Source organism: Heterocephalus glaber, unplaced genomic scaffold (assembly GCF_053883595.1).
Source record: "Heterocephalus glaber isolate CG9 unplaced genomic scaffold, H.glaber_assembly_v1.0 deba00001428, whole genome shotgun sequence".
NCBI lineage: Eukaryota > Metazoa > Chordata > Mammalia > Rodentia > Bathyergidae > Heterocephalus > Heterocephalus glaber.
Genome location: NW_028258293.1, coordinates 25,076,291 through 25,148,379, shown reverse-complemented (window position 1 = coordinate 25,148,379; position 72,089 = coordinate 25,076,291). Strand labels below are relative to the sequence as shown.

Genomic DNA, 72,089 nt, shown 5'->3' with positions numbered 1-72,089 from the left:
ATGAAGGAAATTGAGGTACAAGAAACTAAGATACATTCTAACATCTAAGGTTGTCCTGTATAGGAAAAGGTAATTAAAGGAAACATAAAATAGGAAGGAGATTATTTGGACACACAAACACACATACACACATAAATACACTTCCACATAACATGTACAAAGTTTTATTAAAAAGATAATTCCAAAAAAATATTTACTTAATATTAAAATAGCTCCTACACAGTGAATAAAGTGTTTCTTTCACTGATTTCTGCCTGATGCCTTGATTAAACGAACTAGTACTTCTGGATATGGACTCAAAAAAACATATACTCAATATACCTATTAATTATCACAAAAATTAATGCTCCCACCCAGACACCAGTGGGTCAGGAGTGCAGATGCCAGCCAGAAGCCTACCTGGACAATAGCAACACAGGTGCGCAGGCCCCAGCCAGGGCCTGCCCAGACACCTGCTGCTCAGGACATGTAGGCCCGAGCCAAAGGCCTGCCTGGAAAGAAGCTGCACAGCCACACAAGTCTCAGACAGAAGCCTGAGCAGATACCACTGATAAGTGCAAGCAGACCCCAGCCAGAAGCCTGCCCAGACAATAGCCCACCAGAAGGCTGTCATCCTGAACCCAGGTATTGGTGCAGTGCTGAGCAGCAGAGAGAAGGCCTCTCTGAGGCTTGTTGAGATTTGTACCTGAATCAGAGAGCAAAGAATCACCTCAATAAAGGTGCAGCAGATTGCATTAGTTGAAAGGAATAGACACATAAACAAGTCTCAAAACCAGATTTGTTTCTCTGGTGTGAGAAACTAAAAGTGTAAATAAGGACCAAAATGTATACTGATACTGGGAAATAGGAAGAAAAGGTTTAAAGGGGTAGGGGAGGTGGGAAGGGTAGGGGAAAGGAAAGAAGGGAAAGGAAAAAATATGGGAAAAGGAAAAAATGAAAGCAAAGTCTTTGTAAAGAGAGAAGAGTGAAGGGATTGAAAGGAGGGCAGCGGAATGGGGAAAAAGTAAGAACCAAGATACGTCATGTAAAGGTACAAGTTCCCAGAGATGAATGTAACTATTGTATACCTAAAATGTGCCAATAAACTTAATTAAAAAAATAGATTATAGATCATCAAAGACAACCCCAAGGGCAATGAGATGAAACACTCTGAACCTCAATAACCTGGACTCTCTGAACTGGCAATGAAAGAGGATCTAAAAAAAATAAAATCAGAAATAATTTCTCAGATAACAACAGAGATTGTGTCCACAGTGAAAGAGATGATTAATAACTCTAGAGCATACACAGATTAAAAAAAATAGAAGAGCTGAGGAGCATGATGGAATCCCAGCATAGAAACCAAATGGAATCTATAAAACAGATGTAAACAGATATCCAGGAGGTTAAAAACTCCATTGAAAATTTATGAAGCAGAATGAGACAATGTGAAGACAGAATATCATATATAGAAGACAGAATTTTGATTAGTGACCAGGAAAAGAAAGATTTCTTAAAAATAGTAAGCAACCATGAGAAATAAATCCAGCAGTGGCTACATGATGCAAAGAAGAATAACATAAGACTGATCAGAGTCAATGAAGAAACAGGAGAGGGTGCAAACAATATTAAAAAAAAAAAAAAACTGTTCACAGAAGAAATGGCAGAAAAGTTCCTAAGCAGGGGAAAAGAATTTGACATACAGATAAGTGAAACATATAGGACTCCAACTAGCTGTGATAAAAAAAAAAATCTATACCTAGGCATATAAGAGTCATGACTTCGGAAACACAACAGAAGGACAAAATGCTACAAGCAGTTAAAGAAAAGAAACAAACCACATACAAAGGAAAGCCCATCAGAATCACAGCACACTTCTCAACACAAACCCACAAGGCAAGACAAGCATGGAGTGACATATTTCAAGCCTTAAATGAAAACAACCTTCAACCAAGATTGATGTATCCTGCAAAACTATCTTTCAAAATTGATGGAGAAATAAGATACGTTTATGACAAAGAACACCTGAGGAACTTTACAAATACCACACCACCATCCAAAAAAATTTTAAAATGATATCCTAAGAAAAGACAATGAGGATCACAACCTCATGAGGCCCAGAAGAATGAATCAATAAGGCAAGACAAGGAATTAAATGCAAAGGGGGAGAATCCAACAACAGGAGAAGACAATGACAAAGATAAGTCAATAAATATCAGTAATAATCATCAACGTTAATGGTCTCAATTCACCAATCAAAAGAAATAGACTGGCAGAATGGATCAAGAAGCAAGATCCAACATGCTGCATACAAGAAACACACTTAATTCAAAAAGAAACTCATAGACTGAAAGTTAAATGTTGGAAAACACTACTCCAGGCAACAGGAACACAAAAAAAATCAGGATAGCTATCCTATTTGGAGGCCAAATGAATTTCAAACCAACACTGATTAAAGAGATAAAGAAGGCCACTACATCCCTGTAAAGGAAACCGTCCAACAGGAAAAGATGACAATCATAAATATATATGCACCAAATACTAGTGCACCCAACTATATAGAAAAATATTAACAGACAAGAAAAATCAAATAAGTACATAATAGTAGTGGAGGATTTCAATACTGCACTGTCACAAATAGATCAAGTAGACAGAAAATAAAGAATGAAACAGTAGAATTCAAACAAACTCTTGAACAAATGGACTTAACAGATGTTTACAGAGTGTTCCACCCTACAAAATCAGAATACATATTCTTTATGGTTGCACACAGGTCATTCTCCAAAATAGATGATATACTTGCTCATGAACATGTTAAAGTGAATTCAAAAGAACTGAAGTTATCTGCTGTATATTATGAGATCATAGTGTGATGAAATTGGAAATTAATAGCAAAAGAAATCACACGAACTTCATAAACACATAGAAATTGAATAACATATTCCTGAATAATCAATGGGTCACAGACGAAATTAAAGAGGAAATTAGATGGTTTGCACAATTAAATGACAATCCCAATACAACATATCAGAATTTTGGGAAACTATGAAAGCAGTCTTGAGAGGGAAATTTATAGCAGTAAATACTCATATTAGGAAAACAGTGTGAACTCAAAAAAACAACCTAATACTGTATCTCAAGCTTCAAGAAAAAGAAGAGCAAGACATACCCAAAGCTCCTACAAGACAGGAAATTATAAAGATCAGAGCAGAAATCAATACAATGGAGACAAAGAGAATGATTCAAAATTCAATGAAGAGAAGAGTTGTTTCTTCCAAAGAATACGAAAAATTGACAAAGCCTTAGCCAACTTTATCCAGTAAAAGAAAGAAAACATCCAAATCCTAACAATAAAGAATGAAAAGAGTGAAATTACAACAGAGCCAGCAGAAATCCAGAGGATCAGTGATACTTACTTTGAGAAACTATACACCAATAAGATGAAAAACACAGAAGAAATGGACAGATTCCTATATACCTATGAATTTACCAAAGTTGAATGAAGAAGACCTAACAATTAAAACAACCTGATATCAATCAAAGAAATTGAAAATGTAATTAAAAACTTATCAACTAAGAAGAGTCCAGATCCTGATGGCTTCACTTCTGAATTCTACAAGACACTTAGAGAGGAACTACTGCCACTACTGTTGAAACACTTCAGTGAAATTAAAAAGGAAGCAATACTCCCATATTTATTCTTGGAAGCAAGCATCATCTTGATCCCTAAAGCAGAGAAATACCCAATCAAAAAAAAGAACAACAGGCCAATCACATTAATGAACTGAGACTCAAAAATCCTCAATAAGACACTGGCAAACAGAATGCAGAATATCAGCAAGAAGAACTTACTCCCTGACCAAGTAGGATTCATCCCAGGGATGCAGTGATGGTTCAACATACTCAAATTAATAGATGTAATACACTATATTAATAAAGCCAAGAACAAAAACCACATGATCATCTCAATAGATACCAAAAAAGCATTTGAGAAAATCCAACACCATTTCATGAAACAACCCTACAGAAAATTGGCATCAATGGTCTTAATCACCTGATGAAAGCCATCTATGAAAAACCAACAGCTAACATCATATTAAGTGGTCAAAAACTGAAATTCTTCACTCTAAAATCAGCAACATGACAAGGATGCCCACTATCACCACACCTGTTCAAAATAGCTTTGGAAATATTGGCCACAGCAATTGGACGAGAGAATGAAATGAAAGGAAAAAGGATAGGAAACAAAGAAGTTAAATTGTCATTATTTGCAGATGACATGATGCTCTATATAGAAGACCCCAGGAATTCCACCAAAAGTCTTCTAGACTTAAAAATTATATTCACTAGAGTAGCTGGATACAACATGAACATACAAACATCAATAGCTTTTCTGTACATGAACAACAGATTCACTGAAAAAGGAAGAGGGAAAAACAACTCTCTTCACAATAGCATGCAAAAAAATGAAATACCTAGGAATCAAACTAACGAGAGAAATCAAAGACCTCTGCTCAGAAAACTATAGCACTCTGAAAAAAGAGATCAAAGAGGATACCAGAAAATGGAAACATTCCTTCCCCCTTGGTAGGAAGAACCAATGTAGTAAAAATGGTTATACTTCCAAAACTGCCATATAGATTCAATGGAATCCCAATTGAATCCAACACCATACTTCATAGAACTAGAGAAAACAATCCAAAATTTTACTTGCAACAAGAAGAGACCTAGAATAGCAAAAGCAATTCTAGGCAACAAAGACAAGTTAGGGGTATCACAATTCCCAACTTGAAAGTATATTACCAATCTACCGTGATAAAAAATAGCATGGTACTGGCAAGGAAACAGACCCATGGATCAGTGAAATCCATTAGAGGTTGCAGAAACAACTCCAGACATACTCAGCCAACTCATCTTTGACAAAGGAGCCAACTACCCTCACTGGAGGAAAGATACCCACTTTAATCAATGGTCATGGGGAACACAGGGAATCAGACCACTGTAGACAGGCAGCCAACTGGTTCCACACTACAAAGACGCAGAAGACACCGGACCACCAGACCACTGTACTGAGTCCCGCCACTCCTGGCCCAGAGGTAGGGGGTTCTGAGCAGCCGTCTCACTGATCCTGGTCCAGAGGAAGGGGCACCCAGGCCACCATCACTCCCGCTGCTCCCAGCCCAGAGGAAAGGGCTTTTGGGCCATCTTCTGTCCCACAACTCCTGGTCCAAAGGAAGGGGCTTCTGGACCACCATCCCTCCCACCACTCCTGGCTCAGAGGTAGGGGCTTCTGAGCCGCCATCCCACTGCTCCTGGTCCAGAGGAAGGGGCTTCCTGGTCAGCATCCCTCCTGCTGCTCCCAGCCCAGAGGAAAGGGCTTTTGGGCCACCATACCTACTACTGCTCCTGGCCCCTGTCCCACCTCTCCCAGCTCAGAGGAGGTAATCTGTGCAGGTGCTAACAGCACCCCCCTGCCCCCCGAGTCAAAATGAGAAAGTGCATAAATAAGTCTCAAAACCAGACTTCCAGATCACCTACAGCAACCCTAAAGGGAAATGAGATGGAACACTCTGATACTCAACAACCTGGAACCACTGAAGTGGCAACAAAAAGGGATCTGGAAAAACTGAAATCAGAAATAATTCCTCAGATAACAGGAGAAATTGTGCCCCTAGTGCAAGACATGATTAATAAATCTAAAGAGGAGCTCAGGAACATGATGGAATCAAAACATAGGAAACAAACGGAATCCATAAAACAGATGCAAATAGATTTCCAGGACATGAAAAACTCCATTGAAAGTCTACACAGCAGAATGAGCCAATGTGAGGACAGAATTTCAGATATGAAGATAAGATTGCAATTAGTGACCAGGAAAACAAAAATTGCTTCAAATTATAAGGAAACATGAGAAATCAATCCAGCAGCTGCTGGATGATGCAAAGAAGAATAACATAAGACTGATTGGAGTTAATGAAGAAACAGGAGAGAGTGGAGATGACATAAAAAATCTCTTCACAGAAGTAATGGCAGAAAACTTCCCAAGCAGGGGAAAAGAGCTTGACATACAGATATACAGAGGCATAGAGGACTCCAAATAGCCTTGATAAAAAAAAAATCTACACATAAGCATATAATTGTTAAGATTCCAGAAACACAACAGAAGAACAAAGTTCTCCAAGCAGTCAGAGAAAACGAACAAATCACATACAAAGGAAAGCCCATCAGAATCACAGCAGATTTCTTGACACAAACCATCAAGGCAAAAAGAGCTTGGAGTGACATATTCCAAGCCCTAAAAGTAAACAGCCTCCAACCCAGATTGATGTACCCTGCAAAACTATCTTTCAAAATGGATGGAGAAATAAGATACTTTCATGACAAAGAGCACCTTAGGAACTTCATGACTACCAAACCAGCACTCCAAAGAATTTGACACAATATCCTAGGAACAGACATTGAGGATCACAAGCCCAGGAAGCAAAGCAGAATGAACCCATCTGGCATGACAAGAAATTAAATGTAATGGGGGAGAACCCAACAAAAAGAAAAAGTCATGGCAATGACAAGTCAATACATTTCAGTTACAACCATCAACGTTAATGGTCTTAATTCAACAATCAAAAGAAATAGACTGGCAGAATAGGTCAAGAAGCAAAATCCAACAATATGCTGCATATAAGAAACACACTTAATTCAAAAGGAAACTCAAAGACTGAAAGTTAAAGGGTGGAAAACAATACTCCATGCAACAGGAACCTGAAAAAAAGCAGGAGTAGCTATCCTCTTGGCAGATCAAGTAGATTTCAAACCAACAATGATTAAGAGAGACAAAGAAGGACATTACATTCTTGTAAAGGGAACAATCCAAGAGGAAGAGATGACACATCATAAATATATATGCACCCAACTATATAAAACAAATACTAACAGACATGAAAAGTCATATATACACTAATACAATTGTAGTGGGGGACCTCAACACCCCACTGTCACAAATAGATAGATCAACTAGACTAAAAATAAGTAATGAAATACTAGAACTCAATCGAACTCTTAAACAAATGAACTTAACAGATGCTTACAGAGTCTTCCACGCCACAAAATCAGAATACACATTCTTCTCAGCTGCACATGGATCATTCTCCAAAATAGACCACATACTCACATATAGAACATGTTTAAGTAAGTGCAAAGGAATTGAAGTTATCCCCTGTATATTATCAGAACATAGTGTGATGAAATTGGAGATCCATAGCAAAAGAAACTCAAAAAATTTCATAAATACATGGAAATTGAACAACACACTTCTGAATAATCAGTGGGTCACAGAGGAAATTAAAGAGGAAATCAGACAGTTCCTTCAATTAAATGACAATGAAAATACAACATATTGGAATCTATGGGACACAATGAAAGCTGTCTTATGAGGGAAATTCATAGCAATGAATATGCACATTAGGAAAACAGAACGAGCCCAACTAAACAACCTGATGCTGAACCTCAAGCTTCTAGAAAAAGAAGAGCAGGACAACCCCAAAGCTCATACAAGGGAGGAAATTATAAAGACCAGAGGAGAAATCAATGCAATGGAGACTAAGAGAACGATACAAAAAATCAATGAAGCCAAGAGTTGGTTCTTTGAAAGAATCAACAAAATTGACAAACCTTTAGCCAACCTTGTCAGAAAAAGGAAAGAAAAGGCCCAAATCCATGCAATTAGGAATGAAAAGGGTGAAATTACAACAGACCCAGCAGAAATCCAGGTGATCATCAATACCTACTTCCAGAACCTATATGCCAATAAGATGGACAAAACAGAAGAAATGGACAGATTCCTAGATACATATGAATTACCAAAGTTGAACAAAGAAGACCTAAAAATTCTGAACAACCCAATATCAACCAATGAAACTGAAAATGTAATTAAAAACTTATCAACTAAGAAAAGCCCGGGCTCTGGTGGCTTCACTGCTGAATTCTACGAGACATTTAGAGAGGAACTGCTGCCACTACTGTTTAAACTCTTCAGTGAAATTGAAAGAGAAGCAATGCTCCCAAATTCATTCCTGGAAGCAAGCATCACCTTGATCCCCAAAGCAGAGAAAGACCCAACCGAAAAGAACTATAGGCCAATCTCACTAATGAACATAGATGCAAAAATCCTTAATAAGATACTGGCAAACAGAATGCAGAAGATTATCAAGAAGATCATACACCCTGATCCAGTGGGATTCATCCCAGTGATGCAGGGATGGTTTAATATATGAAAATCAATCAATGTAATACACTATATCAATAGAGCCAAGGACAAAAACCTTATGATTATCTCCATAGAGGCAGAAAAAGCATTTGACAAAATCCAACATGCATTTATGATAAAAACCCTACAAAAAATTGTAATAGATGGTCTCTACCTCAAACTGATAGAAGCCATCTATGAAAAACCAACAGCCAATATCATACTAAATGGTCAAAAACTGAAATCCTTCACACTAAAATCAGGAACAAGACGAGGATGTCCACTATCACTACTCTTGTTCAATATAGTTCTGGAAACATTAGCCATGGCAATTAGACAAGAGAAAGAAGTAAAAGGAATAAAGATAGATAATGAAGAAGTCAAATTGTCATTGTTTGCAGATGACATGATACTCTATATAGAAGACCCCAAGAACTCCATCAAAAGTCTTCTAGACTTAATAACCAAATTTAGTCAAGTAGCTGGTTTCAAGGTCAACACACAAAAATCAATAGCTTTCCTCTACCCCAAAGACAGACTCACCGAGAGAGAAATAGGGCAAATAATTCCTTTCACAATAGCATCCAAAAAACTGAAATACCTAGGAATCATCCTAACGAATGAAATCATAGACCTCTTCTTTGAAAACTATGGCACTCTGAAAAGAGAGATTGAAGATGATATCAGAAAATGGACAGACATCCCCTGCTCCTGGGTAGGAAGGATTAATATAGTGAAAATGGCCATACTTCCAAAACTGCTGTATAGATTTAATGCAATTCCAATTGAGATCCCAGCAGCATACTTCATAGATCTAGAGAAAACAATCCAAAAATTCATTTGGAACAAGAAGAGACCCAGAATAGCAAAAGCAATTCTAGGTAACAGAGACATGGCAGGGGGTATCACAATCCCCAACCTGCTATTCTAGTACAAAGCTACTGTGATAAAAACAGCATGGTACTGGCAAAGAAACGGACCTGAGGACCAGTGGAATAGATTAGAAGATGCAGAAACAATGCCAGACACACTCAGCCATCTCATCTTTGACAAAAGAAGTCAAACACCCTCACTGGAGGAAAGATAGGCTCTTTAATAAATGGTGCTGGAAAAATTGGGCTTCAACTTGCCAAAGATTAAAACTAGACCTATATCTCTCACCATGCACTAAACTAAAATCAAAATGGATTAAAGATGTAAATATTAAAATAGAAACTCTGAACCAGTTGGAACAGAGGTTAGGTAGAACCCTTGAAGACATCGGTGTAGGAAAAGATTTTATGAACAAAACCTCAGTTGCCCATGAACTAGTACAAACAATCAACAAATGGGATCTCTTCTTATTAAAAGGCTTCTGCACAGCAAGAGAAACCACCAGCAATGTGAAGAGACAACCCACAATGTGGGAAAAAATCTTCACCTGCTCTTCCTCAGACAAAGGTCTACTATCTCCAATCTATAAAGAACTTAAAAAGATCAGACCTCTCAAATTTAAAGACCCAATCCAAAAATGGGCAGCTGAAATGAAGAGACATTTCTCAGATAAAGAAGTAGAAATAGCAAATAAATATATGAAAAAATGTTCAACATCACTAGTCATTCGAGAGATGCAAATGAAAACAACACTGAGATTCCACTTCACTCCAGAAAGAATGGCTGATATCATGAAATCAACCAATAACAAATGCTGGTGGGGCTGTGGGGAAAGAGGAACCCTGCTCCACTACTGGTGGGAGTGTAGACTGGTGCAAGCACTGTGGAAATCAGTAAGGAGATACCTCAAAGAACTAGGACTGGAAGTCCCATTTGACCCCACTACTCCACTGCTGGCGATCTTCCCCAAAGAATTAAAAGAATCATACCACAGTGATATATGTGCACCTATGTTCATAGCAGCGCAGTTTGTAATAGCTAAGACTTGGAAACAGCCCAAATGCCCATCAACTAGAGATTGGATAAAGAAAATGTGTTTTTTTATAAAATGGAGTACTACTCAGTCATAAAAAATGAGAAATTAGAGACATTTATAGCTAAGTGGATGCACATTGAGGCAATACTCTTAAGTGAAATAAATAGGACACACATGTGTAAATACTGAATAGTTTCTCTGGTGTGAGAAACTGAAAGTGTAAATAAGGACTAAATGTATAATAGGTAATGTGAAATAGGAAGAAAAGGGGCAAAGGGGAAGGAAGTGGCAGGGCTAGAGGAGAGGATAGAAGGGAATGGGATTAATATGAGAAAATGGAAAAATAGGAACAAAATCTTTGTAAATAGGGAGGACTGGAGGGTTTGAAGGGAGGGCTGGGCAAGGGTGAAAAATAAGAACCAAGAGAGACTATGTAAAGGTGCAAATTTCCAATGATGAATGTCATTCTATTGTATACCTAAAATGTACCAATGATTAGAATGAATAATTGATAATGTAAAATAGGAAGAAAAGGTCCAAAGGTTTAGGGGTAGTGGGAGGGGCAGGGGAAAGGAAAGAAGGGAAAGGAAAAATGATAAGAAATGGAAAAAATGGAAATAAAGTCTTTGTAAATAGGGAAGGATGGAGGGCATGAAGGGAGGGCTAGGAATGGGGAAAAAATAAGAACCAAGATGCATTATGTAAAGGTACAATTCCCAATGAGAAATGTAATTGTGTTGTATACCTACAATGTACCAATAAAAGAATTTAATACAAAAAAAGAGAAATTTAGAAAGTATAAAATAATCTCAGACAAGTAAAAATTGAATGAATACATTTCAACTAGACATATCCTACAATAAATACTGCAGAAAATTCTTCAAACTGAAGGAAGAGTAAGAAGAAAATGAGAAGGTAAAAATCTCAGTAGTAAGAACTATTCAGATAATTCCAAATGCTCTAATATTGGAAACATGGCAAGTAAGTCATTTATATCTTTAGCATAAAGATAAAAATAAATCTATTAAAATAATCATTAAAAATACACTAAGAAAAACAATATGGAACTCTGAAAATGGGATATCAAAGTTGGAATTGTTCATTTATAGAGTTTTCTGATTAGCATATGCTTTCCCATTATTTTCTGTTGTTTTTGTTCTTAAAATCATGTTAAATTACTATCATTTCAAAATAACTTCTTATAACTGGATATTTTATAAACCTAATAATAATAACAAAGATGAGATCTGTAATAGATACACCAAAAATAATAATAAAAGAATCAAAATACTATTAGAGAAAATAATTTACCCACAATGCAAGACTGTAAGAAGATTAGAAAAGAGCAACAGCAGTAAATCTAGAAAAAAAGTATCAAAATGGCAAGAGTAAGATCTGATATCTCTTGCAAAAATCCTCAGTAAGATAATGGCAAACAATACACAGGATCATCAAGAAGATCATACACCCAGACCAAGTGGGATTCATCCCAGGGATGCAAGGATGGTTTAACATAGGTAAATCAATAAATGTCATGCAGTATATTAACAGACTGGTGGACAAAAACCATATGATCATCCCAGTAGATGCAGCAAAAGCATTTGACAAAATTCAACACTCATTCATTATTTTAAAAACCCCATAGAAAATTAGAATAGGTGGTTTTTATCTCAATCTGATAAAGGCTATCTCTGAAAAACCAACAGCAAAATTCCTACTAAAAGGTTGAAAACTAAAAACTTTTACACTAAAATCAGGAACAAGACAAAGATGTCTACTATCACCACTCCTGTTCAATGTTGTTCCAGAAAAACTAGCCACTGCAATTAGACAAGAGAAAGAAATAAAAGGAATAAAGATAGGAAAGGAAGAAGTTAACCTGCCATTATTTGCTGATGATATGATACTTTACATAGAAGACCCAAAAATCTCTGCCAGAACACTTCAAGACGTAATTGACAGATTCAATAGAGTAGCTGGATACAAGATCAACACTCAAAAATCAATAGCTTTCATCTACACGAACAACAGACTCACTGAGAGAGAAATAGGGCAAACAATTCCTTTCATGATAACATCACCCCAAAAATGAAATATCTAGGAATTGATCTAATGAAGGAAGGAAAACTGCCTTGAAAACTACAGCACTCTGAATAAAGAGATTGACAAGGATATAAGAAAATGGAAAGACATTCCTTGCTGCTGGGTCAAAAGAACCAATATAGTAAAAATGGCTATACTTCCAAAACTGCTATATAGGTTCAATCCCAACAGTATATTACACAGAACTAGAGAAAACAATCCAAAAATTCATTTGGATCCAGAAGAGACCTAGAACAGCAAAAGCAATTCTAGGCAACAAAGACATGACAAGGTGTATCACAATCCCCAACATGAAAACTATACTATAAAACCACTGTGATAAGAACAGCATGGTACTGGTAAAGAAATAGACCCCAGGATCAGTGGAATAGATTAGAAGGTGCAGAAACAACTCCAGACATACTCAGCCACCTCATTTTTGACAAAGGAGCCAACCACCCTCACTGGAGGAAAGATAGCCTTTTTAATAAATGGTGGTGGAAAAACTGGATTTCAACCTGCCAAAGATTAAAACTAGACCCATATCTTTCACCATGCACTAAACTAAAATCAGAGTGGATAAAAGATCAAAGTATTAAAACAGAAACACTAAACTTGCTTGTAGATAGGTTAGGTAGAACTCTTGAAGGCATTGGCATAAGAAAAGACTTTTTGAACAAATCCTCAATAGCATAGGAACTAGCATGGAGAATCAACACATGGAATCTCATCCTATTAAAAAGCTTCACACTGAAAGAGAAACCACCAACAGAGCTAAGAGACAACCTACAATGTGGGAAAAAATTTTTACTAGCTGTTCCTCAGAGAAAGGACTACATCTAGAATGTATAAAGAACTGTAAAAAATCAGACCCTACAAATTTAAAGACCCAATTCAAAAATGGGCATCTGAAATAAACAGACATTTCTCAGATGAAGAAGTAAAAGCAGCAAATAAACATTTGAAAAAATATTCACATCACTGGTCATTTGAGAGATGCAGATGAAAACAACACTGAAACTCTATCTCACTCCAGAAAGAATGGCTGCTATCAAGAAATCAACCAATAACAAATGCTGGTGGGGTTGTGGGGAGAAAGGAACCCTTTTCTATTGTTGGTGGGAGTGCAGACTGGTGCAACTACTGTGGAAATCAATATGGAGATAACTCAACAAACTAGGATTAGAGGTCCCATTTGACCCAGCTATTCCTTTGCTGTGTATCTTCCCAAAAGAATTAAAGTAATCATACAACAGCAATATATGTGCACCCATGTTTATAGCAGCATTTTTGAAATAGCTAAAACTTGGAAACAGCCTATCAACTGGAGACAGGATAAAAAGGATGTGTTTTTTAAAAAAATAAAATGGAGTACTACTCAGTCATAAAGAATGAGAAACTATAGTCAATTATAGCTACATTGAGGCAATACTCTTAAGTGAAATAAATAGGACACATGTGTGTAAGTGCCAAATAGCTTCTCTGGTGTGAGAAACTGAAAGTGTAAATAAGGATCAGAAGGTATAAGAAATACAGTGAAATAAGAAGAAAAGATCTAAAGGGGAGGTGGGAGGAGTAGGGGAAAAGGAAAAGAAAAAAATATGAGAAAAGGAAAAAATGGTAACAAAGTCTTTTTAAATAGGGAGGGGTGGAGGGGTTGAAGGGAAGGCAAGGGAATGGGGAAAAGCAAGAACCAAGATATATCATGTAAAGGTGCAAATTCTCAATGATGAATGTCATCATATTGTACAGCTAAAATGTACCAATAAAATGAAAAAAAAAAAGATCTAACATCTCAGTAGTTATTGAAATGTAAATTGATTAATCTTCCCAATTAAAGGTTGCTTACAATAAATTTTCTTTCTTTCTTTCTTTCTTTCTTTCTTTCTTTCTTTCTTTCTTTCTTCCTTTCTTTCTTTCTTTCTTAGGGCATTTCCTTGAATCCACTATGTTTCTCAGGCTGTCCTCAAACTCATGGACATTCTTATGTTTCAGCCTCTCAAATGCTGGGATTAGAAATATGTACCACCATGCCTGAATGAGTTCACTTCTAAAGTGACATATAGACCAACAATAAGTGAATGGAAACAAGATGTTCCATGCAAATGGAATCCAAAAAAAAAAAAAGAAGAGAGAAAAAAAGACCTGAAAAGGAAAGAGAGAATAGTCATAAATTTACTACATAGAATAGACTTTAAATCAAAACCTATAAAAAGAGGGGAGCCAGTATATAATGATAAAATAATGAAATCAACAAGAGGAATGAAAAATTCTAAATATACACAAACCCAATATTACAGCAGCCAAATACGTAACACAAATACTAAGGCATGAAGAGAGATGCAGATTCCAAAGCAATAATGGTTGTAAACAACACTTTTTCAGCAATAGACAGATCATCCACACAGAAATTCAGGAAAGAAAGCACAGAATTAGATTTTATCTTCCATCAAAGGACCTAACACATACCTACAAAGCAATCCAACCAGCAACTGGCGAATATATATTTTTCTCATGAGCACAAAATGATGTAGAGAAAAGAGGGCCTTTGCTATCTGCTGTAAGAAACATAATTAATATAACCATTGTAGTAAAAGGTATGAAAATTCCTAAAAAGTTAAAAATAAAACTACTTTTCAATCCAAAAATCCCATTACTTGATATATGTCCAAATCAGTCTGACAAATGACATCTGTATTGCCATGTTAATTTCAGCACAGTTCACAATATTCAAGGAAAGGAAACAAAGTAATTGTCTATCAACTGATGAACAGATAAAGATAAGCAAACAGCAGAATGGACATGAAAACAGTAAATAAAAACAGTATAATTGAATACTACTGTGTTTGTTTCCTCGTTTGTTTGTTTGTCTATGAGACAGGGTCACCCTGTGTAGTTTTGGTGGGCCTGTAACTCACTATGTGGTTCAAGTTGGTATGGAAGCCACAGTGATCCTCCTGCCACAGCTCCTGGAGTGCGGAGATTACAGGTGTGTGTCGCCACACAGTCAAAGAAGCTGAAACTAAAAAAAAAAATAAGAGGGAAAAATATCAATGTATTGAAGAGCTGGTTCTTTGAAAGAATACATAAAATAGATAAGCCATTGACCAGACTTAAGAAGAGAAAGAGAAAAAAGACGTCAATGCAATCAGAAATGAAAAAAGCCATTTGAGCGATGCAGATGAAAACAACACTGAGATTCTACCTCAACCCAGAAAGAATGGCTGCTATCAAGAAATCAGCCAATAACAAATGCTGGTGAGGGTGTGGGGAGAAAAGAACCCTTCTCCATTGTTGGTGGGAGTGCAGACTGCTGAAACCACTATGGAAATCAGTATGGAGATACCTCAAAAAACTAAGGCTTAAGGTCCCATTTGACCCAGCTATTCCCCTGCTGGGTATCTTCCAAAAAGAATTAAAAGAATCATACCACAACGATATATATGCACCCATGTTTATAGCAGTGCAGTTTGTAACAGCTAAAGCTTGGAAACAGCCCAACTGCCCATCAACTGGAAACTGGATAGAGAAGATGTGCTTTTTTAAATAAAATGGAGCACTACTCAGCCATAAAGAAAGAGAATCTAGAGACATTTATAGTTAAATGGATGCATATAGGGCCCACATTCTTAAGTGAAATAAATAGAACACACGTGTGTAAATACCGAATGGTTTCTCTAGTGTTAGAAACTGAAAGTGTAAATAAGGATTAAAACGATTAAAATGAATAATTGATAATTTAAAATAGGAAGAAAGGGTCCAAATGGGTAGGGGAAGTGGGAGGGGAAGGGGAAAGGAAAGAAGGGAAAGGAAAAATTATGAGAAAAGAAATAAATGGAAACAAAGTCTATGTAAATAGGAAAGGGTGGAGGGGATGAAGGGTGCACAGGTCTTGGGGAATAAATAAGAAACAAGATACATCATGTTCAGGTACAAGCACCCAATGGTAAATGTAAAGGTATTATATACCTAAAATGTACCAATAAAAGAATGTAAGAAAAAAAAGAAAAGAAATGAAAAAGGTGAAATCACAACAGACACTGTCTAAATCCAGAAGATAGCAACTACTTTGAAAAATTATATTCCAACAAATTAGCAAATTTTGAAGAAATGGACAGATTCTTGGACACATACAAATTACTGAAACCAACCCAAGAATTCATAAGTATGCTTAAGAACCCAATAACAAACAAGGAAATTTATATAGTAGTAAAGAACCTACCAAAAAAGAAAAAAGAACAGTGTAGGGTGGGCCCTGATGACTCACTGCTGAATACTACAAAACATTTCATGTTATTATGTTGCCTATATTCCTCAAGCTCTTCAAAGATATTAAAAGGGATTGAGTGCTCCCAAATTCATATATGGAAACAAGTCTCACCGTGATCCCCAAACTGGACAAAGACCCAATTTAAAAGAAAACTGTAGGCCAATATTGTTAATGAACATAGATACAAAAATCCTCAACAGGATATTAACAAATAGAATGCAGCACATCATCAAAAAGATCATACATCATGATCAAGTAGGTTTATCCCAGAAAAGCAAAGATGGTTCAAAATATGTAAGTCAATAAATATAATACATTGCATAAAAGAAGCAGGATCAAAACCTCTATGATCATATCAATAGATGCAGAAAAGGTTTTCAACATAATCCATAACCACTTTGGGATTAAAACCTCAAAGAAAACGTGTATAGAAGGGCCATACTTGCATATGACAAAAGTTATCTATGGCAACCACCAGCCAGAATCATACTAAATAGGGGAAAAACTAAAAGCATTTCCCCTAAAATGAGGAGCAAGACAAGGATGTCCACTATCACCATTTCTATTCAGCACAGTACTTGAAACATTAGCCAGAACCATCAGGCAAAAGAAAGAAATAAAAGGGATACATATAGGAAAGGAAAACTCGAATTGTCCTTATTTTCAGATGATATAATACTCTATAGAGAAGGCCCAAAGAACTCCACCAAAAAGTCCTAGAATAACCAACTTCAGCAACGTAGCAGGATACACGATCAACATACAACAATCATTAGCATTTGTGTATACTAATAATGAACTGGTTGAGAAGGAAATTATGAAAACGATACCATTCACAGTAGCTTCAAGAAAAATGAAACACCTAAGTATTAACCTAGTCAAGGAAGTGAAACACTTCTTCAAAGAAAACTACAGTACTCTGAAAAAGTAGATTGAAGAGGACATTGGCAATGGAAAGGTGTAGCCTTTCCCTTGATAGGCAGAACCAATATTATTAAAATATTGGCCATACTTCCAAAACTGCTATACAGATTTAATGCAGTTCTCATCAAAATATCAACAACATGTTCTACAGAACTAAATAAAACAGTCCTAAAATTCATATGAAACCAGAAGACGCACAGGATAGCAAAAGCAATTTTGGGCAACAGGAGGAAAGCAGGAGGCCTTGAAATACTTTACTTCAAGCAATAGTGATAAAAATGGCATGGTACTGGAACAAAAACTGCTATGTCAATCAATGGAACAGAATCGAGGACAGAGAAACAACCCCAGATACAATGAGCTAATTGATTTTGGACAAAAGGGCCAAAGGAGTATGTTGGAGGAAAGATAGCCTATTCAATTGTTGTTGGGAAAACTGGTTATTGGTTTGCAGAAGATTGAAACTGGACCCTCATTTCTCATGAAATACTAAACTACAATCAAAGATTACAATCAAAATTACAATCAAAGATTGAAACATTAAAACAGAAACATTAAACCTACTGGAAGATAAAACAGGTAAAACACCTGAAGACATACGTGAAGGCAAGGATTTTCTAAACAGAACTGCAATTGCACAAGAAATAACAAGAATAAACAAATGGGATTATACCAGACTAAAAGGCTTCTATAGAGTAAAAGAATCAGTAGAGTGAATAGACAATCTATAGAATGGTAAAAATATTTGCCAACTACTCCTCAGAGAATTAATATTTAGAATATATAAAGAACTAAAAAAAATCAAATCATCTAAAATTAAAAACCCAGTAAAGAAATGGGCAAGAGAAATGAATACTCTTCTTAGAGGAGGAAATACAAATGGTCAATGAATATGTGGACAAAAAATATTTAAATTCTCTGGCCATTAGAGAAATAGAAATCAAAACAACACCAAGATCCCGTCGTACCCTGGAAAGAATGGCAATCATGAAGAAATCAAACAATAACAAATCCTGGCATCACTGTGGTGAAAAAGAAACCTTCCTTCATTGTTGGTGGGAATTTAAACTGGTACAACCATTATGGAAATCAGTAAGGAGATTTCTCAAAGAATTGAAATTAGAAATTCCATAGGACCCAGCTATCCTCCAGCTAGGTATCTACCCCAAAGAGCTTAAGACATCATCCTGCAGTGACACATGCGTGCCAATGTTTAGAACAACATAATTCATTATAGCTAATTCCTGGAAGTAGTCTGTCTATCAACAGATGATTAGATAAAGGAAATGTGGCATCTATACATAATGAAATATTGTATTATTCATCTATAAAGAATGATAATTTTGAGGTGCTTGTGGGAATGTGGATTTACCTGGAAAATATAATGTTGGGAGAAATAAAAAAGACACACAAACATAAATATTGTTTGATATCTCTCATTTGAGTGAGGCAAAATAAAAGAGAATGATAAAGGTTGGATAAAAGGTGACGAGGGGATGGATCTCTTGCAATAGGGAAATTGTCCAAGGAAATAAAGGCAAGGGGTGAAGAGGAGGGTAAAGAGAAATGAGTAGAATAAAAAAATGCCATATGCAGAAACCTAATAACCCCAATTAATATAAACATTATATCCCATAACATGAGCTAAGATTAGTAATATCACCAAGAATGAAAATTGGGAGCCAGGCGTGGTGGTGTACATCTGTAATCCCAGCACTCCGGAGGCTGAGGCAGGAGGATTGCCTGAGTTCAAGGCCAGCCTGGCCTACATAGTGAGTTCAGGGCCAGCCTGAACTACCTAGAGAGACCCTGTCTCAAAAAAAAAAAAAAATACAGATTGAAATAGAGGAATTAGAGGAGAAGGGGAATGGAGGAGGAGGGAAGGGGTTTTAAAAAAAGGGAAACAAGCTATATAGTATGGACATGTACCCACTCTCTAAAATGATTGTAAACTGCAAGTACTGAAAATGTACTAAGAAAATTTTTAAAAATTAAAGACGCAATATTTATATTTGACCTAAGGGAAGGAATTTATCAACCTAAAAATAACTCAAATATATGAAAAGTAATTATTACCTGTTGCAATTTTAATAGGAAATACATCCACATTGTTATTAAAATTTAAGTTTCTTGAATTTACACCATAATTTTCAAATAAAAACATGGGTTTCCTTTTAAAAAGAAATAAACAACCTTAAAATTGGAGTTGTAAAATATGCATTTGTTATTACTTATTATCTTTGAAAGATTAATTTTTAATTAACATACTTTAAAACATCAGTACAGGGCCAGGGATTTAGCTCAGTGGTGCCAAAACCTGCTTCGCAAGTGCAAGGTCCTTAGATTGATCCGTGGTACAAAAAAAACAAAAACCACACACACAAAAAACCCAGCAGTACAGAAAAGGAGGGAAAACAAATATTTGTAATACTCTGAATTTTTGAAACATATTGACATTTTGTTAGTTATTCACATATTTTAATACTTTTTCATAGTAGACTATAATAATAAAGTCTTCTACTGATTTTAGAGCAATGTTGAAAATACGGTGAAAAGAGGTATACAATAAATAGGTACAAAATCCAACACAGAAGGTCAAAATGAAAAAAGTATTTTAAGAGCCTAAGGTGTCAGAACAGGCTTGTAACTCCAGCACTCTGGGAGGCTGAGGCAGGAGGATGACAACTTCTAGCCCAAACCACACAGACAAAAGGAGAAATACACAAAACAGTGTATCTCTTGGTAGTTTCACATTTCTTTCTCGATAACTGATTGAGCAGATAAACCAGAAAGGACACTGAAGGTCTGGACAACACTAGCAACTAATCTACCCCATTAGACACTTTGCAGAATTCAATAATAATTACAAGATTTGTGTTTACTTCATTCATAAGTGAATATTCAACAAAACATCATTTTCTGGAGCACAAGAAAAGATGCTAAGTTCAAGGGGTTTAAAATTTATACATATTTATCATTATTTACTCAGACTGCAATAGAATATAATCATAAATCAATAAAAACATTGAAGAATCTCACAAATATTTGCTATTTAAATATTATAAATATCTGATGATTTTAACATATGCATAACATCAGTCAGGTAATATTTTGTATCAAATCACACTATTTAATAATAAAAACACATTTTATTGGACCAGTCAGCATATTATTTTTAATAAATGCAAGTTAACAGGCAAACATAAATTTAAATTTACGTGATTTGGGCATTCATCTTTAAGATGAATTTATTTTTTTCCAGGGCATTGATTAGTCAGAAGTAATAATCATAATTCTGGAATTAGAATTTGCAATGTCTTTCTCTTAATTTTAAAGTAGTTTGCCCATACTAAATCATTTTCTCTTCATAGTCTCATTGTAGTTTCCTATGGAGAACTACAAGTTTGACTGAGCACAGTGTTAAAGTCTCTTCAGATTGTAGACTCTAAATAGAAACACACAAACACTATCTCCATACAAGCTCTGGGGAGTTTGCAAAATTAAAATGGCTGTTCCAGAGGGTCACTGCTATGGCTTTATTTTTAACCTGGGCAGTGCTCTCTTCCCTTAGGTCTGATGTTTCCTGAGGGACTCATCAGCCTTTTTAACCAGAAGAGCCTTCTGAGCATCAGAACAAACCCACTGAGAAGCAACTGTAACTACCAACTTGACACAGAGCCCACAATACTGGATTCAAGTTACTTTTGTATCGTCCATAATATATCATAGATTATAAAATAGAATTCAAGATAAAAGCAGTAAAGGAAGAGTCATAAACATATAAATGACATATATTTAGAAAGGCCATAATAGATATTTGAATAATGAGATATGGTAGTGAAGGGGAACCAAATATACATATTTCATGAAAATCTTGTAAATTTCTGCTACAAGTTTCTTTCTGGTTATGTAACTCATAAGTAGGAACAATTTTGGAAGAACATATTCCTAGAAGGGTGTTGAAGTGAATTCAGTTGAGAAAATAATTATGAACAAACTGAAAATCTCTGCAGGGTCAGCATTATCAATAACAAGATTAAAAATTTGTGAAGATCTTGAGATTGTCGAGAAACTTCTGAACTTCCCTCGAAATGTACTCTGAATTTACAGGGTTTCAGGACCTTTCTTTCAATCCTCAAATTCTGATGAATGAAAATGAGAAAATAGACACAAATAATAAGGTAAGAACTCTAAAAGAACGGCTTGATGAAATATTAGAGTTAAATATGTAGAGGTGGCAAGAAAAATTCTGAGATTGCTTAATTTAATGACCATGTAGTTGCCGTGGCCACCAAATCAAGTATATTCAGAGAGAAGAGCATGTTTAAAGAGAATAAATTTAGCTGGGATCATTTTCTCTGTGTTTTATTTTAATAAATTAATATAAAATACGTGTAGGATTCAATAAAGCCTATACAGAAATACCAGTCTATTCTCAATAGTCTGCTCTGAAGTCATCAATTTCAGCCAAGGGGTTTTGGTCATTCAGAAAAAAATACACTGTTAAAAAAACACAGTCTCTCAGAAGGAATTAAGCATGTATTTAGTTTAGAAAAAGACAGACTAATTGGGCCAAGAGAAAAATCAAGAGGTATGGACAGGCCTTCAGAATGTCTGAAGATCATGTTCAGATTGACATTGCTGAAATGAATGGATACATCTAGGCTTTGCTTCCAAGCAAGCCAGGGAGAAGACAGAGAAGACATTCTAAGAGGGAGAAGGGACTATGCAAGCAGGTCACACTTTGGGGGTGTTCTCTGCAACTCTCTCTCTTCTAGGGACCGGTGGAAATCTTCTGTAGTTTAAGAGAAAGTCTCTGTCTTTTTGTATAGATTACTTTGTTTTTCTTTACACAAATTAACCTTGTTGCGGTGGTAGACTTACTGGCAGGTAAAATATAATGATGTTTAAATATTTACATGCCTTTGCCAAAGCAATTATGCTTATTAATAATTTTCAGTAATGTTTCCTAGGTAAACTGTTTGTATATACAGAGTGCACCAAAGAATGTATGCATACTTCATGAAAAGAAAAACTTGTATAAATATTTTAATACTAAATTTATTGAGACGTCTTGAGATCAAGACAAGTTATCTTTTGTAAATACCCTACTCACAAGCACAACCTTGTGTTTAAAATTATGCTTTCTCATCTGCAATTGATTTTTTGTATGTCTGATTCTTGCACAATCAGGTGAAAGAATATAACTGGTTATAACAAGTGTCCAAAAGGAAAGCAGTCATTTGAGAATCTGTGAAGAGCCAGAGTTTATAAAATCTTCAAAACCTGTCATACTTTAACAGGTCAATATGTATAGGCTTTTCTTTCAAATTCTTTTCTCAGTTCAGGGTTATTAGCTTCCTTTGCCATGTGGTACTTTCCATAGCTTAAAGTTTCTACATTCTTTCGAAAGTTTAGGGTCTGAAAAATATTTTAGGACTCATTGACATTTTCCATTCCTTACTAGGAAGTAGCACAAAAATTCACTCAGAGAGGCCCAGAGCAGCATACATTTAAGAACAGAAAGTAGAAACCACAATTATAAATTTTGTTCTTTTACAGGAATTATTTGGACATGAAAACAAGGCTGTATTGCCATTAGGAATAATTATTAATGAAATAAGCTTTCCTATTAGTTGGGATAATGGCCAGAAATTGAGATATCAGGAGAAATTATAAATAAAAAGCATATTATAAAGAGTGGAACAAATATTCCACAATTCTGATGCTAGTTGGTAACTGTATTCTAAGAAGAAGAATAGAGCATCAGTATAAAACTTAAAACATGTGGTCTGCTCAAGAGTGTGAAGAAGTATTCTTGCTGCTGAAAACAGTCTGAACAGTGCTTGCTTTAATTTTTTCCTGTTATAGCAAGGTAGCTGCCAGAGCCTGGGGCAGGGATCAAGTAGATACACAGTCACGCTTTACAGAAAACCAACTGGACTTATCAGAAAGTAATGTGCTTATGGGCAACGTTTTAAATCATTTGATAGGTAAGGAAATAAAATCGTTCACTACTTCTTTTTATATGGTTGTGTAATCTTGCCTCCTTTGGATTTTTTTAAGGACTTAATCCTATAAAGTAAAAATTGTGGGCTCATATTTTTTTGGACTAGACTTCTACATTGAGCCCCAAGAAGCCAGAATAAAACCTAGAGCAGATTCACCCAAGCTGAAGTTCCATGGCAGTAAATTGACACTGAAGTTCTTATCTGACCTTCCAAGAAATCATCAGAGAGAAATAACAGCCATAGTTTGCAAACAGCCCAGTTTTAATAAGCGTGATCATAAAGTTCTCTCTGCTTTAAGCCTGAGTAACAATGTCCATCTGTAGTAACTAGATATTAACTATTTTTTGTTCTATTTCTCTCTCTCTCTTTCCTTATATGACAAGGAAACTAACTGAAATGACCAATCTATTTTTCTTCTATTTTTTCTGCTTTCTTAAGCAGAAAATAAAATCAGTCACTATTTTTCATAGAACACTTCTTCTACTTCATGGAATGAAGAGATGCTCAATTCTAGAATGGACTATAAAGCCAAGTAAGATATTTATTTCTTATGATTTAGTCTTTTATTAGTATATCTACTTACGATATAATGAAGACAAAACACTTATTGTCCATGAATTTTCGATGCATTTTAGCATTAGGAGATTTTACTGTGAATTCCCAATTAATTATTCCACATAGAGACAACAGAATTATTAAGGATAATTGCAAGCTGAAAAATCTATTAATATTTGTGTGTTTGTATATTTATGCTTGAATCTCCATGTTTTATCTTCATTTCCCTGAATCGTGTGTCAGTGACTTTGAAAACAAAGATAAGGTTATTTTACTAGCTGTGCTCTCTAATGGGGAATACAAGTTTTCCAGTGGAATTGAATTTAAATTTGAGAGAAATCTCTAATAAACTAATGTATTTCTTTTCAATTTATAGGTGAAGATCCTGGGAGGCTGAATGGTAAAATGGTTTGACTGAAGATTTACAAGGGTTTAAAACAACAGTTAACCCCTATGAAGATCGTTACACAGTGAGTTAGGATTCCTCTCATTTAGGGGAATGGAGAAATGCTTAATAATCTGAGTTTCTACCAATAAAGGATTGGCCTACTTTCCACTAAATATGCAGCTTTTTGAGTTTTGACATGGAAGACAATGCTACATATCACATTTCATCTCTATTCCTCGTTGGCATTCCTGGCTTGCAAAAATTTCACTGCTGGATTGGCATTCCTGTCTGCTTCCTCTTTATTGTGACCTTGTTAGGGAACAGTATAATCATTGTTACCATCAAGGTAGAGCCAAGCCTCCATCAGCCTATGTATTTCTTCCTCTCCATGCTGGCAGCTAATGACATGGCTCTGGCCTGTTCCACAGCCCCCAAGATGCTTGCCATTTTCTGGTTTGATGCACACTGGATTGACTTTGATGTTTGCCTGGTACAAATGTATTTCATCCACACACTTTGCATTATTGAGTCAGCCCTCCTAGTAGCCATGGCCTTTGATCGCTATGTAGCTATCTGCATTCCAATGCATTACACAACTATCCTGACAACATCAATGGTCATCAAAATGGGTCTAGTTAGTATCAGCCGAGCTATAGTTATGGTTTTGCCCGGTCCTTTTCTCATTAAGAGCTTGCCATACTATACAAAATATATAATCAATCATGCCTATTGTGAGCACATGGCTGTGGTGAAGTTGGCCAGTGCCGACACCTCCATTAACAGAGTGTATGGAATCTCAGTAGCCCTTTCTGTGATGATAGTGGACCTAGGACTCATATCGACATCTTATATCAAAATCCTCCAGGCCGTTTTCTGTCTGTCTTCCCAGAATGCCCGCTCTAAAGCATTGGGCACCTGTGCTTCCCATGTTTGCACTATTCTTGTCTCTTATACCCCTGCGCTATTTAGCTTCCTAACTCACCGCATTGGCAAGAAAGTGCCTCCGAGTGTCCATATAATCTTTGCAAGTATTTATCTTCTGGTGCCCCCCACGGTCAATCCCCTAGTGTATGGGGTCAAGACCAAGCAGATTCGTGACAGAGTGGTGGGTCTTTTCTTTCCAAACAAGAAGATTTCTGAGAAATAAAAATTTCAATACAACCTGTGTTGGTAGAATTTGGCTTATGAAATCAGAGTACATGAACAATACCCCCTACCTAGTTCTCAAAATTTTATTTCTCAATTAACCCATTATTTGTATCTGGAGTATTTGATATGGCACAACTTTTCTCTATTTTAAATATTTTGTGTAATCCAATAATAGAACTTTTTCTAGGTTAATTTTCTATCTTTACAAACTGTAAAGGAGTATAACTGATATTTTAAGACCAAAATTTAATAGTTTATTTATTAATTCCAGAAAAGATGAAAGAAAACGTTCAGAAATATAATGAACAGTAAAGAGCTACAAATGTGGTAAATCTTAAACCAGCTATATCAATAATACATAAACATCATTTGTCTGAATATAACAACTGAATGCAAACTTCTCTGTGTATTTGGAAAACCAGTATTTACCTTCCTATATACTGTACATTAGGTAGCCACTTTATAATATACAAATACATATTGCTTAAAGTAGAGTTATCAAGGCATGTGTACAACTTAAGTAATCACATGAGAGTTTAAACAACTGTGTTAATTTTAGGCAAAGCACTTTAGACCATAGAAAATTATAAAAAATAAAGTGATCTTGCAATGATAAAGGGTCAGTCATCTGTAAGTACATTGTCAGTCTTTCATGTGTATGAATTAACAAATGAGCATCAAAATGTTTTGGCAGCCTGATAGAACTGCAAGAGGATGTAAACAATTGCAATTGCAAATTTGACTTCCTGGCTTTCAGAAATTGGTTCATAAGGCAGAATCGCAGTAAAGATATGAATAAAATCAATCTACTTTACTGGATGGACAATTATGTAATGCTCCATTGAAAAACATCAAGACAAATGTTTTCCTCAAGCTTACATGGAAGATTCAAAAAATAAGCCATATTCTGGGTCATAAAATACACCTTAAAGGATGTGAAAGAATTTAAATGGTACAAAATATGTTCTCAGACCAAAGAGAATTAAATTTAAAAGTTATTAATAAAGAAGTAGGGGGAAATCCCCAAATTTGTGGAGATTAAATAGAACTTTCTAAATAACATACAAGTCATAGAAGTAGTCTCAAGGAAAAAAATTAAAGTCTATATTTTGAATTAATGAAAACAAAACTAACAATGTACATGGGATGTAATGAAGTCACTTTTTATGAGGAATCTATAGCATTAGATGTATAAATTATAGAAGAAAATTATGCAGTCAATATTATAAGTTTCTAACTTCAAGAACTAGAGAAGAAAATGAAATTTAAACCTAAAGCCAAGACATGGGGTGGGGGTAGAGGATGTAAAATGAACTAAGATGTATTACGTATAAGTACAAACTCCTCACAATGAAAAATCATCAGGTATGGCAAACAAGTACCAATAAATATGAAATTTAAAGAACCTGAAACAAAAAAAAATAAAATAAATAAAGAACTTCAGACAATTATCAATGAAATTTAATGTAGGGAATAATATACTAATCATTGCTTTCTTGAAAGATTCATAAAATTGATAAACCTATAGACAGGCAAAGGAGAAAATGATAATTAAAACAAGTTAATATCAGAAATAAAAGAGGGCTCATTATGATTAATCAACATGGATATTGAAAAGAAAATAAGCAAATACTCTGATGAACTCTAGACCTACACATTTTACATGAGTGTAAGGTTAACTCCTTGGAAGATACAGTTTATAAAAATATAAAAGAAAGGAACAGAAATATAAATTGCATATATCTATTAGGAAATAAATCAATAATAGTCTTTCAAAACAGAAAGCCACATGCTTAGAATTTACTGGTAAATTCTAGAGAATATTTAAACTAGGAATTCCAATTTCTTAAAAAAAAAAAAAAGGAAAATAGAATCAAGCCAGCTGTGATGGTGCACGCCTTTAATCCCAGCACTCAGGAGGCCAAGGCAGGAGGATTGACTTGACTTTGAGACCAGCCTGGCCTACATAGTGAATTCAAGGCCAGTCTGGACCACATAGCAAGATCCTGTCTCAAAACAAACAAACAAAAAATAGAAACAGAAAGAGCATTTTATACTTCCTACTATGAGGTCAGGATTATACTAATACTAAGCCATATAGAAATAATAACAAAGAGGAAAACTTAGGTCAGTATCTCTCATTAACTAAGATGTACAAATGCACAACAAAATACTGAAAAGGTCAAATAAAGCAATTAATAAAAATAATGTTCCTTTTAAAGTATGATTTATTTTGGGTACACAGAACTGTTTCAAAACTTGAAAATCCACTCATTATATTCATCACATTAATAAATTGTAATGTGTGGATGAACCACTTTTCTGTAGGAGGCAAATGTCAACATATATTTTTGTCAGATTAAACCAGAATATCCCTAGAATGTTGGATAGGATGTATGTACTGAGAGTAATGTCTGTTGCTTTAAGAGGTATAGAGGTCCATGGAGGCCGTCTTGGCTTTCATGAAGACCAGGAGAAGATAATTCACAAACAGCAGTGCGGAAAATGCACAGAATGGAATCCCAAATGCACATATCCTCAGACACCAAACAAAGGATCTCGACCAGCATCAACTCAGGAGCACGAAGACCGCAGCACTGTCTTGAGCATGCTGACAGATCGCTTAGAGCCGATGGCTTTTGATTTAGGCTGACAGTGTGTGTTGAGTACGTTTCTCTTGTTTTCTGTTCTCACCCATATTTATATAGAGATTGAATGTGGTTTTACATATAAAACTTTTCAGACATACTCTTTTACTGATGAAACCATTAAGTAAATCCAGTAATGCATATGCATATAAAGGCTTTTAAAATGATTTATCTCACGTTTCAGATCTGTTCTTTCTGTCCTCTCCTAATTCCCCTCCCTCTACTCTGGGTCTAAGTCTAGAACTCTGTGTATTTATCACACACATACAGACACATAAATACTTCCTTGCTATAGGCTTATACAACATCATTCTAGAGAGAAGACATATTTCCAGTAATGTGAGTGGAAAATCTTGTGGTCTGTGTATAATCAGTGAAAATTATTCCATTCAACATTAATTTTTTATGCATTAAATTTATCGGTACATTTTAGATGTACAACATGATGACTTTCATCATTGGGAATTTGTACCTTTACATGATATATCTTGATTCTTATGTTTTTTCCCATTCCTCTGCCCTCCTTTCAATCCCTCTACCCTTCCCTATTTAAAAATACTTTGTCTCTGGTTTTTCTTTTTCATATTTATTTATTTCCCTTTTTTCATTTACCCAACACCTCCTACTTCCCCTTGCTTTTTTTATCTTTTCTTCCTATTTCACATTATGTATTTTACATTTTAATTTTTTTTTTTGGCACTGGGGATTGAACTCAGGACCTTGCACTTGTGAGGCAGGCAGCAGCACCACTGAGCTAAATCCCTGGCCCTCTATTATACTTTCTGATCCCTATTTACACTCTCAGTTTCTTACACCAGAGAAATCACTTTGTATTTACACATGTGTGTCATGTTTATTTCACTTAAGAGTATGGCCTCAATGTGCATCCATTTAGCTATAAACGTCTCTAGTTTCTGGTTCTTTATGGCTGAGTAGTACTCAGTTTATTAAAAAAAACCCACATATTCTTTATCCAGTCAGCAATTGATGGGCAACTGGGCTGTTTCCAAATTTTAGCTGTTAAAAAATTGTGCCACTATAAACATGAGTGCACATGTATCGGTGTGGTATGATTCTTTTAATTCTTTTGGGAAGATATCCAACAGGGGAATAGCTGGATCAAATGGTACCTCTAATCTTAGCTTTTTTAGGTGTCTCCATACTGATTTCCACAGTGGTTGCAAAGGTCTACGCTCCCATCAACAGTGGAGAAGGGTTCCTTTTCCCCACAAACCTCCAGCCTTGGTTATTGGTTGATTTCACAATAGCAGCTATTCTTTCTGTCATGAAGTGGAATCTCAGCTTTGTTTTCATTTGGATCTATCGAAGGACCAGTGATGTTGATCATATTTTTACGTTTATTTGATGCTTTTACGTCTTTGTCTGAGAAATGTCTGTTTATTTCAGATGTCCCATTTTTAGTTGGTTATTTAAATTTAAATCTGATTTTTGTAAGTTCTTTATATACATCCTAGATAGTAGACCTTTGTCTGAGTAACAGCTGCTAAATTTTTTCCCCATATTGTGGGTTGTCTCTTCATTCTGTTGGTGATTGCTCTTGCTCTGCAGAATCTTTTTAATAAGATAAAATCGTAGTTATTGATTTTTTTGTGCTAGTTCACCTGTGACTGATTTTTTGTTGTTGTTCATGCAATCTTTCCATGCCAATGTCTTCAATAGTTCTACTTAACTTTTCTTCCAGCTGGTGTTTCTGTTTTAATATTTAGATCTTTGATCCATTTCAGTTTTAGTTTAGTGCATGGTGAGAGATATATGTCTAGTTTTTTGAAAGCCAATTTTTCAGCACCATTTATTAAAGAGGCTATATTTTCTTCAGTGAGAGTGGTTGGCTCCTTTGTCAAAGATGAGGTGGCTGAATATGCCTGAAGTTGTTTCTGAATCTTCTATTGGGTTTCACTGATGCTTGGGTCTGTTTTTTTGTCAGTACCATACCGTTTTTATCATGGTGGATTTGTAGTATAAGTTCAAGTTGAGGATTGTGATACCCCCTACCTTTTCTTTGTTGCCTAGAATTGCTTTTGCTATTCTAGGTCTCTTCTTGTTGCAAATGAAATTTTGGATTGTTTTCTCTAGTTCTATGAAATAAGCTATTAGAATTTCATTTGGGATTTCATTGAATCCATATAGCAGTTTTGGAAGTATGGCCATTTTTACCATATTTGTTCTTCCTACCAAGGTGGAAGGTATGTTTCCATTTTCTGGTATCCTCTTTGACCTCTTTTTTCAGAGTGCTGTAGTTTTCAGAGTAGAGGTCTTTGATTTCTTCTGTCAGGTTGATTTCTAGGTATTTCATTTTTTTTGCATGCTATTGTGAAGGGAGTTGTTTTTTCCAGTTCCCTTTTCAGTGAATCTGTTGTTCATGTACAGAAAAGCTATTGGTTATTGTGTGTTCACCTTGTATCCAGATACTCAACTGAATTTAATTATTAGAGTCTAGAAGACTTTTGGTGGTGTTCTTGGGGTCGTCTATATAGAGCATTGTGTCATCTGCAAATAATGACAATTTAACTTCTTCATTTCCTATCTTTTTTCCTTTCATTTCTTTCTCTTGTCTAATTGCTGTGGCCAATGTTTCCAGAGCTATATTGAACAGGTGTGGTGATAGTGGACATCCTTGTCATGTTGCTGATTTTAGAGTGAAGAATTTCAGTTTTTGACCGCTTAGTGTGATATTAGCTGTTCTTTTTTTCATAGATGGCTTTCATCAGGTGGAGATTAAGACCATCTATGCCAATTTTCTGTAGGGTTTTTTTTTCAAGAATTGGTGTTGGATTTTCTCAAAAGCTTTTTTGGTGACTATTGAGATGATCATATGTTTTCCATTCTTGGCTCTATTAATATAGTATATTAATATATCATTTAGTATTATCTATATTATTTTATTACATTATATTAATATTATTATCTATATCATTATTTGTTATTATCTATTAATATATATTAATATATTGTTATCTATTAATATATTACATGTGGATTTAATGATTTGTGTATATTTAACCATCCTTGGATCCCTGGGATGAATCCTACTTGGTCAGGGTTTATGACCTTGATGATCTTCTGCATTCTGTTTGCCAGTATCTTATTGAAGATTTTTGAGTCTCAGTTCATTAATGAGATTGGCCTATAGTTCTTTTTTTTGATTGGGTCTTTCTCTGCTTTAGGGATCAAGATGATGCTTGCTTCCAAGAATAAATTTGGGAGTATTGCTTCCTTTTCAATTTCACTAAAGTGTTTCAACAGTAGTGGCAGTAGTTCCTCTCTAAATGTCTTGTAGAATTCAGGAGTGAAGCCATAAGGACCTGGGCTCTTCTTAGTTGGTTTTCAATTTCTTTGACTGATATCAGGTTGTTTTTAATTTTTAGATCTTCTTCATTCAACTTTGGTAAATTCATAGGTATCTAGGAATCTGTCCATTTCTTCTGTGTTTTTCATCTAATTGGTGCATAGATTCTCAAAGTAGGTATTGATGATCCTCTGGGTTTTTGCTGGCTCTGTTGTAATTTCACCCTTTTCATTCTTAATTACATGGATTTGGAGTTTTTCTTTCCTTTATTGGATAAGGTTGGCTAAGGTTTTGTCAATTTTGTACATTCTTTTGAAGAAACAACTCTTGGCCTCATTGCTTTTTTGTCTCATTCTCTTAGTCTCCATTGTATTGATTTCTGCTTTGCTCTGATCTTTATAATTTCCTGTCTTGTAGGAGCTTTAGGTATGTCTTGGTCTTCTTTTTCTAGAAGCTTGAGATTTAGCATTAGGTTGTTTATTTGAGTTCGCTGTGTTTTCCTAATATGAGTATTTACTGCTATGAATTTCACTCTCAAGACTGCTTTCATAGTGTCCCATAAATTCTGATATGTTGTATTGGCATTGCCATTTAATTATACAAACCATCTAATTTCCTCTTTACTTTCTTCTGTGACCCATTGGTTATTCAGCAATGTGTTGTTCAGTTTCCATGTATTTATGAAATTCTTTTAATTTCTTTTGCTATTGATCTCCAATTTCATCACACAATGATCTGATAATATACAAGGGATAACTTCAGTTCTTTGGGATTCACTTAAACATGTTTGATTACCAAGTATATCGTCTATTTTGTAGAATGACCTGTGTGCAGCCATAAAGAATGTGCATTCTGATTTTGTGCGGTGGAACACTGTAAACATCTCTTAAGTCCATTTGTTGAAGAATTTGTTTGAATTCTACTGTTTCATTGTTTATTTTCTGCCTAGTTGATCTATCTATTTATGACAGTGGAGTATTGGGATACCCCACTATTATGATGTACTTATTTGATTTTTCTTGTCTGTTAATATTTGTTTTATATATTGGGTGCACTAATATTTGGTGCATATATATTTATAATCGTCATATCTTTCTGTTGGATTGTTCCCTTTACAAGGATGTAGTGGCCTTCTTTGTCTCTCTTAATTAGTGTTGGTTTGAAATCCATTTGGTTTGCAAATAGGGTAGCTACTCCTGTTTTTTTTCGGGTTCCTGTCACATGGAGTATTGTTTTCAACCCTTTAACTTCCACTCTATGAGTTGTTTTTCTTTTTTAATTAAGTGTGTTTCTTGTATGCAGCATGTTGTTGGATCTTGCTTCTTGATCCATTCTGCCAGTCTATTTCTTTTGATTGGTGAATTGAGACCATTAACATTGATGGATATAACTGATATTTATTGACTTATCCTTGTCATTGTTTTTTCCTGTTTTTGAATTCTCCCCCTTTGGATTTAATTCCTTGTCTTGCCTGATTGATTCATTCTGCTGGGCCTCAAGGTGTTGTGATCCTCATTGTCTTTTCTTAGGATATTGCTTTAAAATTTTTTGGAATGCTGGTTTGGTATTTGTTAATTTCCTCAGGTGTTCTTTGTCATCAAAGTATCTTATTTCTCCATCAATTTTGAAAGATAGTTTTGAGGGGTACATCAATCAGGGTTGAAGATTGTTTTCATTTAAGGCTTAAAATATGTCACTCCAACCTCTTCTTGCCTTGAGTGTTTGTGTTGAGAATTCTGGTGTGATTATGATGGGTTTTCCTTTGTATGTGATTTGTTTCTTTTCTTCAACTGTTTGTAGAATTTTGTTCTTCTGTTGGGTTTCTGGAATCTTAACTATTAAATGCCTATGGGTAGTTTTTTTTGTTTTTTTTTTTTGATCATAGCTAGTTGGAGTCCTATATGTCTCACTTATTTGTATGTCAAGTTCTTTTCCCCTGCTTGGGAAGTTTTCTGCCATCTCTTCTGTGAACAGTTTTTTTATGTCATCTGCACTCTCTCCTGTTTCTTCATTGACTCTGATCAGTCTTATGTTATTCTTCTTTGCAGATGCTGGATCAATTTCACATGGTTCCTTACTATTTTAAAAAAGTTTTCTTTTCCTAGTCACTGATTGCAATCCTATCTTCTATATCTGAAATTCTGTCCTCACATTGGCTCATTCTGCTGCATAAACTTTCTATGTAGTTTTTAATGTCCTCCTTGCATCCATTTTTACCTTATGCTGGGATTCCACCATGTTCCTCAGCTCCTCTATTTTTTTATCTGTGTCTTCTCTAGATTAATCATGCCTTGCACTATAGGCACAATCTCTGTTGTTCTCTGAGAAATTATTTCTGATTTCAATTTTTCCAGATCCTGTTTCCTTGCCAGTTTGGGGAGTCCAGGTGGTTGAGTATCAGATTCTTCCATCTTGTTTCTCTTTGAGATTGCCTTAGGTGATCTGGAAGTCTGGTTTGGAGACTTGCTTATGTATCTTCTCATTTCAACAGATGCAGCCTCCTATGCCTTTATTGAGGCAATTTTTTGCTCACCCAGTGGTCTTCAATTCTCTGCAAGCCACCAAATGGCCTTTTCTCTGCTGCTCACCAGTGCACCAATTCCTAGGTTCAGAATGATTGCCTTCTGCATCTCTGAGCTGATCTGTTGCCTGGGTGACCTTCTGACTGGAGCTTGTACACACTTGGAATGCTATCTAGGCATGTGTCTGGCTAGGGCCTGCTCCCCCCCCCCATATAGCTGTTTTCTGGGATGGCCTTTGACTGGGGCCTGTGCATCCCAGTTCCCGGTGTCTGAGCATGATTCTGGCTAGGGTCTCTGCACACTTACTGATGTTATCAGGGCAGGCCTCTGGCTGTTGCTTGTCTGCCTATACAGCTCTTTTCTGGGCAGGCCTTTGGCTTGGGCCTGTGTGCCCAAGCAGCTGGGGTCAGGGCTGGGCCCTGGCTGTATCTATCTGCAGCCATGCCACTCAGGTCCACACCACAGCTAACTGTGATCTGCATATGCACTTACCAATGGTATCGGGGTGGGCCTCTCCAAGATTCCTATATTCTCATGGTGAATTTAGTTGAGAGAAATAGTTCTGAAATGTTTTAATTTATTGACCAATATCACAATGTTTGTCTTTGTTACTTCCTCGTTGCTGAGAAAATGTCTCAGACAGACACAAGTTAAAAGAGGAAAAGTTTATTTCTGATAACAGTTTATAGAGTTTTACATCCATTACTGCCTGTCTCCAAGCAGGGCAGCATGGTATGGGGGCATTAAAGGAGGCATGGTAGAGAAGAAACAGTCCATGACATGGCAGGTAGGAAGCAGCAAGCAGTGAGCTTGCATTCTTTCTTTTCCCATTATAGCCCATCCTGTTATATTCATTGTATATTCCTTTCTATAAGCCTCTTGGGTGTTGCCACCCACACTCAGGGTGGGCCTTCCCATTATCCACACGCAGAACCATGTTAAAGCAATTAGTAGGTTTACTTAACTATCCACATTCTTAATCTATAGTCAGAAACCCTTGATCCAGCCACCTCATAAAAGCCCCAGACTTGAGCCCAAGAGGCTTTGGACAGACATCTAGATATAAGCTACAACAATGTTAGTGTCTTGTGAACTGGCAATTTGATTTGTAAGTGCATGCTGATATATATATTAGCATATATTTTTTATAATTGATCTTTCTTAATGCACATTAAATAGGATAGGTAAACACATTGTAGTATGCTTTATCTGTGGTATACTATTCAGAAAGAAAAATGAACATAATTGAGATATAATAAATAGATAAGACTAACAAAATGATGTGCAAAATACATACTGTGTGACTCCCTTTACATGATATTAAAAAACAAGCAAAACTGAATTGCAAAATGAAAGAATGCATGGTTAGGTTGTAAAGTATGTATAAAAAAGAGAGAAACAAGAAAATAATTATATCAGATGTTATGAAATTTACCTTTAGGGAAGTGTCATAAAATATTAATGAAGGGAAATTACCAGGCTTGTTGATGGTGATTAAAGATTACTTCTTCATGTAGTGGCTACTTTTATGGTTGTTTCCTCTATAATAATTCAGACTTTTTTTCCTTTTTGTTCATGAATTATACACAAAACAGCAAAGAAAAATACACTGGCATGTTATTTTTTTTCTCATCACCTTACTCAAAGATTTAATAGTAGTCACTTAATCAGATAAATTGAGAGTGCTACCTCACACATATTCACTTCTGGACTGTCTATTCTTACTAATTAACCTATATCCAATCTATTGTACATGCAAGAAATAGTGAGTAACTTATTATCCCATGTAATGTTCTCTTTAATTATAGGTTTAAATGGCTTCACTGTAATCACAGTTTTTTGATGCCATAAATTGTTAATTTAAAATTATTTTTAATTTCACAATGTGTATTTAAAGTTTGTGATGTTTGTCATCCCATCACATTTGATGAATAAAACCATGAATTCCTAAGGACATATCATATTTCATTTTTTCTGATACAGTTAGCTATCTCCATTCTTTATGTGTCACATACAAAAACTAAAATGGAATTTGTATATTTCTGAATGAATTTGTACATTTTTATTTTCATTAATTTTAAGAGGATGATTTGTCATTAATTTTTCAGGATACACTATTCATGCCAACAATAAAGAAATATCTAATTTTCTGAAGAAGAATTAAAATATATTATTTAGTGTTTACTTTTCCTATCACACTCAACATATTTTGTGTATTGTCTGCCTATTGATTAATATATTTTTATCCCTGTCATTGTACTTTTATTTCTTAATAGTGTATGGTTGATAAATCCTATTAAAAACAAAACATATTATGCCACAAGTTTAATTTTGTATTGTTGACAAGTTCTTTCTTTCAATGATAAACTTATTTTCCACGTTGTCTAATGATATAGCTTTATCTGTACGTGAGAGAGATAGAGAGACAGACAGGGAAAGGGAAAAGGGAGTTTGCTTGCATTCTTTATTTCTTTGACTATATCACAACAAATATAGAGATCCGGATATCTGTCCCTCTCTATTTGATTCCTTTTAAAAATTACTTTTTAGATCTAAGAATTGATGTTTGGTTGGGGGGAATATAAACACAGTCTACTGATGCAGCATCCTGAGAGAGGTTGAATGAAGATATAAGGGAGAGGAATGACAACAGGGAAGAAAGATGAAAAGTCAAGCCTCATCAGCCAGTTTGGGGCTCATATTTAATCTCAGGATTACAGAATGATTCTTTCAAATCCACATCTTTCTTTTGCCTTAACAGTACTGGAACAAAAATCCTAGTGTGTACATTTTCTGCATGTCTAGTTTGTGTGTTACATTAGAGCCTCTAGATTAGTTTCTTTTTAATATAATTGATTAACAGCAGGAAATCATTTAATTATTTATCATCCACTGTCATTTTTACTGAATGCCTAAGAAGTCTCTGGCGTTGTGCTATGCATTATAGTTGTAAGTGTAAGTAGGACACCGCTACTGTACTCAACATACTTGAAGCAAGAGATTTAAAATTCAGTACTATTTATTTCTATGTCCAATAAGAGAAGTAAACCTCCACATTTAATAACATTCACTTAGATAAAAATTATTAAAATGTGTGGTTCCATAGGCTGTCGTCTATATGAATCTTTATCTCTGTTTCTGTTTTCCTGAAAGGTATGTATGTGAATATACCTATGTTTATATTTTCAAATAGAAATATTTCTTAGTGTTTAAGTTTCTTGTTTCATTGTATAATTTTTGTTACATTACATGTTTCTATTACCTGTATATCAATAAATATTATAGAAAATGTACACATGTAAATAATTCAAAATTTTAAAAAAGGCAGATTCTAGGATAGTCTCAAAATGCATCCATTTAGTTATAAATGTCTCAAGTTTATCTTTCTTTATGGCTGAGTAGTACTCCACTGTGTTAAATAAAAACATCTTTTTTATTCCTTCATTGGTTGATGAGCATTTGGATTGTTTCCAAGATTTAGCTATTACAAATTTTATCACTATGAACATGATTGCACATATATCATTGTGGAAATCAGATACATATGTGTAAATAATCCGTTGTCTCTCTGGTATAAGAAAGTGAAAGGGTAAATAAGGACCAAAATATATAAAAGATATGGAAGAAAAATAAGAAGAAATGTTGACAAGCAAGGGAAAGAGAGAAAATGGGGAGAGAGAAAAGGGAAAGGAAAAAAGTAAGAAAGAAGGAAAAATGGAAAAAAAAGCTTTTGTAAATAAGGAGGGAGGGAAGATTGATGGGAGGGGAGGGGATTGGGAGAAAAAGAGGAATCAAGATATACCATTTACAGGTACAAACTCACTTTGATGAATATGATCATTATGTAAATTTAAATTGTTCCAATAAAATTAATTTAAAAATGTAAAGTCAAAGAGGGGAGATCATACCCAGATGTATGGGTATAGGTTGGGCTTTTACTTATGTACCAATAAAAGAATTTAAGCAAAAAAAAAAAAAAAAAAAAAGAATATTAGAGCATAGCAAGTTTCTTGGAAATTAATGGGAATCAAGTGTTGTTTTCTCAATAATTGTTTTCTTTATGGGTCTAAGGGATGCCAGAAAGGAACTTCTAACTGTAATTGGAGAGACTAAAAGCAGAATGAGTGAAAAAACTTGAAATATTTACATAAATGAAGTAGGTTTTCCTTCACATCTGAGCCAATCAAGGTTATTGTTTTTAAAAGATTTATTGAATGCCATCTTAAATTATTAGCTTAGAGGATTTAAAGATTTTTTTCACATGTACGTATTTTAATAAAACATGAATGGTTTCATCATTCAAGTTGTTACTTGGAACCAACTTGAAATTTCTGTAGGACTTCATGGTGATCAAGATTGGTTTTTGGAGAAAAACATTTTCAAAACATGGTCACGGATTTGTTTGGTCTTAACTCCATAGACAATAGGATTGAGAAAAGGTGGGACTAACAGGTAGAGATTTGACAAGAGAATGTGAACATATGGTGGGATGTGTGAGCCAAACCTGTGCGTGAAGAAGGAGAAGAAGGCCAGGAGGTAGAACTGGAGGAAGACACAGATGTGAGCGATGCAGGTGTTGAAAGCTTTCAATCGCGCCTCCTTCTGAGGCAACTGGAAAACAGTGATAAAAATTCGAGCATAGGACAGGGTAATAAAGATTATGTCAAACCCTAAGATGAGGAAGGCAACCAGTAGGCCATATATCTTGTTGACTCGGACATCCTCAGCTGCTAGTTTCACAACAGCCATGTGCTCACAATAAGAATGAGAGATAACTGCAGTTCGATAGCGCTTCAGGTGACATTTAATAAGAAGGAGACTTGGTACTATAAGAATGAGTGCCCTAAGTGTCACCCCAACTCCAAGATGAGTCAGTAGTCGATAGGAGAAGATAGTGGCATGTCTCAGAGGGTGACAGATGGCCACGTAGCGATCCAGGGCCATTGCCAGAAGGACACCTGATTCGGTGGCCTGGAATGAGTGAATAAGCCCCATTTGCAATAGGCAAGCATCAAAAGAAATCTCTGGAGAATGAAACCAGAAGATGCCTAACATTTTGGGCAGTATAGAGGTGCTAAGTGCTATGTCTGTGGCTGCCAACATGGCCAGAAAAACGTACATTGGTATATGTAGGCTGTTTTCATTTTTGATTGTAACTAAAATGATGGTATTCCCAAGCACAGCAATGATATACATGGCACAGAATGGAATACCAATCCAACACTGCACTGACTCCAGGCCAGGAATTCCAATCAGTATCAATGCAGAAGGCATGAAGATTGAGCCGTTAAATGTAACCATGTTGCCTTGGCTGGTAGAAGCAAGTAGTGGTGTTGCTATTTCATCTTCTATTCCATGTCAAGACCTGACATGTAAGACAAAGAGAAATGATTTGACAAACTATATGTTAGTCAGGTTAGTCTCTTATAGTCTGATTCTCCACTTATAGATCCTCAGAATGTATTAAAATTTATTCTCCAAAGGTTCAATGGTTCCCCAAGTCCAACTGTTTCCTTTGCTTCTACTCTTACTTCTCTGAGAAAATAAATCCATTGTATTTGAGTTTAAATTTTTCTCAGAGATTGTGCTCCCCTTCCATGGCTTGATGTGTACCTGTCCTTTGTGTTTGATATCACATGCCAATTCATGTTTCCTGCATTTCTTTCTTTAACAATAACTGCTTTTTGCTTGTAGGCTTTAATATTCATTTCAGATGAACCCTTTGAAATAAGATAGAATGCTTTAAGGAAAGCAATTCTCTGTTCTTGCACACACACATTTAATCCACTCACAAAACAATATCTGTGTAGGTGAAAATATTTTCACAGTTTTCATAGCACCACCTACACCCTCTTCTCCCCCTGTACCTTTCTGCTTTCCACTGGTCACCCCAGCCCACAGACCTGCAGCCCTCCAGGGCCTCCATCTCTCACCATAGATCTGCTTCAGGGTAGAGAGACACTGCTTTGTCTTCTAAAACTCATAAAAATTTGTCTACCAGACAGCCTGTGATGCTATAGCTTACAACCTGGACTTATATTTCCTTCAAAAGTATAAGAATAAAACAATTTACCAGTACATGTTTTAGAAATATATGAAAAATATAAAACAATTTATAAATGCATTCTTAGCAATTACATACTTACTTTTGAAAACATTTAAGAAGAGTTTGAAATAAACAAGTAATGTGAAAATGAAAACAACAGATTAGTAATAGAAACTCTCATGATTGGGCCTTTTTTCTTCAGCAAGTATGTTTATTGTTGCTTTTTTGGCACCCTGGTAAAGTTAGACTGTCTCTGAGAAATGAAAGGACACTTATAACCTATATGAGAGAAAGGGGAGTGGTATTTTTTGCTTCATTTTCTTCAAATTTAACTTTCTGGGAAATTTTTCCTTTAAGAAATATAAAATATGTTAAACTATAATCTTCCTTTTATCAGAAAATAGTTTTAATACATATAAATTAAAAGATTTTTCATAGCAATTTTACTCTGAATTGTTTACTATCTATTTTGCAAGCACTGTTTCAAACATTTGAGAAAGATAAACTCATCTATTCTGTATTTATGAAGTAGCTAAATTGTGTTAAGAGGGTGGAATATGAAGCAGTAGGATCTACAATTTATCACATATATGTTGTACCATTTACTCTCTTAAATTCTTAGAATATTTTGGAATGATTTACTTGGTTGTGTTTATGATATTGACATCATTAGCTTATGATATTAATTTGAAAAACTAAGAATTATTACAGGTATATCTCCTTGGAGGCAAATTCCATGGCATAGTGATCCACTATTTTAAGACAAATAATTTTAAGCTTTTCTTGATGGCAGATAGGGTAGAGTTTCTGCCTATTAAAAATCCAAAGTACAACAATTGTGAATACTTTGAAGGGCATGGAGGACAGAAGGCAAGAAGTTTGTGACAGAAAGCAGTTTGTAATAGTCCAGATGGAGCACAAAGAAATGATATGGCAATGGTGAGGGAATGAGAAGTAAAATCTATGTGATTCACTGACTAGACGCAGAAGAACCTGAGAGAAATTGAAATAGAAATGTTCTTGGATTGAGAATTACTGGACTGGATGAAAAAAGGCAATCTGAGGAGAATTTTGTGTGCACAAATACACACATATTTAAAAGAAAGAGGAAAGCTTTTTTTATTCATTGATATTCCTGAGCCAAAGTGAATGATTTGAAATTTTCAGTTTTCTCCATCTTAACATACCCTGAATCACTAACGTTGCCTACAAGGTCAGTTCTTTCTCAGGCTAACTCCCAGGATTTAAAACTCTTTAAGGACTTGGGCATCTAATTCTAAACTCCTTATGCAGACTAATCCTAATGCAATATCGATGATATCTTCACTTTATACCATGTCTTATATTTTTTACTATTTGATTTCTGCCTTAAACTCTGCACTGACAGAATACTTTTACTTTTTCTGAGATAGTTGTCCGCATTACAAATGTCAAACAGCCTTCTCATAATTAGCCCTAAAATGCCTCCACTTAATTTCTCAAAAAAGTTGTAAATTCAGATGGTAGATATTTCCATGGATTGTAACAATGAATTATCCAGAATCTGAAGCTCTCAGACAGCACAAATCCCAGATCTGCCACTGATCAGTTTTCATGCTCTTGAGCTAGGAATGAAAGTAAGTTCCTCATTTTCATCATTGGTAGAATAAGGCTAATGGATCAAGACATAACAAGATAACTGAAATTTACATCAGAAAATCCATTTACAGTATTTACAAAGAATTATTAAAAGTATTACTTTCTTAGCAAAAGCAAGCTATTAACCCACAGAAACATCTTACCCTTTGGATAAAGCAGCTTCAGGTATGTGATGACACAAGAGGATTTCTTCCAAAAATTCTCCAGGCTAAGAATGTAGACCTTCTTGGAAAACAAGCTTTCCAATAATACATTAGTCCAGATATTATTCTCTATATGCTCTCTAATTTGTTAAACTCAATTCAACATTGCTGACCCCATATTTGATTAATTTAGACATAGTCTGAAAAGCATGTGTTATTGTAAAACAAATTGTTACAGAGTGCAGACACTCAAATACTGTAAGTTCCTGCTGTTATTTTATCTTCCTGCCATCAGAGGGTATCACATAGGGTATGCATTGTTTTTGAAATAAATCCTCCATTTCCCCACTCACAGTGCAGAACCTTAAGCCCACATACTTACAGGAACTCTCCGTGAAAACATAAGCAGAACTCACAGGGTATAATCTTCTTGAGGATTCAGGCAGTGAAGGATGAGTGTTTTGTACCCTAGAATGCCCATGTGGGACTGGGTTTCTCTAAGGAACCTTAAGCTTCTCCTATGATAAGGATAAAAACCAAAGCAAAACATAGTTCAGAACAAAGAGCTCCATTATGTAATAAGAGCTCTGAAACAAATTTTTTTTGTTTCTCAAACTCTGGATGTCCATATATCTTTGGAACTTGCAGAAGAAATGACCCTTTTAAAAAATTCATAATAGAAGACAGTATCCCAATATCACAAAAAATAAACCAATGAAACTTATTACAGAAATAATGAGCTATAAAGTAAAATTAAGAATTTTTCAATACATATTTATATTAATCACCGTGCATGCATGCTGACAGAGAAAGAAAAAGCATATTTTAATTGTAATTCTAGCATGACAGCCACTGATTTTTATGAGGTTCACAAATTAACTAACTTCAGAAAGGGTACTTAGAGCTTCAGTCTCCTTAGGTCTCTAAGTGCAAATCCTCCATGGAGAGGTGAAATAAATATTTCCTATGTCCAAACCAGCTCTCACTAAGTAGTTCTACCATGCTCACAATTTGAACTAATTTTATTTTTGGTACCTTGAGTGCCAATTATAATATACATAGTTATATATATTATCATATATATGTTATATAGATGTGTGCTCAGAACTAATATTTTGACCTCTATTTACTTAGTAGAAAGAAGGGATTGTACCCTGGTGAGGGAATTTTCAAAGTTGGAATGTCTGTGGAATGAAATAGTGAGATCATGTTAACCAGAAACTAGTAGGTGTGGGTCAATGGAGACATAAGTCAAAAGACACATAATTTCAGATGGAAAGGTAAAATACATTCAAGTAAGCTATGCTAAGTCATGGTGACTCACTACAATTGATAACAATATATTGTACACTTGAAAATTGCTTAGATTAGATTTTTCTTCCAATAAGTTTATTTGTAAATTTTAGGTATACAATACAGTTACAATCATCATTGGGATCTTGTACCTTTAAATGATTTAGCTTGATTCATAATTTTTCCCCTTCCCCTGCCCTCCTTTCACCCCCTCCACCCTTCCCTATTTGCAAAGACTTTGTTTCCGTTTTTTTCTCATATTTTTTTCTTTTTCCTTCTTTTCTTTCCCCTACCCCTCCCACTTCCCCTACTCCTTTATAGCTTTTCTTCCAATGACCCAATATCAATTATATATTTTGATCCTTACACTTTTAGTTTTTCACACCAGAGAAACTATTTGGTATATACACGTGTGTGTCCTATTTATTTCACTAAAGAGTATGCCCTCAATGTGCATCCATTTATCTATAAATGTCTCCAGTTTCTCATTTTTCATGGCTGAGTAGTACTTCATTTTATTTTTTTAAAAATCACATCTTCTTTATCCAGTCTCCAGGTGATGGACAATTGGCCTGTTTCCAAGTTGTACCCATTACAAACTGTGCCACTATACTCATAGGTGTGCATGTATCACTGTGGTATGATTCTTTTAATTCTTTTGGGAAGATACCCAGCAGAGGAATAGCTGGGTCAAATGGGACCTCTAATTCTAGTTTTCTGAAGTATCTCCATATTGATTTCCACAGTGGTTGCACCAGTCTGCACTCTCACCAACAAAGGAGAAGGGTTCCTTTCTCTCCACAATACCACCAGCATTTGTTGTTGGTTGATTTCATGATAGCAGCCATTCTTTCTGGGGTGAAGTAGAATCTCAGTGTTGTTTTCATCTGCATCTCTCGATTAACCAGTGATGTTGAACATTTTTTTCATATGTTTATTTGCTGTTTTAACTTCTTTGTCTGAGAAATGTCTGTTCATTTCAGATGTCTATTTTGAATTGGGTCTTTATATTTGGGGGGGGTCTGATTTTTTAAAGTTCTTTATATAGTCTAGATAATAGTCCTTTCTCTGAGGAATAGCTAGTAAAAAATTCTTCCCACATTGTAGGTTGTCTCTTACCTCTGTTGGTGGTTTTTCTTGCAGTGCAGGAATTTAATAAGATGTGATCCCAGCTGTTGATTTTTTGTGCTAGTTCACATGTAATTGCAGTTTTGTTCATAAAATCTTTTCCTATGCCAATATCTTCCAGAGTTTTACCTACCTTATCTTCCAGCAAGTTTAGTGTTTCTGTTTTAATATTTAGATCTTTAATCCATTTCAATTTTAGATTAGTGCATGGTGAAAGGTACTGGCCTAGTTTTAATCTTTGGCAGGTTGAAATCCAGTTTTTCCAACACCATATATTAAAGAGGGTATCTTTTTTCCAGTAAGGATGATTGGCTCCTGTGTCAAAGATGAGGTAGATAAGCATGTCTGGTGTTGATTCTGCATCTCCTAATCAATTCCACTGATCCTTGAGTCTGTTTCTTTGCCAATACCATGCTGTTTTTATCACAGTGCCTTTGTAGTATAGTTTCAAGTTGGGGATTGTGATACCCCCTGCCATGTCCCTGTTGCCTAGAATTGCTTTCGCTATTCTAGGTCTCTTCTGGTTCCAAATGAATTTTTAGATTGTTTTCTCTCATTGTGTGAAATATACTGTTGGGATTTCAATCAGGATTGCATTGAATCTATATAGCAGTTTTGGGAGTATGGTCACCATTTTCACTATATTGGTTCTTCCTACCCAGGAACAGGTGATATCTTTCTATTTTCTTATGTCCTATTTGATATCTTTTTTCAGAGTTCTGTAGTTCTCAATGTAGAGATCTTTTGCTTTCTTTTTTAGATTAATTCATAGAGATTTCATTTTTGGATGCTATTGTGAGGAGAAATGTTTCCCTAATTTCTCTCTCAGTGAGCCTGTTATTTGTGTACAAGAAAGCCATTGATTTTTTGTGTGGTCCTTATATCCAGCTACTCGACTGAATCTGTCAATTAAATCTAGAAGAGTTTTAGCAGTTTTTTTTGTCTTGTATGTGGAGTATCATGTCATCAGCAAATAATGATAGCTTAACATCTTTCTTTCCTATACTTATTCCTTTTATTTCTTTCTCTTGTCTAATTGCTGTCACCAATGTTTCCAGAAGTATATTGAATAGGAGTGGTGATAGTGGACATCTTTGTCTTGTTCCTGTTTTTGGCATGAAGGATTTCAGTTGTTGACCATTTAGTATGATGTTTGATCTTGGTTTTGCATAGATAGTCTTTATCAGGTGGAGATAAAGACCTTCTATTCCAATATTCTGTAGGCTATTTATCATGAATGGGTGTTGGATTTTGTTGAATGCTTTTTCTGCATCAATTGAGATGATCATATGGTTTTTGTCCTTGACTCTGTTAACATAGTGTATTACATTTATTGACTTACATATGTTGAACCATTCTTGCATCCCTGGGATAAATCCGTCTTGGTCAGGGTGTATGATCTTCTTGATGATCCTCTGTGTTCTGTTTGCCAGCATCTTATTGAGTATTTTTGCCTCTATGTTCATTAGGGAGATTGGCCTGTAGTTCTCTTTTTTGGTTGGGTTTTTCTCTGCTTTAGAAATCAAAGTCAGACTTGCTTCCATGAATGAATTCATGAGTATTGCTTCCCTTTCAATTTAATTGAAGAGTTCAAAGAGTAGTGGCAATAGTTCTTCTCTCAGTGTCCTGTAGAATTCAGCAGTGGAGCCATCAGGAACTGGGCTTTTCTTTGTTGGTAAATTTTTAATTACATTTTCAATTTCACTGATTTTAATTGGGGTGTTTAGAATTTTATATCTTCTTTGTTCAACTTTGGCAATTCATATGTATCTAGAAATTTGTCTGTTTTTTCTGTGTTTTCCATTTTACTAGAGTACATGGTCTGGAAGTAGGTATTGATGATCCTCTGGAATTCTGTTGGATCTGTTCTGACTTCACCTTTTTTCGTTCCTATTTGCGTGGGTGGAGCCATGTCTTTCCTTTTTCTGATAAGGATAGCTAAGGGTTTATCGATTTTATTTATTCTTTCAAAAACCCAACTGTTCAATTCGTTGACTTTTTGTATTACTCTCTTAGTCTCCATTCCATTGATTTCTGCTCTGATCTTCATAATTTCCTCCCTTATAAGAGTTTTAGTTTTGTCTTTCTCTTCTTTTTTTAGGAGTTTAAGGTTCAGCATCAGGTTGTTTATTTGAGCTTGCTCAGTTTTCCTTGTATTGGCATTCACTGCTATGAGTTTTAATCATAGAACTGCTTCCTTTCTGTCCCATAGATTCCTGTATGTTGTATTGGCATTATCATTTAATTGTAGAGACTAAATTCTTCTTTAATTTCCTCAGTGACACATTGGTTGTTTAGGAGAGTATCGTTCAATTCCCATGTGTTTGTGGAGTTCTTGCAGTTTCTTATGCTATTGATTTCCAGTTTAATTTCACTATGGTCTGATAATATATAAGAGATAACTTCAATTCCTTTGCATTTACTTAAACATGTTCTATGAGCAAATACATGGTCTATTTTGGAGAACGACTATGTGTAGCAGAAAAGAACATATATTCTGATTTTGTGGGATGGAACACTCTATAGACAGCTATTAAGACCATTTCTCCAAAAGAGTGGTTCAGTTTTAGTATTTTGTTGTTGATTTTTTGTCTAGATGATCTGTCTATTTGTGACAGTCGGGATGTTACAATTGTATTAGTGCATATTTGGTTTTTCATGTCCCTTAATATTTGTTTGGTAAAGTTGGGGACATTAGTATTTGGTGCATATACATTTATGATTGTCATCTCTTCCTTTTGGATTGTTCCCTATACAAGGATGTAGTGCCCTTCTTCATCTGTCTTAATTAGTTTTGGTTTGAAATCTACTTTGTCTGCAAATGAGATAGCTACCCCTTCTTTTTCCAGGTTTCTGTCACATGAAGAACTGTTTTCCATCCTTTTTACTTTAAGTCTATGAATTTCTTTTTGAACTAGGTACATTTCTTGTATACAGCATATTGTTGAATTTTGTTTCTTAATTCATTCTGCCAATCTATTTCTTTTGATTGGTGAATCGAGGCCATTAACACTGATGTTTACAACTGATATGTATTGATTTAGCCTTGTTATATGATTTTCCTGTTGTTGGCTCTTTTATTTTTTTTTCTCCCCACTCCCTTTAATTTCTTAGTTTGTCTGTCGGATTTGCTCTGTTGGGCCTCATGGAGTTGTGACCTTCCTTGTCTTTTTCTAGGATAGTTTTTAGAATTGTTTGGAGTGCTGGTTTGGTATTCATGAAGTATCTCAGGTGTTCTTTCTCATGGCAGTATCTTATTTCCCCATCAATTTTGAAAGATAGTTTTACAGAATACATCAGTCTAGGTTGGATGTTGTTTTATTTTAGGGCTTGAAATACTTCCCTCCAGGCTCTCCTTGACTTGAGGGTTTGTGTTGAGAAGTCTGCTGTGATTCTGATGGGCTTTCCTCTTCATGTGATTTGTTTCTTTTCTCTAACTGCTTGTAGTATTTTGTTCTTCTGTTGGGTTTCTGGGATCTTGATTATTATATGTCTAGGTGTAGATTTTTTTGATCATGGCTAGTTGGATTCTTTTATGCCTCACTTACCTGTATGTCCAATTCTCTACCTCAGTCTGGGAAGTTTTCTACTATTACCTTTGTGAACAGTATTTTTGTGTCACTTGTACTTTCTCCTGCTCTTTTGTGAACTCCTATCAGTCTTATATTATTCTTCTTTGCATCATCTGGGAGCTGTTGGATTGATTTTTCATGTCCCTTACTAGTTTTAAGAGATCTCTTTTCATGGGCTGTGATCACCATCCTGTCTTCTATATCTGATATTCTGTCTTCAGATTGGCTCAGTCTGCCATGTATACTTTCAATAGAGTTTTTAATCTCCTGGATATCTGGTTGAATCTGTTTCATGGATTCCATTTCTTTCCTATGTTGGACATTCATTGTTTCCATTTATATTCTATGCTGGGCATTCATGGCTTCCATCATGGTCCTGAGCTCACCTATTTTTTTTTATCTGTTTCTGTTCTAGAGTCTCTAACCATGTCTTTCATTCTGCTAACCGTCTCTGTTGTTATCTGGAAAATTATTTCTGCTTTGAATTTTTCTAGAGCCTCATTCATCTGTTCTGTTACTTCCTTTGCTATCAGTTCAGGGTGTCAGCAGGGTTGATTATCAGACTATTCCACCTCATTTCCCCCTGGATTTGCCTTTGGTGAGCTGGAAGTCTGGGTTTATGCCTTGCTTAAATGTCTTCTCATTTCTATTTTTGTTGTTGGTACTGTTTTTGATTGAATTCTTAGGTTGATATTTCAATATTACTTATTGTAAGTATCTTTGCTGCTTGTATTTAGAACACTTATGAAATGATTGCTTTTCAGAGGTGTCTTCCAGATATAGCTGGTCTTTAGGTTTTTAGACTTAATGACTCTTAGGCAATCTTGGTTTCAGTATACCAGGAAGGACAACTGATTAGATCAATCATAACACCTTAGCCAAAGTGATATAACCATCAACAATAGTGTCAAGCACAGCTGAGAAAATGACAATTTGTAGGAGTTATTAATCTATCAACTTTAACCATATGAATTAAATCAAAATTGAGGACCAGCCCAAAATAAGTTTATAGTAAACAAACCCATGAACATTACAACTTTACTCTTTGCTATGGGGACTTAGAAGGAGTTGGGGAGAGAGGGATAGATAGGTGGAAGGATAGGGAAAGGTTAGAAGTGAGGGAAGAGGACACAGGAAGATCATGCAAATTCTAGGAATCTGTTGAGGACAAGAGGAAAAGACAAAATGAAAGAAGAAAGACAAGAATATAACTATTTAACAGCAATAGGGAAGCTAGAAAGCATATTTACTTTCCTTTAAAAGTAATGTCAATTGAGAGAAGGAAAAAGAGAGAAGAAAAGTAAAAGAACAAAGAAAGAAATCCAAATTAGGACAGGAACAGGAACAAAAAGGGAGAGAGAAGAAGGACAAAGTGCAAGAGAGGGAGCTAGAGTGAGAGAGCAAGAGAGTGAGAGAGAAAGAGAAGAAAAAAGAAAAAGAAGAAAGAAAAAACAGAAATTTGAAAAGGAGGAAAAAAATTTTAAAATTAAAAATAAAAAAAAAATAACTTTAAAAATAAAAAACTAAAAAATGAAGGACCTCCTTCAGTGTATGTCTCTGCTATCACAATAGAAAATGTGAGCAGCAGTATGCAGATCTAAGTCAATTAGTCTCCACAAGCTAGCAGGAGTCCCCTGAGATTAGGGCTGATTGTTGGCTACAAGGCCCAAGTTGAGCTTCCTGACCCCCTGGCTGTGCAAGGTACTATTGCAGATTTCGGCTGCCCTTCCCCTGAAGATAGTCCAGGTTCTGATGGGAGGTGGTGATCCCTCCAACTTATCAACTATGGTGGTTTGGTGTGCCTTTATGGCAGAGATTTTCTTCACTTTTCCAGTGGATATTAATTTTCATCAAGGAGCCTGAAAGAGCCCCCCCTTTCTGTTGTTCACTTCTGCTCTACCTTCTGGAGATCAGAACAATGTCCTTTATGACCGTCTGCACCTCTGTGGTGTGGATCCAGATATCTGTGTGGCCCAGCAGCCTTAGGGGTGTATGAGGCTCAGCTCCTCAACTCCTCCTCAGTGACCTGGGGGCAGTGCTACTGGTGGCTGTGAGGCTCAGCTCCTCCACTTAGATTAAATGTTTAATTGTTGTCACTACAATAAAGAGTATAAAATAATGTATACACTAAATATCTTTTTTTGAGGGAAGGGTGTGGGAAATTGTAGAATTTAGTTATCTAATTGTAAGAATATGATCACAAGAAGTTTGTTAACTGAGAAAATTAAGAAGTCTGAGAAAATTAAGAAGTCTGTTTGTTAAAAGAATTCCAGGAAACTTTAAGAGCTGTTGTAAAAGTTTTATGGGAGAAAAACATGTTTTCCTAGCTTTCTTAGTAACCATTGTCCTGAGTCAGAGGACTGTGACCCAATGACTCTGTGGGTGGTGAGAGAGATATGGTTCACTATGTACATCTGTGATGTTTGCAGTGGGCCGGTGGGCTTGATTTCTGCTGAGGTTGCCCTGCTTTCTTGATATCATCTGATAAGAAGAGGGCTGTGGTGTACTTAGATGTATGGATCAGTGAACAGAAACAAGGGATGTGTAAATTCACCTATAGCTTTTATGAGACACTTAGAGTCACTTGTTATCACCAGATGTTAAAACCGAAAAGACAATAGCCAGAATGACTAAGCTGCTTTCTTATATGTATAAAAGCCTTACCTCTTTCCTTTGTGATTGTCGAACAGTGTCAGGAAAATAAACTGCTGTTCATCCTCCAGGCTGTCTCCTTTTCTTTCTTTAAAGGTTGGTGCTCTCTGGGGTCTCCTGTCTCCCTCTAGAGAGACCACCCACAAGTGGTGCCCAAACAAGGACCTCGAATCCTCCCAGCCTCAGTGGAGGTAAGGTGAAAGTAAGGGTGTGATCAGCATTCTGTGTGTTAGGGAAGACTCAGGAATTTCTGGGTAACAATGGGACAGGGGTCTTCATAGTTTGGTGAAGCCATTTCAAACCTTAAACTTTTATTAAAGAGGTTTGGATTTCAGATCCATAAGGAGGCTCTTAGATGATGTTTGCATATGGCAAACAGATTTTATAATTTGGCTGAATCCAAGGAGGGCTGGTCTGAGGATAAATGAAATGAAGTGCTTGCTTGTGTTTGAAAGGCTTGTAGAGAAGAAATAATGATTGATGACAGGTTTTGGGGAACTGCTATTGCAATACAGCTTGTTCTTCATTATGCTGAAGGTTTAACTGCACAGAGTTATCAGATCAGGCTAAATTAGCTCTTAAAGAACAAGGTTTAATTGAGGAAGATGAAAAAAATGCAACAAATGATTTAATTCAAATTATACCTCAGGATAAGGATGATAAATCTGATGAAGAAGGGTTTCTTTGTCCTTTGGCTCCTTTACCTCCCCCTCAAGTTATATCCTCAGCTCCTTCTATGCTAACTCCAGCCAAAGAAAAAATTAGAAACCTTTGTTCCTCAGCACAAGGAGCAAAAATGTCTAATAAAACTATGCCCATGCAACAAGATCTTTTAGGACCCATAGATCAGCCTATGCCATTATTTAAAAATAATAATAAATCTTTAAAAGCCAAATCTAAACAACAGCCCATGACAAAATCATATCCTCTCTGAAATCAAAAAAGACAGGAATTTAATACTGGTTCCTCTTCCTCCTCAAAAACTAGCTCAAGGGAAGATGAGAATGAGGAAGGTTACTATTCACAAAAAATTTTTCGGGTTCATTCTAAAAAATATGATTTTTCTGTGCATGTTCAGCATGACCAAACAAAATTTGAAACTGCTTTAAAAACTTTAAGTTTTGAGGATAAATTATCAGCCCTACAAATGGCTTATCCTATTATGGTAAATGCACAGGACCAAAGGCAATATCAATCCTGGGATTTAAATGTTTTCAGACATTTAAAAAGGGCTGCAATAGATTATGCTATACAGAGTGATTATACATTAGAACTTATTGGAAACTTACCTGGAACTGTGAGCCATTTGACACCTTATGATTGGAATTTATTGGCTAAAGCTTCGTTGTCACCTTCTCAATTCTTGGAATGGAAAATGTGGTGTCAAGAAGGAATTAAAGAACAGATACAACATAATATGGCCAATGTTAACAATCAACATATCACTGCTGATATGTTAGCAGGAGATGGACAATTTAATACTACTGCTGCTCAGGCACAGCTCCATCTGGATGCAATTGAACAAATTGCTTGCGTTTGTATGATGGCTTTCAAAAAAATAACTCCTAAAGGGTCTCCTAGGGGAGCTTGTACTAATATTAGACAAGGAAACTCCCAATCATATACTGAATTTGTTTCTCAATTAGAGGGAGCTATTCAAAGACAAGTAGAAAGATGAGAGTAGAAAGAGATGAGGCTCAACAAAGTTAAAAATGTTGGCCTATGAAAATGCAAGTCCTGATTGCCATTGCCTTATTGAACCTATAAAAGACTCAGGTTCTTTATATGATTATATTAAAGCTTGTAGAGAACAGGGATCAGAAACTTACAAAGCTAAAGTACATGCAGCTTTTTTGACACAGGCCTTAAACTCTAACAAACAAAAATTATCTTCGGGATGTTTTCAATGTGGAAAACAGGGACGTATAAAGAAAAGTTGCTCTATGTAAAAGAATGAACCATCATTTAATCCCAAAAACCCTACAAAAAAAAAAAAATAAGGGACCTGGACTATGTCCAAAATGCAAAAAGGGAAAACATTATGCTAATGAATGTAGATCTAAGTTTGATATTGAGGGAAATCCCTTGACAGAAAGAGTAAAGTCAGGAAACTGCTTCCTGGGGGTTATCCCAGTCCCCCAGGCAAGTCAAAATTGGGAGATGATGAAGCCTATCAACAATCCTCCAATTCAAAAATTTCTTTCTTATCACTGTGTCCTACCACTGCAGGAAGTGCCGCAGTAGACATTCCTGACTTGGAAGATATTGTCCTCTCATGTTATCATGGAGTTCTCATAAATTTATATCTAATGTAATAAAACCAGTAGTCTAGCTATGTTTGAGGTCAGTGTTGTGCTGGAGACAGCTCCTACTACTTTGAAAATCAGTTGTCTGCATATCTTCCTGGATTGCATCTAGTGACATTATGTTGGTAACCTTAAAGCCATCATGGCTGGATTACCTACATGAGTAAAACTAGCAAATAATGCAAGCAAGAGAGCCAAACCACCACCCAAGGAACCATAGAAGGACCCAAAAAATGAAATATATTTTATGGAAAAGAAGATAAATATTCTTCAGATAGTATGCCTGGCTAAAGTCAGTGACTTCTGATAGCTATTGACTGCTCTTCATATGTTCTTTGGCTAACATATACAAACACACTTAAAGAATTACACATTTGGAAATGTATAAAAAATGTCTGAACCTTGATGTATGATAATAATATAGATTGCTAGAGAAGAAATATTCTTAGTATTTCAATAAATGCCATTAGAATAACGAGAAAATAAAATGCTTTAGATGTTATGTGACTACTTATATGCATGCCTGATATATATCCTTAGAGTGGTTACCAGGAAGTATGGACTTGATTGGCTTTACGATTCAACCAGGGATTGGTTGAGTTAAATTCTAGGTATGTGTGGATGTATCATGCAGATGTGGCTTTGAGCTTCTATGTCTGGGCACTTGCCCCTTCCTCTATGACATTGTTCACCTGCTCTGCTTCTCTGCCACCATGAAGTCAGCATCTTTGCTCTGACTTGATCTTCCACCATGAGGCTTCTGCCTCAAAGCCAGCTGACCACCAACTGAATCCCCTGAAATAGTGAGCCAAATTCAACTTCTCTTTAAGTGTTGGTTGTGGGATATTTTGTGCAATCTCAAGAAAGCTATTACAATCCCCAAAATTCTTAGAATTAAATTTTAAAAGTTTATTCTATGAAAATTTAGTGAATAAAAATTTCTACAAAATTTAAGAGGAAATTTAAAAAGCAAAATTTTAAAAGAGATGTATCTCTCCATGTTTTCTGGAGAAAAACATAAGTAACACATTGAATTATTATATATGAGATATAGAAGTGGAATTTAAATAGCTTTTACAATACATAATTGATAAAATTCATCAAAAAAGAAGAAATATATTTTGATAAAACATAGAAATATTAAATACAAAGCCCTAGCCTTGATATAGATTAATTGCAAATTTGAGTGAATTAAGATGGGAGATGTTATCATGTGAAAAATAAAGATTATGGAAGAGTTTGACTTTGCCAGAGACCTTCCTGTGGGCTCAAGAGTAGTCTCAGATATTTCTATAAAATGAATATTAATTAGCATTGAAAGGAATATAGTGGGGGATTACATTAAAACAATGATCAATCTGGAATGCATGCTAAGTGAAAGGCCAGATAGAAAAGGCCACATATGGTGTGACTGCTTCTATACGAACTATTCAGAATACACAAATGCATAGTGCACAAAGAAGACTTGTGGTCGCCAGAGAGAGCAGGAGGAATTGCAGGGTGACTGTCAGGTTTTTATGATGTTTCTTTATTGGTGTGACTGGAATATTCTAGAATCAGACAGTGGTGATATTTGCAAAATTTTGTGAGTATAATAAAACTCAATGATTTGTATTTCTACAAAGGGTATATTCTGCAAATTATATCTTAATTTTAAAGAAAACAGGAACCATTTTATATTGTTTGTGTGAATGTAAACTGACAACCACTATGAATATCAGTATGGAGATTCCTTAAAAATCTTTTTTTTTTGAGACAGAGTCTTGTTATTCAGGCTGACCTTGAACTCACTGTGGGCTAGGCTGGCCTTAGACTGACAGCAATCCTCCTGCCTCAGCCTCCCAAGTGCTGGGATTACAGATGTACTCCATGACAGCCAGTGATTCCCCAACAATCTAAAAATAAAAACTCCATTCCACTCAGCCATGCCCCTTCTAGCTATCTTCTCAATATGTTAAAAATATCATATTTCAGCAATACGTGCATATCCATGTTTATATAGCACATTTCATAATATATCCATCAATAAATGAATGGAGAAAGAAAATGTGGTATTTATGCATAGTGGAGTACTACTGTGCCATAAAGAAAGATAAACCTGAGTCCCTTGTAGGAAAATGGATGCAGTTTGAGACCTTAATCTTAAGTGAAGTAAATCAGACACACAAGTTTAAATATCACATGACTTCTCTTGTATGAGAAACCCAAAATATGAAGAACAAAGTAAAACATAACACCCCAAAATAAAGAAAGAAAGAAAAGAAAGAAAGGAAGAAAGAAAGCTTGACCAAATGGTAATATAGAACATACTAGAGAAAGTACTATGTATGTTTAAGATATTACATTAATGATATAATTTAATGACCAAGCAAGCATAGTTAATACGTGAATGTGAAAATTTTTATTCCAGCAAGAATATATAAATGTGTTCTCTAATCTCTACAGTGATTAAGACAAAAATTGTTATAATTGCTTCTTGGCCTTTTGGCTAAGATTGAGTGTAAAAATTGTTACAAATCTATATAAAAAATAAACCTTATATGGGTTTCTAATATAAGAGAAGTCAGGTGACATTTAAGCTTGTGTTTTTAAAAGTGAAATAATACAAGAATTTCAAATACTCATCAACGCTGAATTTAATGAATAAAGTCCTCATTGTACAACTGTGAGGTGGAAATACTTTTAGATTTGGAAAATGGTGAATACATTTTATGTTACCAGTAACATGGTTTGTAGTAAAAAAAGGACTGCAATACACTATGATTATAATTCTTCTGAAAGAGCTAGTAAATTCATATTAAAACAATGTGACAAAAGCAACATCATACTGTTCACAGTTGGATGTGGGAGACGTGTTTAGAGTTCAGCCTCAATTTTGTCAGTTCCCCTTATAAACGTACACACACCCATTATGGATATATACACCTGTACACACATTTACCATTACCTTCAGAACCATTACCTACTCATTAGGAATAAACTTGCTATTTTGGTTTCTCATCTGACTCTGAACTAATTTTCAAAATTTCCTCCATTCCATGGCATAACAGAAGTGAGACAGTGTGTGCTTATACAGCAATTTAAAGTTGCGATCACACTAACAGAAAATTTTTTTTAAATGTGTCATGAATTATGTAGATTGTGAGCATACAAATGACTTATATAGATGATGTGGGCGGAGTGAGAATTGCATAAGGAAGAAACAGAAGAACAATGCGACATTTGTTATGAAAGCTGGGAAGTGGGGTTCAGAAATGGAGCAGTGAAATGGATAAACTCTGTCATGACAGGACACATCTTAATAAATTCTGGAAGCTGAGGAGGAGATAGTCTGACAGAAAAGTACAAGTATTAACATTCATGTTACAACAAACAGCATAAGATGAATCATCAAGCAGCTTCTTTTTGCATAAAGTGAAAGAAACTTAAAATTTTCTGAAGAATAAATAAAACATGACATATAAAGATGACAAAGTAGATTTTAATTTTACAAAGCTAACTCTAGTAACTTATGGAAACATAGCTTACATTAAAAATCCCAAACATGAAGGATGAAAAGTACAATATATTATGGTACATAGGATCTCACAAAAGACAAACAAGGAAAGAGTTAATGACTTAATGGCGAAGAAGCACATTTAAGAATTTTTCAAGACATCATGAGGACTTGATGATTGAGTAGAGATATATTGTACAGCTGAGGTTAATATCAAAGTAAAGGACTGGATTGCTCAGCTGGCCAAGTGGGTGATTAAGGGCACCTTTTTCTCAATTAGGGAGGGATATTCTGAAGAACAGTAACTTCCTCAAAAGTTTTTATACTAAAGTCATTTTAAATGTATAGAATGTTATGAGAGTAGTATGAGAAACTCTATAACATGTATCAAAATTCAAAAAATTATATACTTTTCCCTATTTGACTTTGTCTCTCTATAAGTGCATTCTAGACTGTAAAATAGATCAATCGAAATTCATCAATTGATAAATTGTTTTCTCAACTGTTTATGAATAAGTTAAATTAATGGTGTCCCTGTAACTCCTAAATATTTAAATGTATATTTCTCAAAGAAAAGGATATTTAATTGCATAACTATAGTACTGTAACCACAATCAAAGTATTTCAGAGTGGAATACTATAACCTAATCAGCAGTCCATACTTAAGTTAAATAACAGTTTCAACAATGACCTCGACAGCTATGATTTTTGTTATAATCCAATTGATGATCAATCGATGCATTTAAATTGTGTCTCTGTAGTTTTCTTAAATTTGCAACAATTCCATAGACTTTCCTTTTCTTTCTTGACGGTGACATTTTTGAAGAACATACACCACTTATTATGTAGACTTTCCATCATTTGTGTTTATTTGATGTTTCTTTATTGTTAGGATTCAGGCTATGTGGGTTTTTAAAAATGTCTCACCATGAAATGAATTGGTCTTTCTCTGTTCATTATATTCCTAATTATGTGGTTCTATATTTTGTGAACATAGAGTTAGTTTAAGTCACTTGGTTACTGGATATGATCTTTTATGTTTAATTGCAATAGTTTTTCATGGATTTCTGTGGAAAGATATTTTGATACTCTTTAAATAGCTACTCCTCCTAAAACTCTATTTTATTGATGAATTGCCAAACCCATCACACTTATATGTTTATTAGCATTATACTGTAAGGATGAGTTTATACGACTAATGACATATTTTACTTGTGTGTATATGGTCTTACAGAATCTGACTTTATAAGATGGGCTATAAACAATTACTAGTATTATTTTGTTTATTGTTTAAAAATTCCTTAAATTTTCTTTAAAAGAACCTCTCCAGTGACTGTCTTGGATCCTTCTGGCATGATCCAACCATAATTTGAACATTTCACCACTTTCTGGCACAGTATATATTTCCAAATTATTTTACAGTTTCCTAGGCTGAGCCACAGAAACAACTCTTTTTCCAGTGAATCCTGTTGTCTTTCATTGAGCAACGTTATTTAGAAACCAAGATCTTGAGAAGAGTGTCATTCATTCCCACTGTTTAGTCCTTATTTTTGGTTTCTAGAGACACACTTAGGAAATACTGTCTAACTAACTGTATGTTTATGTATGTCTATGAAAAATAGTGAATTCATACTTACCATTCCAGTGAAAATCCAGACCACTAAAATTCATTTCAGAGTCAAATTTTTTCATAAAATTAACTTGTCCAATGGTATCAAAATTCATTTTCATTTTCTACAATACATTCTTTCTATTATCTCAAGCCTAGGACACAAAGTAAGTAACTTCTATATTTCTAGCCAGAATCACTGTCAAAAGTAAACACAAGAAATGCTCAGTATTTGTTTACACAACTTTTAAGTAATAATAGTGACATGTTCAAATCTTAAGTTTATATTTTTAAAAATTTGTCACTATTTTGTCAGAAGATACATTTCTTTTGCTCCACAAATATTTATCTCTCTGTCTTTTGCAGAGTAAAAACCTTTTCTCTTCCCCCTCCTTCCTATTCCCTTTCTTCTTCTCCATCTTAGTTTCCTTCTTTTTCTTCTTCTCCTTCTTCCTCTTCTCCCTCATCTTCTTCCTCATATAATGCCTCTTCCACTCTTTCTTTGTTTTAGACTATTGGGTATTGGATTTAGGCCCTTCATAATGAGCTACATTGCAAGCCCTTTTTAAAACATTTTATCTTGAGACATGGTCATGCTAAATTTCTAAGCCCATTGATTGAGAGATGTCATGGAACATTGCTATCATAATGGCAAATTTCAGAAGACAATTACTATAAATGGAAAACTTTGGTATCTTAAATAGTGTGGGTTATTCTTGCTTTGTTTTGAGGTATGGTTATACTCCCCAATGAGGAACCGGTGTAGTATTATGAACAGCACATTTTTATCACATTAAAGTGAATCTGCTTAGTCTTTAAACCATAGACAAGTGGGTTGAGGAATGGAGGGACCAGCAAGTAAATGCTAGAGAAGAGGATATGGATCCAAGGAGGAATGTGAGAGCCAAACCTGTGTGTGAAGAAGGAGAAGAAGGCCAGGAGGTAGAACTGGAGGAAGACACAGATGTGAGCGATGCAGGTGTTGAACGTCTTAAACCTGGCCTCCTTCTGGGGCAAATTAAAAACTGTGGTAAATATCCGAATGTAGGCAATGCAATGAATGTGAGGTCAAACCCTGCAACAGTGAAGGCCACAAACAAACCATAGATTTTGTTGACCCTGACATTTCCTGCAGCTAGTTTCACAATGGCCATGTGCTCACAGTAGGAGTGAGAGATGACTGTTGTGTGATAAAATTGGAACCTGAACTTTATCAGTACTAGGCATGGGGCTACAAGAATGGCAGCCCTGAGTATTACAACAGCTCCTATTTGAGTGACTAGCTGGTGGGTGAAAATTGTGGCATGTTTTAGTGGATAACAGATTGCCACATAATGGTCCAGGGCCATGGCGAGCAGAATGCCTGACTCTATGCACTGAAATGTGTGGATGAACCACATTTGGAACAGGCAGCAATCAAAATAGATGTCTGGCAAATGAAACCAGAAGATTCCAAGCATCTTGGGCAATATGCTGGTAGCAAGTGCAATATCTGTGGCTCCTAGCATGCCTAGGAAAATATACATGGGCTCATGAAGACTATGCTCTGATTTGATGATAAACAGAAGCAAAGAATTTCCAATCATTGCAATAAGGTACATGGCACAGAATGGGATTCCGATCCAGCACTGCACAAACGCTAGGCCTGGGATCCCAATTAGGGTCAAGACAGATGGCATGAAGACTGTGATGTTAGAGACCAACATATTGTCCTTGAGCCTCCTAATGTCAACAGAGGAAGATCCAACGGCTACTGAAAATCTACTCTGTGTTTTTATCCAAAGTCACTATGCTGAGTTTGTCTGATATTGGTGGAACTCTGAGATCATCTCAGCCACCTCATTCACACTATTTAAGGGAAAGGGCTCCCTAGAGACACATGACTGCTTTCAGAAAGGGTGTCCATGTGCACTGTGCCACAGTGAAATGTTATGTACATGAGAGAATGAGTGGGCTCAATTCAGCAGTCACCTGGTCCAGGACTAAACTGCTAATGTTCATTTATGTCCAGACCTATGGATGAAAAAATTAGATATGTTTATTTGATCAGAATTTCAAAGTGCAATAAGATATTGATAACTCTTTCCATATCCTGTATTTTACCTACTGTTCTGGTAGTGCTCTAATTCCAATTATCCCTTAGTGATGAACAGTCAGTTTGGATCAGCGAATTGTCAGATATAACCTATATATTATTGTAAAGGGGGATCTATGAAAGACAGCAGAGATAGAAATAGTTGAAACTCAAAAGGATCCTATAAGGCAGGTTGTGATGGTCCTCACTTGTAATCCCTGAACTTTGATAGGCTGAGGAAAGAGAATCTCAAAACCTTATCTCAAATTTTAAAAAGTGGGGAAGACTGGACATGTAGTTCAGTTTGAAGGTCCTGAGTTCAATACCTGAAACCATAATACAATAAAAAAGAAAAAGAGAGAGAGAAAGAAAGGAAAATATATGTATATATCTATGTGTCTATACCATTTTTATCTATATAAAATTTCCAAATCATAGCAACTTAGGTCACAGAATATTCTAAAGAAATCCTTTCAAAATATTAAGGAAATGCATTAGAAAACATAATTCAATTTTTCCCACTTTCTAGTTTTCTTTTTTTTTATTATTGGTACATGTTTGCAATATGCAATGATTATATTTATTGTGGAGATTTGGTAGATATATAGAACACATCGTTGAACTTTTGCTATGTCTGAGCCAAAGCTCTTTGTCACATTCTGAGTTTCTAGGCTCATTGTTTTCTTTTGATGAAATTTCAAACAGCTGACATCCTTACAATTAGTTGTCTGCTTAAAATGACTGAAATTCTATAATTCAATTTGGCTAAGCAAAAGAATGGACAACAGTCATGCACATGATGAGGGAACACATTATTAATGAAATGCAAATACAGGAAAATGGGCCCATGTATAACTTGGCCAGAATAAAAGCGAATTTCTTGCCTTTAAACTTTGCAAAACTCTGCCTAGCATGAGATGTGGCCAATATAAATTCACTAGTTTTTAATGAAATATTATTTTGTGGGCTTAGGTATACAAAATTAATGAAAAATAAGGGGTAAAAAGATTAAAAGAGACACATGTGGTACCAGTTAAGGAAAATAGGCTACAGATTTTGAGATATCAGGAATTATTCAGGAGAGGATTACAGCATAACAAGAAAATTTAATCACTTCTTAATTTTTATGAGGTCTAAGTTTTCTGAAAACTTGCGCTCTGATGCCCTATATGAAAATTCTTTAAACAAAAGTCTTACTTATTCAACATTACAGATTTTAATTTAAAAAATTCTTAGGCTGTATATTAGAGAACCATCCATGGTTTTTTGAAAAATAAAATTGGGTTATTTTATTTATTCCTTGACTTTCTACTCAATCTTCTTTATTTCAGCAGGCTCAGGAATCAGCTATACTCATATTTCATATCAACTGTACCCCAGTTATTCAGGAAGCAGCTGGGCTTAATGATGCTAAACGTCCAGTGAAATATTAGAATCAGCAGCAGACATGTTATGATGGAAAAAAGCACTGCCATTTGACACATGTTCCGAACAAACTGATTGGTTATCTAAGTGCTATGAATTCCATGGTTCACTCTCAAATGCTCAGTCCTATGATATTACTATCTATAGATCACGGATTATATTGAATAGGGGCAAACTTTTATCTCTTGCAAAGATGATCAGAGTTAGAAGAGCAATTCTTTAGGAGCCATCAACACATGCCTTATTCCACAGTAACCACCTGAGCACTACGTGACAGGTGCAGATGTACAGAGGTGGTTGTTGAGGGGGAGCATGTAAGTATCTGGCTAACCAAGTTGTGTGGCTGTCATTGGAAAAGCTGGTAATAACAAACGGTGGGGGAAATACTTCAGAACCTTGAGATTTACTGTCTAGCTAATGTTAGTGAGCTGGCTTTGTTCTTACCAGGCGTCTGAAGAGTATTATCAGTTCTTCTACCACTTTCCTCATCACTCAATTCTCTTCCAGAGATTTCAGTCTCATTTCTTCAAAGTTTGTACCCTGTGGTCTGTGTAAGGACACCCATGAGGTGTCAGTGTGATACTGTGAACATTTCTCACACTATTCTTTTATCATTGCAAACAGATGCTTTTCTTCCTCTCTAAGTCTGTCTGAGTCCATGCTTGCGTGTTTGCCTTCCTATAAAACTCACGCAGCATTCTAGAAGATAGGATGAATTTCTTCAGCTCAAATTAGAGAAGCCAGCTGCTGGACGCCATGATAAATGGCATCCCTGATAAATGTTTGGAGAAGGAGGAAGATTTATGAACCTGGAATAAGAGACCTCTTTGTGCCTAGTCAAACCGAGGAGGGGCCTAGTAAATATTAAATCAGCCCTCTTGGGTTCATTATACTAATACACCTCTAATTATCTCCACACTTGCAGAAATTCTCTCTGTTTTTTCTTTCCCCTTAGGCTAAATGCAGAGGGATTGAGATGCATAAGATTTCTTTTATAAGCTAAATTTGTTTTCTACTTTTTTATATAAAAACCTAAATTCCTCTCTCTCTTTTTAATGTGTTTTTTGCACTATGATTGAACCAAGCACCTTTGCACAGATTTACAACCCTCTTCTTTTATATTTTCTTGTTTCGAGGCAAGTATTTCCTAAAAGACAAAAGAAATTAAATTTACTCAGGCAAGGTTTAAACTTGCAAGCTTTCTGCTTCAGCCCCCTTTGCTGTGATTATATGCACGTCACCACATCTGACTGTAAAGTTCTCTGAGATACAGACATGTTTGTATATCAGCTTCACTTTATTTTTAAAAATCCTTGTGATGTTTTCATGAGACTAGTTTTTCTTTTTCTTTCTACAAGGAAAACTCTATCTTCATAATTACTCCTTCATCCTATATTTGCCATATCCCACACTGTCCCATTTACTGATGCCCTTTTTCCAAATTCAGTAACATTCCCAGAGTGACAGATGATGATCGATATTTCTAAGTCCTACGATGTAGATGTCTAACCAAAATGTGGTACACTTGACTAATCGTTTTCATTTATCCCTTTCTCTCCTTTTACCTTGCTACTTTCCTTACTTCTCCTCTGTTAAAAATCAATTCTGATAGGCCTCTTATGTGTGAAAAAATCATATCATGTACTCTGGATCTAAACACAAAAAATCCATTCAAAGGACATAATCTTCAAATTATTGTATCATGAGGTAGAGTGTCATTTATCATGTAAGCATCAGAGAAATGCAGATACATGTGCACATACCTATATAAGTGACATTTCTTCACCAGGTTTCTACACTGTCCTGTATGTAGCTGGCTAAAAGGTACCTGATGTAATATCAAAACTTTGTCTAATTTAGGAAGACTAGTAATGGTGGAGAGCACTCACAGTGGATTTCAGGGAGAATCAGAGGTACACAAAAAAAGAAAGGAATTTGATATGCTCTCCCTAGAATTGTCCCTGTGAAGGAAGTATTAACCAATGCTGTATGAACTTAATTCCAAGAGCATATGGGCATCTAAGATAATCCTCAGTTTATTCTTGAATCATAAACAAATAATGTAAACTAGTTTGGTTCCTTCTTCTTCTTGTACTTTACTGACTTGAATTAAATGTATCAACTCCCCAAAATTCTATCCTAGGACCTTTCCATTCTTCGGTTATGAAAATTTTATTGTAATTTCTTCCACTTAGAATAATTTAACTATCACTTTCATTTTGCCAATAACAGTATCTCTAGTTTTATCTCTGGATTCCAAGCACAAAGGGTGAACATGTTTCATTCAAATTTCACTTCATGGCTCATATTCTTTAAGAAACAGTCACTGTTATCTTTATTTAACTCCAGAGTGGGTCACGAATATCCTTCCTGTTTGTATGTAAAGTTTGAAAGCACTTTCAAACATACATCAGTGTCCATCAATCTAGAGAACTTTGTTGTTAGTCTTCTGCTAATTTTCGAGTCATCAATTCTAATTTGTGTATGCCAAATACGTAGACATGATTTTATTTTGAAGTGTAGACATACTGACATGCTAGGACTTCAGCTGAGTAAAATCTATTAGACCTGTTTTCTTTTTTGCTTTTTATTTCTCTCATTGGAATTGAATCAGGGCTTTCACAATGAGGTACATCCCCAGCTCTTTAAAAGTCATTTTTTTTAATATTATTTTGAAGAAGAGCCTCTCTGTGTCATCAAGTTGCAAAGGGTGGGCTCAAACTTGACCCTACCTCAGCCTCCCACAGTACAGGCCACGATGCTCAACTTATCTCTTATTTATAAAAAGGAGAAAATTTTATTTGAAAATATTGTATAAAGGATGAATGAGTTGAATGTCCATGATGTCTTTCTTTTAAGCTATAACATCTTGAAAATCATTGTTTGTACCAAAATGCTTGTTGCAAACAATCATATGATTCAGCATCCCATCCTCAGGTGCTTGCAAGATTACAACACCACTACAGTGAATTCTACTCCAGTGATTCATTTTGCTGAGATACTACACATTTATGAAATACCATCTGATAACCCCTAATTTAGATCTAAGTATTAAGAAATGTTAACTTCCTTTGATAGTTATTTTTTCTGATCTTAGGTATTTCTTTTGTTTGTTCATGTGAATTACACAGGATAATGAATATTATTTTGCCATACTCATATGTGCATATAATGTATTTTGATCATTTATTCTCCCTCTCCCCCTTCCCTTCACTTTCCTTCATTCTCTTCCTTTTCTCTAATAGTCTTCCTTTTACTTTCATGTAATCTCTCATCTTCCCCCACTTAGATATATAAAAGAAAACATGCTATTTGTCTTCTGAGTTCCATCTACTTGTCAGCAAATGATATGATTTTATTTCTTCCTGGCTAAATACTACTCCATTATAAATATAGCACTTTTTAAAGAATCTTTTTTAAAATGCTGGAGTTTTGTCTGTTTGCACAGCTTATTGTGTGACTTGTGCCACAATAATCCTGGGTATGTAGATTTCCCTGTAGTATTTTTGCATCTATATTTATTAAAGATATTGGTCTATAGTTTTCTTTTTTTGATTGGGTTTTTGTCCAGTTTTGGGATAAGGGTGAGACTGGTTTCCATAAATGGATTTGGGTCCACTCCATGCCTCTCAAATTCTTGGAAGAGCTTGAGCAGTATTGGTGACCTAACAACCTTAAACATATTGTAAAATTCAGCAGTGAGGCCATGCTTTTTTTTTTGGTACCAGGGATCACACTTGGGACCTTGAGCTTGTGAGGCAGGTGGCAGAACCACTGAGCTAAATCCCCAGCCCCTGTGCTTTTTTTTTTTTCTTTCTCCTAAGCTTGGTAGATTATTACTGTGTCAATTTCATTGTTTGTTATTGGGTTGTTAAGTATATGTACATCTCGGGTTAGTTTTGGTAATTTGTATGGGTCTAGGAATCTGTCCATTTCTATAAATTTGCTAATATGTTGGAATATTATTTTTCAAAGTAATTTCTAACTATCTTCTGGATTTTGACAGTGTCTGTTGTGATTTCACCTTTGTGATTTATACTTCCATTTATGTGAGTCTTCTTTCCTTGGTAAGGGCTTATCTATTTTATGTGTTCTTTCAAAGAACCAGCTCTTTGATTTGTTGATTTTTTTATTTACTGTTTTTTTCAGTGTCTATGTCATTGATTTCCACCTTCATTGTTTTAATTTTCCTCCTTAATTTCAGTTTGGGAATGGTTTGTGGTTGTTTCTAAAGTATCTTAAAATTTGTCATAAGGTTATTTATTTGGGCTTTCTGTTTTCCAAAGGTGAGCATTGATTGAAACGAATTTTCTTCTTAGAACTGTTTTTATAGTGTGCTAGAGTTTTTGCAGAGTTGCAGTCATTGCCATTAACTTCCAGAAATCTTTAAACTTCTTCTTTGATTTCTTCTTTGACCCGTTGGTTGTTTGGGAATATGTTGTTAATTTTCCATGGTTTTTTCCTTTTCCAAAATTTCTTATTATTGATTCCTAATTTCATTGCACATTGGTCTGAAAATATGCATGTGTTTATCATTAGTTAAGCAAGCTTTGTGGACTAGTGTGTAATCTATTTTTGAAAAAGTACCATGTGGTGCTGAAAAGAATGTATACCCTGTGTAGAGAGGTGGAACACTCTGTAATTATTTATTAAGTCCATATATTCAAGAGTGTGGGTCAGCCCCGATATTTCTTTGTTGATTTTTTTGTTTAGTTGATCTATCTCTTTGTGAGATCTATCCCTTTTTGACAGTGGAATGCTAAAATCCCCTGCTATAGCTATGTTAATGCTGATTTGATTTTTAACTTTAGCAGTTTTTGTTTTATGAAGGTAGGTGATCCAGTATTTGGTGCATATATGTTTCTCAATGTTATTTCTTCTTGTTGTATTGTTCCTTCAACTAGTATGTAGTGACCTTCTTTATCTCTTCTAATCAATTTTAGCTTGAATTTCACCATGACTGATATTAGAATTGCAACCTCAGCTTGTTTTGTGGTTCCTGTTGTTTATTTCTTGAAGAATATCAGAAGTTGTCAAACTACAATGTATGAGCCATAATTTACCTGGATCGTTTTTTTGCACGTCATGTGAGTTGAGAACATTTTTTACATTTGTTAATGATTAATTACGATGTAAAATAACACACACACAAATATGATTCAGTTAATCTCTTGACAAGAAAGTATAAAATATTTACTCCTTGTCTTAATAAAAATGATTGCCAACCCCTGGTTTTTATATATTATTTCAACTTGATATTATAAGCTTTTAGCTTTAAAGCAGAAGTATTTTAAACTTGTTGTTGTACAGTTCTCCTAGGTAGTAATTTTATCACATTTTGTTTATCAGTTTATTTACTTATGTTTTAAAATTAATACATAAAATATAAAAACTGTACATATTTGTATAATGCTATTTAATACTTCAATACATGTATGTACTGTATAATATATCAATCGAGGTAAACATCTCTAACTCCTTAAGCACTTATCTTTTCTTTTTTCTTTCTTTCTTTTTTTTTTGGTACTGGGGATCGAACTCAGGTCCTTGTGTTTGCAGAGTAGGTGGCAAAACCACTGAGCTAAATCCTCAGCCCACTTATCTTTTCTTAATGGTGAAAACTTTCAAATCTTTCCGTCCAGTTTCTGAAACCTGCAGCATAGTTTTGTTACCTATATTTACCCTACTCTGAAGTAGGATACCAGAATTTCTAAGTTCATCACACTGTAATTTAGTATTCTTTTTCCATTCCCCCTCCTTCCTAATCACTCCTACCTCTAGTAACCACCATTCTTTGCTCAACTTCTTTGAAATAAACTTTTTATATTCTGCATATGAGCGAGTTCGTGGGATATTATCTTTTGGTGCCTGATATTTCACTTAACATAATGACTACTCTTTCATACTTTTGGTCACAGCTACAAGACTACATTTTTTGTGGGTAAGTAGTATTTCATTCTGAGCTGGGCATACTGGTACACACTTGAAATCCCAGCTGTTGGGAGGCTGAGGCAGGAGCATTGGTATGAGTTAGAAACCAGCCTGAGCTACCAAGTGAGTTAAAGGCCAATCTAAGCTACATAATGAGACCCTATCTCAAAAGCAAACAAACAAAAATAATAGTATTCCATCATATCATTTATACATTCATCAGTTGATAGACAATTTCTTTGTTTCCTTTACTTGACTATTGTGAAGAGTGCTGAAATCAGCATGGCAATTAAGCTGTCATTTGACAGACTAATTTGAATGTATATCAAGTAAATGGGATTTCTGGATGGTATGGTAGTTCTATTTTTAACTTTTTAAAGAAACGTCCATGCCTTTCACCACAATGGCTACATCATGTTCCTACCAGCAGGGTGCACATGCTCCCTTTTCTCTACATCATTGCAGTACTTGTTATCATAATCCTATTGGTAATAGCTATGTTTTCTGCAATGAGGTGATATGTAATTTTATTTTGATTTGCACTTTCATATATCTGTTGGTCATTTTTTATGTTATCTCTCAAGAAATTTCTATGTTAGGTCTATTGTCCATTTTTTAAAACCTGATTATTTGTTTTCTTGCTGGTAAGCTTTCAGAGTTTTTATATATCCTGAATATCAGCTCCTTGTCAGATGTATACTTAGCAAATATTATTCCCATACTCTAAGCTATCTTCAGCTCTTGATGGTTTTTCTTTACCTTGCTGCATTATTTTAATTTAATGCAATTTTATTTATCTATGTGTACTTTCCAGATCAGATGCCAAAACACCTGATCAAAGTTTTGAATTTCTTATTTCTGTTCTTTTCTTTTCTTCTACTAATTTTGGATTTTGTATGTTCATTTTTTTTTTAGTTCATTGAAATAGTGTGATTGCTTGTTTATTTAAGATATTTCTACTTTTTGGTGGAACAATTAATTTCTGTGAACTTCCTTCTTTTTATTACTATTGCTGTATCCCAGAAGTTTTGGTATGTTATTTCTCTCTTTTTAGTTGGTTTTACATTTTTAAAATCCCTTCCTGTTATCTTTAATGAGCCATGTTTTGTTCAAAATAATTGTTTAATTCCGTGTTTTTGTTATTTCCTGAATTTTTCTTGCTATTTATTTCTGGTTTCATTGCATATGGACAGAAAAGATAGTCAATATAATTTAAACTTTTAAAATTTTTGTTACTTTCCAGGGATTTAGCTCAGTGATTCTGCTGCCTGCCTAGCAAGTGCAAGGTGCCAAGTTCGATCCCTGGTACCAAAAAAAAATTTTGTTACTTATTTTCTGCTGATGAGAAAAACCTATGTTTAGCAGTAATTGTTGGAGTGCTTTGAAGATGTCCATTGGTATAGTGAAATATTTAACTCTGTACTTCCTTTTCTGAATTTTTGTGTGGATGATGTTTCCATTGCTGAAAATGGGTTGCTTAAACTCTACAACTGTTATTGTTTTGGTGTCTATTTTTCCCTTTAGGTCCCTTAGTATTTACTTTATATATTTGGCTGCTCTAATATTGCTCTCATGTATACTGTCTATATATCTCCTTAAAAGTGAAGTGGTCCAGGCATAATGGTGCATATTTTGTAATCCCAACATTTGTGAGGCTGAAGCAGGAGGATCACCATGAGTTTGAGGCCAGCCTGAGCTACATAGTGAACTCAAGGATCAGCCTAAATACTTAGAGATGTGGTATTCCCCACACACCTCCCCCAGAAAGAAAAGTGAACAGAATTTCTTATAAGTGACGTATAGTTGGATGTCTCTCCATCCATTCAGTTATTCTCAGCCTTTTAATTGAGAAATTTAATTCATTTGCATTTCAATAACTACTGAGATGTTAGATCCTATTATTGCCATTTTGGTACATTTTTCTGGCTTTACTGCTATTCTTTTTTTCTAATCCTCTTACAGTCTTTCCTTGTGAGTATATTATTTTCTCTATTAGTGTTTTGATTCCTTGCTTATTATTTTTGGTGTACCTATTACAGATCTCATCTTTGTGATCATTATTCATAAAAATGTCTTCTGGTTATAGTAAGTTATTCTGAAATGATAGTAACATAACATGATTTTAAGAACAGAAACAACGGAAAAGAATGAGAAAGCATATACTAATCAGAAAACTCTCTAAGTGAGCAACATCAATTTTGATAGCCCATTTTCAGACTTCCATATTGCCTCTCATAATGTATTAATATCACTTATTATTTTAATTTGTTAGGTTTTAGTTTTTATACTAAAGCTATAACTGATTTACCTGCTATGCTTCCAGTGTTAGACCATTCTGAATTTTCTCCATAGTTCTTACCGATTTTTTTTACCTTCTCATGTTTTCATCATACTCCTTCAGTTTGAAGAATTTCCTACAGCATTTCTTGTAGAGTATGTCTGGTTGAAATGTATTCATTCAATTTTTCCTTGTCTAGGATTTTTTAAAATCTCCCATAAATGTCTAAAAGATCATTTTGCTGGGCCCAGTATTCTTGGTCGATGGATTTTTTTCCAGAAAAGGTTGCCTGCCCTAGAGCATTTCCACTGAGAAGGCATCTGTCAGGCAAATTGGAAGACACTCTTGTGTTGTTTCATTTCTCTTTTTAATTTTTATTAGTACATGTTTGCCATACATAATGATCACATACATAATATAGAAATTGTACTTGTACATAATGTATCTTTTTTCCCATTTCCCTCACCTTCCTTATATCCTTTTTCCCCTCCTCATTTTAAAAGATCAGTTTCCATTTTCCCTTCCATTTTCTTTTTTAAAATCTCCCTTCCTTCCTCCCCCCATCTCCTTGTTCCCCTTCCCTTTTGAACAAGTTCTTCCTACATCCCAATTCCAATATCTCACCTCCATTTTGCTCCTTATTTCCATCTTCATTTCTCATGGCGTCTTGAGAATCTTCCCTTTATCTTTCACCTTTGGAAGCTTGACTACAAGATGTCTTGGAATAGACTTGATTGAGCTACACATAAATCTGACTGGTGACATTTGACCTTACTGTACCTCAAAAGTTTTGTATTCTTCTCTAATGGCAAGTTTTCTGTGATTATTTCTTTCAATAAGCTTTCTTCCTTTTCAACATTCCCATGATCTGAATATTTGCTTTTATAATATTGTCTCTACTTTCCATAAGCTTTAAAATTCTAATTCATTCTTTTATTTATTCCTCAATTGTGATACTTCAAAGAACCTATGTTCTTATTCACTAATTCTTTCCTGTTGACTTATGCTATTATTAATGACTCCAAGTGTGTTTTTAGGTTTCCTTAGTGTATATCAGCTCAAAGATTTTTGTTTACTCTTTAAAAAGTACTTTTTCCATAAATTAAATTTCTCAGTTGAAACATTGAAATGTTTCTCTGTGTTTTCTGAAGGCTCTGAATTTCCTTACAGCAGTTGTTTTAAAGTCTGTGTCTAAGAATTAATCCATTATGATTACTATCTATCAATTCCTGGTACTCTATTTTGAGTACTAGGTGAGATCATGGTCTCCTGAAAGGTCTTGAATGGTTATTTGCAATTTAGTAATCTTCTAGGAATGGAAGGATTAAGTATGCATTCTAGAGTTCAGCACTTGTTAAGTATTTATCTGGCTTTGTTTGGGCCATTATTTCTAGAAATTCTAAGCAGGTTAAGCATTTTGCCTGCACCCACTAGCACTTTCACTGTTCAGCACTGAATGGTTGAGGTTTCCTAGGAGTCTGTTGTATATTATCACTGTTCCTGCTAAAGAGAAACCATAACCCATGTTTGCACAAACTCATTGTTGCTAAATTGCTCAAAATGAACTGGGGTTGTACCTAGAGAGAGTGGGACATAAAAGCTCACAAGCCTACCTTTGGGTCCAGAACAGCCCAGATACCTTACCCACAGTTAGTAGCCTGGGATCAGGCATTGAAGAGTTCTACTTTCCTCTTGGATTTAAAATTAAATATTCAGATGTGGAAGCTGCTACCTGTCATGGGCCCAGCTCAAGAAGAACCATATATACTTTTGACTGGTGTTGAGTGTGTTGTTGGAAGGAAATCTGTGCCATTTTAATTGACAATGATCAGTCCATCAGTCGAAATCATGCTGTGTTAACTAACTTTTCTGTAACTAACTTGCAACAAACAGGTGAAATTCCTACTTTAACAATAAAAGATAATTCTAAGTATGGTACCTTTGTTAATGAGTAAAAAATGCAGGATGGCCTTTCTTGAACTTTGAAGACAGAGAATAGAGTTAGCTTTGGAGTGTTTGAAAGTAAATTCAGAGTAGAATATGAACCTTTGGTTGTGTGCTCCTATTGTTTAGATGTCTCTGGGAAAGAGACAAGTCAAGCTATGTTACAACTTGGAGGACTTACAGTAAACAACTGGACAGAAAAATGTACTCACCTTGTTATGGTATCAGTTAAAGTTACCATTAAAAAATATGCGCACTCATTTGTGAACATCTGATTGTAAAGCCAGAATATTTTACTGAATTTGTTAAAGCAGTTCAGTCCAAGAAGCAGCCTCCACAAATTTAAAGTTTTTACCCACCTGTTGATGAACCAGCCATTGGAAGTAAAAATATTGATCTGTCAGGATGAGAGGAAAGAAAACAAATCTTCAAAGGAAAAACATTTGTAATTTTAAATGACAAACAGCATCAGAAATTAAGTTCAGTAGTTGTTTTTGGAGGTGGAGAAGCTAGGTTGATAACCAAAGAAAATGAAGAAGATAGTCTTTTTTCAGCTCCTGGAACTTGT

General features: G+C 35.1%; 3 protein-coding genes and 1 pseudogene across 3 annotated transcripts; 2 read left to right on the top strand and 2 right to left on the bottom strand.

Moving 5' to 3' along the window:
* Positions 1-24,556: 24,556 nt before the first annotated feature.
* LOC101717504 (olfactory receptor 52P1-like) lies at positions 24,557-25,507 on the top strand. The gene has a single exon (XM_004863353.1). It carries the CDS (start codon positions 24,557-24,559, stop codon positions 25,505-25,507), a length of 951 nt encoding a protein of 316 aa, XP_004863410.1.
* A 12,829-nt stretch (positions 25,508-38,336) lies between these two features.
* On the bottom strand, positions 38,337-39,287 carry LOC101711266 (olfactory receptor 52A5). Its single transcript, XM_004863475.1, has one exon. The coding sequence runs from the start codon at positions 39,285-39,287 to the stop codon at positions 38,337-38,339; it is 951 nt and encodes a 316-aa protein (XP_004863532.1).
* Positions 39,288-58,637: 19,350 nt separating this feature from the next.
* On the bottom strand, positions 58,638-59,575 carry LOC101711628 (olfactory receptor 52A1). The gene is given in 2 exon segments (XM_013064958.1): positions 58,638-58,918; positions 58,921-59,575. Coding segments are annotated over 2 exon segments (936 nt in total).
* An 11,718-nt stretch (positions 59,576-71,293) lies between these two features.
* Positions 71,294-72,089, top strand: part of LOC101717839 (nibrin-like) — a 2,338-nt pseudogene continuing 1,542 nt past the window's right edge.

Coding starts and splice junctions, on each gene's coding strand:
- LOC101717504 (XM_004863353.1), top strand. CDS start 24,557: ATGGAAGACAATGCTACATATCACATTTCATCTCTATTCCTCGTTGGC.
- LOC101711266 (XM_004863475.1), bottom strand. CDS start 39,287: ATGGTTACATTTAACGGCTCAATCTTCATGCCTTCTGCATTGATACTG.